At 43.7% G+C, this 72089-nt stretch overlaps 1 protein-coding gene across 4 annotated transcripts; it reads right to left on the reverse strand.

Annotated features, from left to right (window-relative positions):
- Positions 1-2043: 2043 nt before the first annotated feature.
- On the reverse strand, positions 2044-50715 carry kif23 (kinesin family member 23). 4 transcript variants are annotated; one of them, XM_078241230.1, is made up of 24 exons: positions 50642-50714; positions 35457-35520; positions 34913-35041; positions 34720-34825; positions 33673-33809; positions 32514-32629; positions 31049-31219; positions 26003-26044; positions 23407-23519; positions 22996-23117; positions 22017-22119; positions 21157-21236; positions 18603-18722; positions 16275-16434; positions 14718-14879; positions 14428-14594; positions 13946-14119; positions 12844-13026; positions 10723-11034; positions 5773-6006; positions 5400-5488; positions 4571-4649; positions 4362-4432; positions 2114-2982 (listed from the first exon to the last, which is right to left on the reverse strand). In XM_078241230.1, exons 1-24 carry the CDS (start codon positions 50650-50652, stop codon positions 2967-2969), a joined length of 2961 nt encoding a protein of 986 aa, XP_078097356.1. In that variant the 5' UTR covers positions 50653-50714; the 3' UTR covers positions 2114-2966. The 4 variants fall into 4 exon arrangements, with proteins under 4 accessions (XP_078097357.1, XP_078097356.1, XP_078097358.1 ...); XM_078241231.1 differs by lacking the exon at positions 26003-26044 and having other exon boundaries at positions 2044-2982; positions 50642-50715; XM_078241232.1 differs by lacking the exon at positions 10723-11034 and having other exon boundaries at positions 2118-2982; positions 50642-50715.
- Positions 50716-72089: the final 21374 nt, after the last annotated feature.

The raw sequence follows: 72089 nt of genomic DNA on the forward strand, positions 1-72089 counted from the left end.
TTAGGCTTCTGCATAACCAGAAATTGGATGCATTTTATTAACATTGATGCAGTTAGGCATTGCAACAACTATCTGCAAAACTAAAACTGCTTCTTGTAAGGGAAGGTTTTGATCATCATACTCTAGCTTCATGCACCAAGACCATGTGGGGCAGCACATGTAACTTTTTATCCATTCACTGAGCAACCCACATGTCCAAGCTGCTGTACCCGCCTTGCAAATAATGTTTTCAAAGAGATATTTTCAACAAAGGCAAAATACCGTGGATTCTAGAATCTGAAACAAAACCAGAAAGTGTTGGAAGATCTCAGCAGGTCCGACAGCATCTGTGGAGAGAGAATAGAGCCAACGCTTTGAGTCTGGGTGACCCTTTCGTCAGAGCTGAAGAGATGGAAATTCAGACAAGATTTATACTGTGAGGATGAGCAGGGGTGGCTGTAATTGGCGATTGTTACAGACAAAAAGACAATGGCAATACAAATGGGTGATGACAAAGCCTGAGAATGGTGCTAATAGCGTCCATAGAGAACAGAACGTGTGAATGGCAGAACAAAGGTCCAAAAGGACATCCTGACGAATGTGGCTCTAGTGGTTGGGAAGGGGGTGTTGGAAAACAAGATTTTATAAGTGGAAAACTAAAAATAATATAAAGTAATAAAATTGGATGAAATAAGATAAAAATAAAAGGGAATGGGGTGAAGAAGAGAGCTCATGCTCTGAAGTTGTTGAACTGTGTTCAGTCTGGAAGGCTGTAAAGTGCCCAATCGGAAGATGAGGTGCTGTCCCTCCAGTTTGCGTTGGGCTTCACTTGAACATTGCAAAATGCCAAGGACGGACACATGGACAGGAGAGTAGTGTGGTGTGTTGAACCGGCAAAAGACAGGAATGTCTGGGTCCTGCTTGCGGACAGACTGAAGGTGATTTGCAAAGCAGTCACCCAGTCTGCATTTGGTCCTTCTGACGTAGACCGCACTGGGAGCAGCGAATGCAATAGACCAGGTTGAAGGTGGTGTATTTGAAGCACTGCTTCACCCGAAAAGTGTTTGGACCCTGGGATGATGAGCAGGGAGATGAAGGGGCAGATGTTGCACATTCTGCGATTGCATGGAAAGGTGCCACTGGCAGTGGGTGAGGTGTTGGGTGTGGAGAGGACCAGGTTGTCCCAGAGAGAATGGTCCCTGCGGAATGCTGACAAGGGGAGGGGAAAATGTGTTGAGTGGTGACATCATGCTGAACTTGGCAGAGGATGATCCTTTGAATGCGGAGGTTGGTGGGGTGAAAAGTGAGCACCACGGGGACCCTATCCTGGTTCTGGGAGTTGCCCGGGAGGTGGGTCTGACATGGTTGAGAGTCCTGTCAACCACAGTGGGTGGAAAACCACGATTTAGGAAGAAGGATTTAGCAGCGCCATTTTGGAAAGTGGCATCATTTGAACAGAAGCAAAGGAACTGAGAGAATGGGATAGAGTTCTTACAGGATGTGGGGTATGGAGGGCTGTAGTCAAGGTAGATGTGGGAGTTGGTGGGCTTGTAATGTATACTGGTGGACATTCTGTCACCAGAAATGGAGTGGAGATGCCTACGTTGGACTGGGGTGAGCACAGTAATAAGTCTCACAATACCAGGTTAAAGTCCAACAAGTTTATTTGGTAGCACAAGCCACAAGCTTTCGGAGCGCTGTCCCTTCGTCAGGTGAGTGGGAGTTCTGTTCACAAACAGGACATATATAGATACAAACTCAATTTACAAGATAATGGTTGGAATGCGAGTCTTTACAGGTAATCAAGTCTTAAAGGTACAGACAATGTGAGTGGAGAACCTTTAAGACTTGATTACCTGTAAAGACTTGCATTCCAACCATTATCTTGTAAATTGAGTTTGTATCTATATATGCCCTGTTGGACTTTAGCCTGGTGTTGTGAGACTTCTTACCAGAAATGGAGACAGAGAGGTCAAGGAAGGGAAGAGATGTGCCAGAGCTAAACCACGTGAAGGTGATAGAGGGGTGGAAACTGGAGGCAAAACTGATCAATTTTTCCAGGTCCAGACAAGACAACATCTTTATTCTGCCCATTTTGATGTAGAGGAAAGATGCACACAAAACTCTAGACATTATTTATGAACAATTTAATGAAAATGAATTGACCATTCATTTTAGATGCTAGAAAGTACAAATCGCTTACAAATGGGTTATTTCCAAGGAAAACATGTTAAGCAAAAATCTATTATTAGTTTAACTGTTTAGGAGGCTTAGTCAAAATAATTATAACAAAATTATCTCGTATGAAAAGCATATGGTACAAGAGTACAGAAGGTGTTGCCGTGATGTATGACATGGGTATACACATACAAAAAACAGGGTTGTTCTAAAGTGCATTGTGTCAACTGAATAATAGCAGCAGCTCAAAACACACGGGATGCCAGGGTTTATATAGGGCTTGATGATCAATGTTTTAATCGCTTTCTTAAAATTACATATGGAAGGCATTATCCTATTTTCTTTTCTTTAAAAAGACAACTAGAAAAAGGGTCACAAATTGGACGCTGCAATATAAAAGTAGGATTTTCTAAATGCTGTTACAAAAACCACAGCCCAATCTACGAACGCAAGTTCTTTCCATCAGTGATACTGACCATTTGTTCAACAAAAACCGCAAAACAAAAGATCATGATTAATCTACATGGGAAAGGTATAAATTTATATCCATTCATATGTAAAAGGAGCACAATGCCCATACTGAAAAAATACATAATCTGTCGGGCGTAATGAAAAGGCACCCGAATATCAAATATATACATAACAAGCCAACTAAGTACTACTATCCCAATTCATACGCTTTACAGCATTGCTGATATAATGTTCTCCCTAATTTTGCATAGCATCACCTTCCCTGGAAAGTTTTAACAATTGTCTAATATTGCTGGAAATCGTTCCTTTGAAGGAAGTTTGAACATGGTATTTGGCATTTATGGTTTTCTGCGCCTGAAAACAAAAGGGAGAAAAATTAAGACATCATCTGAGTAAATCAATCAAGGGCAAAACAGTGTCGCTATGGCACAGCGAGAGACAATCAAGTCCAGCCGACTCTCTGGAGTAACTCGCTCAGTCCCACTCCCCTGGCCTATCCCTGTAGCCCTGCGAGTTTATTTCTCCCAAATGCCCTTTTAAAATCATTAGTTATTTCCACTTCCCTCAGCTGCATAGACAATATACAAATGAGGAGAAGTAGGCCTCTCAGCCCCTTTAGACTGCTCCACCATCCAATGAGATCATGGCTGATCTGACTGTAACCTCAACCCCACATTCCTGTTCACTCCCTATAATCTTTCACCCCCCCCCCCCCCCCCACCTTTCATCAAAATCTATCTAGCTGGGCTGTAAAAATATTCAAAGGCTCTGCTTCCACTATCACTTGAGGAAGAGCATTTCAGAGACTCACGGCAAGTTCTAGATCATTACCACATGCTGCATTGAAAAGTTCCTCTTCACTCTCTCTGCCCAACACCCTCCCTTCTTGCTCAAAACCACAAATCTATAACCTTTAGTCCTTGTACCATAGAAATAACCTTGTTTTTTAAAAAATGGGCGGCATGGTGGCACAGTGGGTAGCATTGCTGCCTCAGTGCCAGGGACCAGGGTTCAATTCCAGCTTTGGGTGACTGTGGAGTTTGCTTGGTGCACCAAATGGCCCCTGCTGTATTATAGGGATTCTATATATTCCATCTACCCTACATGGCTCTTTCCAGGCCTGGTTACTGGCACCATTGGCCAGCAATAAGCTAGCCCAGAGCCCAGTTAGCAGAATTCACACTGCTGCCTGAGCAGGGTGCATGCTGTGCCCATTAGCGAAAGAAATGGAAGCTTCTGCACAGAGATCATTCTGAGACATTGTGGGCCAAGGAACTCTTCAAAATGCAGCTAATGAAAATATGACAAAACTTACTCCAACTTATAAATCAAAGAAAGGGTCTAATAAAGAAACATTATTTCTCCAAACTTGGGGCCTCGCCCTGGGCCATTCCAAGCTCCCTACAATTCTACATAGCTTCTTATTGATAGTGAATCAGCTGGTCAGCTGACTATTACATCACACTGTAATTGGTTTCATGGTTGACTGGGTCAACTGACCCTTACATCTTGTTCCCATTGGTCGCATTATATCCAATACAAAGTTGTCACCAGTTACATTCTAACAGGCCATTCTGCAGGCGAGTAAAGAACGAGGACTCCAGCCACTGGGGTAATTTGCGGACCATCTCTAACTGGTGTTGCAACACACAATTTGGGACTGTTGTCAAGTTGTGAGACAATCTAAATAAAAATCACAGGAAATAAAACCTAAAGCAGATCAAAGGACATACTTGGGTTGAGCATGATGCTGATATCCAGGTCCGAGGTTGCTTCCTGCCCTCATCTCTACAGCAACAGAACACTGAAAAACAGAGGATAACAAGCTGAGAAAGCAGTGAAAGAGGCCGTGTATATTAGCATTGATAACAAGCCATTAACAATGGAGGGGGAAAAAATTAGGAAGTTTAATCTTTAAAACACTAAAAATACAAGTCTTTACCCTCGTCTCTACATCTGTCCATTCAGATTCTGTAGTCTCCTCTTGTTGTGGGGGTGCTGACTGAGATGATCTACGTTTTCTGATAAATGGAGATTAAAAATATTAAGGTGAACACATTAGTAACATATTCTCCAAGATTGAGAGTCTATTTCTGCCAGTGCAGAGAGTTGTAGACCCCAAGATACCATGGAACTCGAGTTCCCACTAAAAATGTGCTGCATTTTATAATCACAGTAGCATATAATGTGATATATCTACCAAATTAATTAGGTTAATTATCTCATGCATCAAGATAATCTAAATCCTTATATTGACTGACTGAAAGGGGAGGTACTGAAGACTCTCTTTGGCAATGGACTAATATACTTGACGCACCAAAAACCAAGTAGAATTTTTTAATAAGTCAACAGAATGGACTGTTTTCAAAAGGGCAAAAAAGAATTGCCTGAAACCACAATTACCGATTCAGCCAATTACTCGTGGGAAAGATTTTCCAGACGGCAGGTGAAGGCAGTCACATGGATTTTGAAAGTGATTTCCTTTTCCAAAGGGCCGAGTTTAGCAGTACAAGAAGCCAATTTAATCTATAACCGTATTAAATTATTCACCCAGTATCTCTGCTCTTCCAGTTAGTTTCTCCCTCAAAATCAACCACTGCTATTTTAGTCTATAACAAAAAATTGAAAATATTTACTAACTAAAGGGGCCTTAATGTTTAAAATGCTAAAGTTAACTCACTCTCTCCACTAAACCTGTGCTTGCAAATTCAAGCTAACCTCCCAAAACTCATTTTAAACTTGAAAATTAAACTCTGCTCCACAATAATTACCTTGTACCAGTGGGCGGCTCTTGTTTCAGTTTTTCAATGTCCGTGAACTGGACAGCTTGCCCACCACCCCGGGTCTTGTACACTTCTCCCTTGAATTGCAAATTTAAAAAATCAGAACACTAATCACCATCAACACAGCGGAATTTCAAATATTTAAAAAATAAATATCACACACCTTACTATTTACAAGAAAATGGATTAAGAAAATTGGATCCAAAACAATTGGCAATCTCACACTGAAATCATCACTTTTGCCTTCAAACATATTTGAAGTAAAAACTAGAAATTTACTAAATAAGCATTCGAAATCTAGAGTTATGGCATATTAAGCTTTATTGGTTTACTTGGATTTTTCTGCAATGCCGTTCATTACCTTGATGAGCTTGGTCTCAATCTCCCCATCCGATGCAAGCTCCTGGTGTGTCAAAATGTACTTGTCACACTTAGCCAGAGCTTTTTCATTTGGCACTGCCACCGTGATGGCATTGGGAATGTGTGGCTGTAGGACAGTGTCTGTTTCCACGCTACCAACTGGCTTATGGTCTACCCATCGTTCCCCACCCGCTGAGCGTGACCGTCTGTGGCGTAGGCGAACAGGTGGTGCATTCTAAGCAGATTGAAAGAGTAATCAACAGAAATTGTAATCAGAGATTCCTAATTAGAGGATCCCTTAAAAACAGGTTTGATTGAGCAAAAAAAAATTCAAAAGGAAAACAGCTTATCAGCAGCATTCTTTTCTGCCAAATTACATTGTTCTTACTAATAGGAAGAACAAATTCAACATTTGAACTTAAACCTATGCTTTGCTAGAAAATAACCTGGCAAGAACCAGAATGGCAAAGCTCCATTATAATAGATTGAGAGGTAGAATGATTTTTTTAAAAAGCAGTTTTCTGATTTAACTTGGAAATTGCAAATACCACAGTAAAACTTCAACATAAAATGAATTTAAAATAAACTGTTATCCCAAACTGATTTGGCTGGCCAGCTTGAAAAGACTTATGTTAATAGCCAAGTGTAAATTCGGAAAATGACCCTTTGCAGTTATGCAAGCAAGCCACCATGCACCAAAAGCAGAACAAGGCTCTCAAGCAGAGTAATGCTACCACATACAAGAGCATTTCTCAGAATACAAGCAAAGGAACCATGCTACAAGACCTTAAGACATTTAGTAGCTTTATACACAGACAGCATCCATTACTCAACTTTACATCTCCAATTGTGTTTGTGCCAAAGTACATATTTAGGAAAAACTAAAACATGCACATCTGCAATGGTGAGAAGAACAGAATTTATAGATAAACAGGGAGCAAGATGAAAGCAGGTTAGGTTAACAGTGCAAGCCAAGACTCACGCTCAACGTACTATGAAACTCCCAAATCCCCATGTGTGTTATGTCTGGCCTATGAGCGCTTGCTTCTGTGTAAAGCAAAATATAGAGGAACAGCAGGCACAAAAACTAATTTTACTCCTTTTAGATTCAGCCACCACGTAACAAAAGTGTATAAACATGCACTGGAGAGCCAAGGAATAGGAGCTTTAGCTCAAATGGATTAGTTAAGTCACCAATGTGTCATTCAAGAAGGGAAAACTGTTCCACTGACTTTTGTTTTAACTGATACATGCTCTTGATTACAACATGCACACAAATTAGTAAAAAAGTTTGATGAGCAATTGTCCAGTTCTGAAAAGTGATTGGTTATCAGCATGGAAGTTTATTCAAGGTATTACATATAAAATTCATATGGCCATCTCAGCATTAGATGCTGGAGTATTTGGACAAGAGTCTGATCACTAGTGTATTTATGCAGCTTGTTGGCCAAAAATGAGTAAAACTGAAAAGTTACACAGCAAGTTAAACACGACACTGATGCCAAAATAGCACTTACAGGCAGGCTCGGGTTAGTTATTTTTGAAAGCAAACATTTAACTGATTGCTATTCAGATATATTTAAAAGCTGAAACATTTTAACTCTGACTATATACCACACATCTTTAGACAGGCACCATATTTCAACAAATTAATGGGGTTTTCTGCTGCAATTAGCACAATAAAGGTTTGCCCATGTGCTCAAGTACAGCTCCAACATTTCCTTCCCTTTATAGAGAAAAATTCTCACTCCCAATTCCTTCTCATAAAACATGACTCCTTGCTGGGATATGGTCCATCAGCAAATTCTACTATGGTGGAATCACAGTGGAATCCAGAATATTGCACTTACTTTTCCAACTGAGGTCACTGGATAGTAACCAGGAATGGGAACACCCCCCCACCCCACTCATGATTTTCCTCTATCAAGCCCAAGGGACATCAAGGACAATGTTGACTTCAGCTATTAGAGAGCCAACATCATCTACTCTGCATGACTGAAAACTGCACCTTGCATTTGCTAAGGCCAACAGTTTGAGCGGGGGAGACATGCCAACATTCAGATGGAGATTACATCGCCAAACATGATCAAAATCACCACAAAACAGATGGCTTGAAAACTTTTAAAATTGGATTGTTATCTGATGTAGTGTGTCTTTTCATACAAGGGAAAAGGCTCCAGGTGTGGAACCGTGCATCATTAAACAGTAACTACGACACAAGCCTCAATAGCATTTTCTTTCTCGCATCTTGTCTCCCATCTTCCACTGCAGAGTTTGAGGTTTCATCGGCCACCTTTTCCCTCCGCAGGAGCAGGAGGATTCAGAAGGATTATTTTTCCACAACTAATTGTTGCGACAGAATAATAAATTAATCCCCAGATTTTGGGGAGAACGGTGGTAGCTTTGTTTCATATCTATACATGCTTCCCCTTGGAGAATAGTGTGAAGTATTCAAAGGATTTGCAGACTGATTAACAACTTAATAGACCACATCATGAACACTCCTTCCGTGGCCATCATATCCTAGAGTGGAACTTTGAGTTTTATGGTTCAGAGGCAGGTGTGCTACCACAAGAGAGCCAGAACTCCCATAGCATTCGCTGACTTGGAGCTTTGAACATTGCCCTTGCTGTAGTCTAGCCAACCAAGAAATATTTACTAGTTTGCAGAGGCTATTTCTAAACTGCCAAATGTCAAACTCAACCTTGTTTATAAAACTGAAATATTAATAAAATGTGTGGCTATACAAGAATTGTAAATGAGAGAAATGTTTTCTTTACAGCAACTACAATAGTTAGAATCTACTCAGCACTGATGTGAACAAGCTTCATAGGTACATCTATATAGATATACAGGTGTTTCGGAGAATGCCAATGCAGCTTCTACTCCTTCAGTAGTTTTACTGTATGCCAAAAACCCCAAAACTGTAAAAGGCATTTTTCAATCTAACACAGTAAACAACTTAGATTGAAATTAGAGATTGTTGTGGCCCTTTTACATCATTTGTGCCTTGGAGCTTTTATCTAACTGCACAGCCGAGATTGTGAACTGAGAATCTTATAATCTTGGCGATTAAAGCTGCAAGCACGAAACAAACAGAATTACAAGCAGCAGCACCACAGATTGCTTGTCATCTACACCAATAACTTGGATTTAGCATTTGCCTCACATTTAGTGGCTTCAAAAATTTCTAACGTACTACTCCTGGCTGTACTTTAAGCTCATTGTAACCTTTTTAAAAGTTACAGCAATATCCTTGTGCAAACCTAACAGTAAATTGACTGATTTATTTCTGTAGAGAAAGCACTCTCATTTGCTTTGAATGCTGGTTACTTTTTAAGCCAATTTGGATCACACAAGACAGTCATTGAGCGATGCAAGAGGCAGCCAATTATTGACGAATTTGTTGGAGGCGGTGGTCCATACTAAGAAGTCAGGCACTCACTCAAGTTGCATGGGGACAGCAGGGAGGGTAAATAGGAGCACTGTAACCCTCCACAGCTTTCATATTTTTTCTAAAGCCAACTCAGAACAACATTAAAGTGTGCATTGGCCATAGCTGCTCGGTAAGCCACACCACAAGGAGAAACAAGAGTTGATTTTTAAAGAGAAAGATTACTTGGCCTTAGCCAAGAGATGATAGAAACAGGAGTTTAAAAAAAAAATCAAACTTTTGAAACCTAGTGAGTTCAAAGGTTCAATAAAAACAGAAGGTGCTGGAAAATCTCTGGAGGTCTGGCAGCGTTGGTGGAGGGAGGAGCAGAGTTAACATTTCACATCCAATATGACTCTTCTTCAGAATGAAGAGGAAAATTGGCACAAAATATTTCTCTTCACAGATGCTGCGGGACCTGCCGAGTTTTTCCAGCACTGTTATTTCCAGTATCAATATTTTGCCTTTATTGCAACTCAAAAGTTTAATTTATGATATGCTTTAAAAACAGACCTTCAGCTTCAAGGATATCGCCAAGCAAGTCAGTCAGTCGCAGCTACAGAAACCGTAGCACAAGTGACACACTTTATTTACCATGACTGCAAAATATCCCAAATACAGTCAAGAGACTCATTTGATTCAATAGGTTGAGCTGGACTTAACCACTCAAATTATACGATTCACCAGGGAGGAAAGTGGAAGTCACAAGTCAACCTTACAAAAGATTAGGAAATCAAGGGCACTTAAAAATTGTGATTTTCCAGAAAACGCTCATTAAATATATTTGCTCCTTGTAAATCATTTTCAACAACAAACACTCTTGATTGGTGAGCATAACAAGCAACCAGTTAGATACAGCTCTCTCCAGCAAGTAGCAGTACAGCAAGATTGTAGGACATGCAAAATATATTGTATCCTTGGATTATACTGGTCAGTAATGAAATTAACTTCCTTCTGCTAGAGACATATTCCTTTCCATTCCCATTAAGCATTTTAGATGGCTGCAATGTTAACCCACAACTCTCATTATGTACCTGGGTAAACAACCAGCAAATAACTGGTTTAATATATAGTACACACTTTCTGTAAATATCACACATTAAATGTACCAATTCTCAAAATTGTACTGATGGTACAGTTACCAGCAGACTATTGCATTTCTGTGGGTTAAGAGAAAAATGCAACATTCTCACCAGTTAAACAAATCATGATCTGCTTTTGCCAAGTTCCACCTACTTTTGATACAAGTTACTAACATGCAATTTTCATCCCCTATAACATGGGAAGTATGCACATATCTGTATCTATTTAATATTATTACATTTTCTATATTTTTAATACAGAATAGAAGAAGACAATGCTGTAGGGCTTCCCATGGCATTTTTATAATATAGGAGTATTACCAATGTGTGATGGGAAACAAGTGTGACACTTAGAGGAAGTGCGCACTATGTGCAAGTATTCTTTTTGTCTTAAAGTGTACGATCTTTCTTGCCCATTGCAAAGTGCTTCACTAACCCGCTGGGGTCCATCCTGGTCCACTCCAGCTTCTCTTCTATAGCCGTTGATTTTGCAGCCGCCCAACTTGTTCACTCCCTGCCTTCTCTCTCGGAAATTGGTATCCCTAACTTTTGGAGTGTCCAGCAGTCTATGCTTATTCTTGGGCAATGCACTACCGTTTTTGTTCCGTTCTGGAGTTTTCTGCTCCCATTCGGAGATGCAAGAGGCCACAGAGATGGTGCTGCAGGAGTTAGAGCGCCTATGCAGCTGTGGCCCAGATACTAGGCAGTGCTGGCTAATGGGCATGGATGCTACATTGTTACCAGGAAACTACAGAAACAGGATGAAAAATTAGAAAAAAGCATGCAATATCTAAAGCATTTATAAAAAAAACATTTCCCTCCCACTATGTAATAGTTACTAACAGTGATCCCTGTCTATTTTCTCTTCTAGTTCTGCTAAAATACATTCTTGTAGAGGTGTAGCTTGAACAGAATCAGCCACCCTCTGGTACCTCAAAGCACCATTCTTCATTTGATGAAAGGGTCAGGTTATTTGACAGTGCAAAGCGTCACTGCCAAACCTTGGCCTTTAACCAGAGACAGCCAGATGTGCATTTTTCAGCAGTCACTGGAGTTCCTCTTCACCACTTAGAAATCAGATATTGTTCGCTAAACACACTGATTTTGTATCTGATACAACTCTATGTTAGTAAACCTGCAAATGAAGATGGAAATAATCCATTTGCATGCTTCCTCTTGCGCTGATATGATGGATGGGTATGGTGAGATGATTTTTCTAAAACTACCATTTGCCTTACTAGATTTTAATGCACAAGTTTTCCTGAAATTATTTCTACTTGGTAACAAGCGGTCCAGGAATTCATCCGCTCCAAGAGACCTCAGGCAGAACCTTACTTCCATTGTAAAGTATAAGTTGAGTGCTGCAGAGACATGTACAAACGTAGCTACCAGGATTATTAACAAGAGCTGTGGTAGACACAGGCTGGTAATTATTGCAGCATTAAGGCAATTTTAAACTAAGTTTGGATTCCTTTAAAACCTCGACTGTGAAGTCTGCAAGATAACTAATAACTGTTAGAAGCAATAAAACATGGCAGTGATTGTCCTTAATACAGAAAACATGCTAGCAAACTGGATCTGTGCATTTATCTTATAGAATCACAAATGTCCCTTGCCAGTAAGAAAATGAAGTTTACAAAAACAAGTAACCACTATAAAATTACATGCCGCAAATTTAAACAAATACAATATTTGTAACAAAGCCAAGAATTAAATAAAACAACTCTTCCCAAAATAATCACAAGTAATAAAGGTGTGGATTCACAGAATGGATCACAAAGGGAGCAGCTATATGGCACATCCCCAGTAACATCTCTCTGGAGAGGATCGAGAAAAACCCGCTACACAAGTGCCAAATGCAGCTACTTTTATGCATTACATCTTGCAGGTAGTCGTAAATATTTCTAAAGCTGTGTACTTTCGTCTCAAGTATACAATGTGAAGGACATCCATGGTTAGTTGTATTTCTACTTTGACAGTTAAGGAAAAAGAAACCATGGCATTCAAAGTATTTCTTGTGGAAGGGTAAGAGAGGAAAGTTTAGCTGCCTGGGAGAAACAGAATGAATCATGGAGGTAACAGTAAACCACTGCTCAAAACCAAAAATACTAAAATATTAGTTTTAGAAAATGTACAGGATTTCAGAAATTGCTTTGTGTACCGAATATTTTCTGGCACACAGGTAGTTAACTTGAACAGTTAGTCACCAGGCCAGTTACCAGAACATACTACCAACCCTCATCTACTCCATGAAACAAAAGAGGTACATGACTCTACAACAACATAATACAAAACGCAATTTTAAAATAAATTCTGCAGCAGAAGGAAGTCGAAAACCGTCTGAATTGCATATAGGAACCTAAAAGGCGGGACAGAGTAATATTTTGATGAAACAGGTTAACAATGTGCCCCACCAAAAAAACACTAATAGTTTCTTTAAATTTGACAGAACCAAATATTCTAAAATTGAGAAATAGCCCCCCCCCCCCGTACAAGCTCCTGTTTCCAAAAGCACATCGAGTGTTGTGTAAAATAAATTTAGTGTTACTGTACATACAGGAACTGAAGGTGGAGATGCTGATCGGACATGCCCTTTGTCTCTTCCCCTTGGTGTCCGCACTGGTTTTTCAGGCTTTTCAGTTTTTGTCTCAGCAACGATTGCTTTGAGTTGTTTAAGTTTTTCATCTTTCACCCAAAGCTTATTTTGCATCTCCAGCTGCTTCGCTTGGACACGGCGTTCCTGTAGACAGAGAGAAAAAAAAATTGATCCATCTTGCAAGGACTTGAGGGAATTTAGCGCGCTTGGTTATATTTGTTATTCTGGAGTGTTAGGCCATGAGCTCTCGCCATGCGGTCCATAAAACTCTGTTCTGTTCTCATTTATACTTCACTATTGCTTGGTTTCAATTTTGGCCTGAAGGTGTGAAGCAGGCTCTTGCCTCATTGGTGGCTAAATCAGAATATCAAGACAATTTAGCCAAAACAGTGTTATATGCTAAGTTGGAATAGTGACCTTAAGAGGATCCACGGTATAAAATAAAACAAACAAGTAGACAAAACTTGGAGAAGAAATTCCTTGAAAATTCAGGAAAAAAATTATCCCCTCTCGTATCTTAATAAAAATATGGATATTCAGAAGTTTAAAAAAGCTTAGCATGTAAATAGTCTGCAAGTTGGAGCTGCTGTGTTTGAAAAACAAGGCTAGACTCCGAAAACTGTACATATTTGACTTGTTGCTGGAATTGGGGAATATTTTACACAAACAAATGGGATGTGAAGATATTCAGTTAATCATCAGTATTTGTAATGTGAAGACAATTTTCAAAAAAAACTTAATTGAAACCAAGACTCGGGAAAATTAGGTTATAACCATATTGGCCCTGGGGTTTTCGCCTCTCCCTGGAGATCACATGGTCTGGAATGGGGGGGTGGGGGTGAGTTAATAGGTTGTGATGAACAAAGCATCGTAGCTGTGAGGGACAGCTCGGTGGATAGGATATTAGGATGTAGATAGGCTGGAAAATTGGGCAGGGATCCTGGATTCAATCCTGGACCGGGGAGCGGCGCGGGCTTGGAGGGCCGAAGGGCCTGTTCCTGTGCTGTATTGTTCTTTGTTAACCCTGTGAAGTTCACAGCATTCAAAACCTAGGATCACTCACGCACTCCTTCTCCCATTTCATCTTTGTGTCAGTCATCACTCCTTGCATTCTCTGCTCCAAACGTCGTTTGTCCGACAGTTCTCGGTGCAACTTGTGGTCTCTCTCATCCAACTCATGTTGCAAGGTCCGCTTGTCCTCTTCGTAGATGTTTGCCGTTTTTTGCAATATCTCAATCTAGGAGCAGAAACTTAAAAATGAGCTCTAACGCTTTCACATTCAAAAGCTTGCTGTTTGTGCTAGGGTTAACTCGGTAGTTGACATTTCCGCAGGTCCATCAGATCACGCAATGGTTGAAATACAAGCGAGAGGTTGTTGCTTCCCACCAATCGCAATCCATACCATTTGGCTGAGCTGATGGCCCAAATTCAAACCTCTAGTCAGCTTCCCTGACTGTAGAAGAGCAATGAGCCTTAACACTGTTCACTCACTATCCAGAGGCAAGTAAAAGGTGGTACGAGATAAAAGAAGCACAAAAGAATCACCTTGTATTCCAAGGTTTTGATTTTTTTCTCCAGCCGTTCAGTCTCCGTTTTCTGTCCATTTATAAACCGGTCCTTTTCCAGCAGTTTTTCTTGCTGATCCTGTATGTAGTTCTCTTTTGCTGTGGACTTACTGTCCCAATCATGGAGCATCCCTCTGATAGAGCTTACTGATCAACATTAAAGCAAAGAAATTTATATACAATTTTCTCCCAACTCAAAACCGAGGCAGTGTTAAGAGAATGACACACAATGAAACAAAAGAAACTTGTTGCACTTTGTCCATTACGTACCAGTTTTCTTCATCTCCTCAGCTGCCAGGTGGCGTATTTTATTCCGTTGTTCCAAACACTCAATAAGATGTGGCAATGTTTGCTCATCATTGGCATCTGTTACTTCCACTGAAGGCAATGGGGTCAAACTTTGCAGGAGTGCTTCTGCAATGGATGGGTCTTCTGGAATGGCATGTAAGCAAAAAGGAATGGAATTAGTTCACAGAATCCCTACAGTGCAGAAGGAGGCCATTTGGCCCATCGAGCCTGCACTGACCACAATCCCAGCCAGGCCCTATTCCCGTAACCCTAGTTATTGTAAATTAAACATTATCTGTCCTCAAAAAGCCTTTTCCCTCCCTCATCCGTCCACCTTTGCTGAAGTTTTGTTTTAATATTTAAAAATACTCTTCCTTCCCCAATGCAAAAAACCTTTAACATGGAAAGAGAAAGCATATTAAACAATATCTTTATGCGAGAAAAATTTATATAAAAAGGCTTAACTAATTTTCTTCAGTTTGCTAGACAAATATGTGTGCTCTGGAGTTTAATAAGCAAATAGAGCTTGCTTAGTTGACATGCAACAAGGATTAATTTTGACCAACAGTTTTTTTTAAATCTCATAAAGCAATAGCTAACATGCCAAAGAAAAAGCTCTATCCAAACAAAAAAAAAACACTTGATCATTCAGGAAAGAAATGAAATTCCATTAATTATAAATTTAAATACATTGTAAGAAATCTGATCAAACAACGTGCTAAATTTGGCTTTCAATGGGTGAGCCACGGCTCAGTCGATAGCACAGCCAAGCCAGTACAGCATGGGTACATGTACCCTTCCATATACTTGAGCCAAACTCCAGTACAGTACCGAGTGTGCTGCAATGTTGGGGGCTCCACCTTCAGACAAGACATGAATGTTAAGGCTGGGTCTGCCTTCTCAGGTGGATATAAAATATCTCACAGCGCTACTGCAAAGAGCAGGGAAGTTATCCTCAGTACTCTGGATCAATAATTATCCTACAAACCAAAATCACAACACGAGATTATCTGGTCATTATTACACTGCTGTCTGTGGTGCTTGCTGTGCACATATTGGTTCTGTATTTCCTATGTTACAGCAGTAACTACACTTGTGTGTAATGTGCTTTGATATGTCCAGAGATCGTGAAAGGTGCTGTGTAAATGCACATCATTTTTTCCCTTTAATAATTTACTGCTTGTCCTGAAATATGCCAATTCTAACAAGAACCAGAAATGGAGGACACTAAAACGCAGATCAACTGCAACATCAAATTTACATACATGACAAACTGCTTAAATTAATATGAGGAGCAGGGTGGGATTGATTCATCCTTGAGTTGATGATACTGCATTAGTAATTTAGTTTAAATTTTGGGAAATTGATTTCCAACAGGATGGTGTCCACTTTAAATACAAACCATGGTCATATCCTTTGTTTTTTAAAATGATGTGCTTGGGAAGTTGTTTAAAGGGTTGAGGGAATACGTTTTGCTTGGCCTATAGAACATGTGCAACTTACAGACTAGCAACCTTTTTTCTCTACACAATACAATACCTCCATCAATGGGGCCTCCTCGTAGTTCTAGCTTCCGTGTCAATTCTTCTTTGAAAGCCTGATTCCTGTATCTACGGCCTGGAGTGAGGCCACAGATTGGTTTATCTACAGGTCTGGCTACTTCCACTTCTTGAGTCATTTCAGCAAACCTCATAACCAGCTGCAGCGTATGCAAAACAGTTCAAATTAGATATAAGAATTTAAAATGTAAGTTAAGATCTTGATCTACAGAAAATGTCTGGAACACAATACGAACTTTGTCTTAAAGAAACCATGGTCTGAACCTTCCTGTTGGTGAATTGGAGATGGGATGTATGTCGTCCTGATAGATGGATAGATGTGGTAATCGCCTGCGAAGATTAAACTTCTGATGGGCTGATCCCTGCTGCTTGGACCCTCTGCCAACATCTCCGATGGTAGTCATGATGTGGAGATGCCGGCGTTGGACTGGGGTAAACACAGTAAGAAGTTTAACAACACCAGGTTAAAGTCCAACAGGTTTATTTGGTAGCAAAAGCCACACAAGCTTTCGAGGCTCTAAGCCCCTTCTTCAGGTGAGTGGGAATTCTGTTCACAAACAGAACTTATAAAGACACAGACTCAATTTACATGAATAATGGTTGGAATGCGAATACTTACAACTAATCCAGTCTTTAAGAAACAAAACAATGGGAGTGGAGAGAGCATCAAGACAGGCTAAAAAGATGTGTATTGTCTCCAGACAAGACAGCCAGTGAAACTCTGCAGGTCCACGCAACTGTGGGGGTTACAGATAGTGTGACATGAACCCAATATCCCGGTTGAGGCCGTCCTTGTGTGTGCGGAACTTGGCTATCAGTTTCTGCTCAGCAACTCTGCGCTGTCGTGTGTCGCGAAGGCCGCCTTGGAGAACGCTTACCCGAATATCAGAGGCCGAATGCCCGTGACCGCTGAAGTGGTCCCCAACAGGAAGAGAACAGTCTTGCCTGGTGATTGTCGAGCGGTGTTCATTCATCCGTTGTCGCAGCGTCTGCATAGTTTCCCCAATGTACCATGCCTCGGGACATCCTTTCTTGCAGCGTATCAGGTAGACAACGTTGGCCGAGTTGCAAGAGTATGTACCGTGTACCTGGTGGATGGTGTTCTCACGTGAGATGATGGCATCTGTGTCGATGATCCGGCACGTCTTGCAGAGGTTGCTGTGGCAGGGTTGTGTGGTGTCTTGGTCACTGTTCTCCTGAAGGCTGGGTAGTTTGCTGCGGACAATGGTCTGTTTGAGGTTGTGTGGTTGTTTGAAGGCAAGAAGTGGGGGTGTGGGGATGGCCTTGGCGAGATGTTCGTCTTCATCAATGACATGTTGAAGGCTCCGGAGGAGATGCCGTAGCTTCTTGTTGTTCATGTCACACTATCTGTAACCCCCACAGTTGCGTGGACCTGCAGAGTTTCACTGGCTGTCTTGTCTGGAGACAATACACATCTTTTTAGCCTGTCTTGATGCTCTCTCCACTCCCATTGTTTTGTTTCTTAAAGACTGGATTAGTTGTAAGTATTCGCATTCCAACCATTATTCATGTAAATTGAGTCTGTGTCTTTATAAGTTCTGTTTGTGAACAGAATTCCCACTCACCTGAAGGGGCTTAGAGCCTCGAAAGCTTGTGTGGCTTTTGCTACCAAATAAACCTGTTGGACTTTAACCTGGTGTTGTTAAACTTCTTAACATCTCCGAGGCAGAGCTCGGAATGGAAACTTGGACTAGAATGTGGGACTTACCCTGGCAAAGTCAGATCAGCTTTAAACTGCCCAACAGCTGGGTAATCAACCCTCACCCCAGCTCAACTAATTCCCCACCAACTCCGCCACCCTACCCCATCAACCCATCTCTAATCCACACATTCATGAACAGATATAGAGCCTTAAAAACTTTAACCAGATGACAGTAGCTAGTGATGTAAAAAGGGGTGTGTTCTCTCCTCCCCCCAAACTCCACTCACTCACTGGACTTGCATAGGAGATGCTGCACTGCCCATTTCTGGGTCAGACAGAATCAGAACAAATCAGTAAAAGATTTGGGTCAGTAAAATTCTCACAGGCAGCAGCACTGCACCCAACATTGCCCCTGACGAGAAGTTCTGGGCCCATGAGATGAAAGCTCCTCATAACTTCTCAAAAATCGAAAAACACGCTTGTTACGAGAGGAAAGTGCAAGTGTAATCATGAGAACTAAATCCAGCATCATGAGACAGATATTCACCAAAGGTATTAACAGTTCACTTTTGTATTGCCAAAAGACTGAAGATGTTCCAAATTGAATGTTAGGGCAATCTACTCCATCCTTTCTACGACACTCACCAGGGTTTCCTCATAGTCATCTGCTCTGGGATTGACACACACAATCATCCGAACCTTCCCCTCACCATCAAAATAGTTTTTAAAAAGGTGAGTAAGCTTTGAATCTCTGTATGGAACCATCTGGGAAAAACACAACCATGTCACAAGATTATGTTGAAATTGATTTTAAAAAGGGCAGTAATAAACAATTTGTGCAAAAGCACAAGAGGAACAATAATATTGCTTTGAAATTTTACTCTCAAACAGTAAAACTGGGGCAGCACAGTGATTAGCACTGCTGCCTCACAGCACCAAGGATCCAGGTTCAATTCCTGGCTTGGGTCACTGTCTGTGTGGAGTTTGCACATTCTCCCCGTGTCTGCGTGGGTTTCCTCCGGATGACCTGGTTTCCTCCCACAGTGCAAAAGACATGCTGGTTTGATGCATTGGCCATGCTAAATTCTCCCTCAGTGTTTCTGAACAGGCGCCGGAGTGTGGCAACTCGGGGATTTTCACAGTAACTTCATGGCAGTGTGAATCCAAGCCTACTTGTGAGTAATAAGCCGACTTGTGACCAGCCTGTAGTTTCCCAGAGAAAAGCCTGGGAACTACAGGCCGGTGAGCCTCACATATGTGGTGGGTAAGTTGTTGGAAGGTATTTTAAGAGACAGGATCTACAGACATTTAGAGACACAAGAACTGGTTAGGGAGAGTCAGCATGGCTTTGAGAGTGGAAAATCATGTCTCACAAATTTGATTGAGTTTTTTGAAGGGGTAACCAAGAAGGTAGGGGAGGACAGTGCAGTTGATGTTGTCTACATGGACTTTAGCAAGGCCTTTGACAAGGTACCGCATGGTAGGTTGTTGCACAAGGTTAAATCTCACGGGATCCAGGGTGAGGTAGCTAAATGGATAAAGAACTGGCTTGACAGAAGCCAGAGGGTGGTTATAGAGGGCTGTTTTTCAAACTGGAGACCTGTGACCAGCGGTGTGCCTCAGGGATCAGTGCTGGGTCCACTGTTATTTGTCATTTATACTAATGATTTGGATGAGAATATAGGAGGCATGGTTAGTAAGTTTGCAGATGACACCAAGATTGGTAGCATAGTGGACAGTGAAGAAGGTTATCTTGGATTGCAATGGGATCTTGATCAATTGGGCCAGTGGGCTGATGAATGGCAGATGGAGTTTAATTTAGATAAACACGAGGTGATGCATTTTGGTAGATTGAACCAAGGCAGGACTTACTCAGTTAATGGTAGGGCGTTGGGGAGAGTTACAGAACAAAGAGATCAAGGGGTACACGTGTATAGTTCCTTGAAAGTGGAGTCACAGGTGGACAGACTGGTGAAAAAGGCATTCAGCATGCTTGGTTTCATTGGTCAGAACATTGAATACAAGAGTTGGGACATCTTGTTGAAGTTGTACAAGACATTGGTAAGGCCACACTTGGAATACTGTGTACAGTTCTGGTCACCCTATTATAGAAAGGATATTATTAAACTAAGAGATTTACTAGGATTACCGGGACTTGATGGTTTGAGTTATAAGGAGAGACTTGATAGACTGAGACTTTTTTCTCTGGAGTGTAGAAGGCCGAGGGGTGGTCTTATAGAGGTCTATAAAATAATGAGGGGCAGATCAGCTAGAAAGTCAATATCTGTTCCCAAAGGTAGGGGAGTTTAGAACTAGAGGGCATAGGTTTAAGTGTGAGGGGAGAGATACAAAAGTGTCCAAAAGGGTAATTTTTTCACACAGAGGGTGGAGAGTATCTGGAACGAGCTGCCAGAGGTAGTAGTAGAGGCAGGTACAATTTTGTCTTTTAAAAAGCGTTTAGACAGTTACATGGGTAATTTGGGTATAGAGGGATATGGGCCAAATGCGGGCAATTGGGACTAGCTTAGGGGTTTTTTAAAAAAGGGCGGCATGGACAAGTTGGGCCGAAGGGCCTGTTTCCATGCTGTAAACCCCTATGACTCTAATAAATAAACTTTAAACTTTCACATTTGGAATATTGTGTGCAGTTCTGGTCACCTCACTATAAGAAGGATGTGGAAGCGCTGGAAAGAGTGCAGAGGAGATTTACCAGGATGCTGCCTGGTTTGGAGGGTAGGTCTTATGAGGAAAGGTTGAGGGAGCTAGGGCTGTTCTCTCTGGATCGGAGGAGGCTGAGGGGAGACTTAATAGAGGTTTATAAAATGATGAAGGGGATAGATAGAGTGAACGTTCAAAGACTATTTCCTCGGGTGGATGGAGCTATTACAAGGGGGCATAACTATAGGGTTCGTGGTGGGAGATATAGGAAGGATATCAGAGGTAGGTTCTTTACGCAGAGAGTGGTTGGGGTGTGGAATGGACTGCCTGCAGTGATAGTCAAGTCAGACACTTTAGGAACATTTAAGCGGTTATTGGATAGGCACATGGAGCACACCAGGATGATAGGGAGTGGGATAGCTTGATCTTGGTTTCAGATAAAGCTCGGCACAACATCGTGGGCCGAAGGGCCTGTTCTGTGCTGTACTGTTCTATGTTTTAACTTGCTTGAATACAGCTACTTTTGAAATTCAGACATTACCTTATTTGTTCCATATATTTGGTTTTCCCTTAGCACTTCAATACATGTTCTTAGTGTCATCAACGACTGATTAATGTTACCTGCATGAGAAAGTTATTTTACTTATTTTGATCCCAGTACTCAAACAGTATTTGTGCTCATTAACATGAACCATTTTCAAATATGGTCATTTTTGGTGAAAATCTAACCATATCAACAAGCAGAAGGATGAGTGAGATGCAGGCTAGAAGTCAAACAGAGCTGTAGCACAGCTGGACAAACTTTCACAGTACACAAATAAATAGCAAGTTTAGAAAAAAAACACAACAATCCTTCTCATTTCAGGAAAATGGCCAAATTTTTTTTTAGAACAGCCAAATTCTACTTGGAAATTAGTTTGTACTGAAAAGCTGTGGCCAGCAAGATGTTAGAGAGAGACTTAAAAGCACACTTGCTTTTATGACCTACTGTATAAAGAATATTTTTGGTCTGCTTTTGTAACTCTTGCAAATAAAAACTGCCCAAGAGAAGCACAGTGTGAAAATAATTCTACAGTAAGAGCTCAGACCTTTGTAAGCAAGAGGAATCCAGAAAGCCAGCACAATGGCAAGCATGGAGAGGGTCTTCAAATTCAAAGCTTTGCCTCAACACATCTCAATCTCACACAATGCTACTACACAAATATCTTTGCTCACAGCGTGGACTTGGGGAAAGAGACAATTTCTCCACTCAGGAACAAGTTCAGAACTTCTTACCCAGCGTCAACTTCAGGCAATGACACTTGTGTAGAAAAATCTTATCACTAATCTCAGCACAGTGCTAAATACAGCAGGCGCACAACACAATTCACAAACAAGACTTTGCTTTGTTAAAATCCCTACCTGCCTCTCGCAACCTGCTGCCTTCAGCTTTTGTCCTGTTTGTTCTCTCGCTTCCTGCCAGGTCCACCAGGGACAGTTGGCTCACTATTGTCTGATCCTTGGCCTGAGATAAAAGGAATAACTGAGTGACACACATAGTAAAAATATAGAAATATTCACTTAAACTATAGTATAGCTGACAGCATGTTAAGTCTTTCCATGGATTTCCAGACGGTTCTCTAGTTTCCTATTTTAAAAACAAGTGATGGATTCCAGGATGAAAAAAACTCACCAAACCACTTGTAAAACTAATACTGCATTACAATGCAACAGCAGCATAAACGTACCTTAAGTTGGTGTGCTGGTGAACTTACACTACCGTTGTGCAGTCAGTCATTCTCGGCTGTTCTGGAGTATTTGCTCATGTGAAACTATTTTAACATGTTAATTACAACAGTACTGATATTCCCAGAGTGGAATGAATAGACAAGGATGGTGCTAGCTTAATACTGATGATTGGTGCACCCAACAATACTTTTGCAGGTTTCGGCAAAGGAAGAAAGAAATTTATGCAGAGAAAACATCTCAAGACACTTGAGAGCAAGGCGATAAGGAAATGGATGCAGAGAATAGAAGTGGAAGAGGTACAAGACAAATCCCAAAGCCTTGTCCAAGTAGATGGGCAACGGCTCCAATACTTTTCTTTATAAGTGGAGGGAGAAGTAGGGGTGTAGGATTTTAGATGGAAAGTTCCATCCAACAAGGTAGAAGTCTCAGCTACCAAGGTATGGAGGAAATGGTGGAAAAATTCCCATGTTATCAGAGGACCAAAAGAAAATAAAAATACTTTCTTAAATGTTATTAAACAAAACATGCGCAACTTTCGGGAGCTGGCATGCACCTATAATGAAATGCTTTCCAGTGTTCAGATTATTTGTAATGCTAATATCACCAACGCCCAAATAAAAGAAAATTAAACATCTTCCATGGCTTCATTTACCTGAAGGACATTGTCCCCATCAGCATCTAATGGAGCCTGAGCCAACTTGATGATGAAAACACTATGTGAACGGCTGGATTCTCGATTTAATGTTGTGTTAGCAATACGTCGCTTCTTCTGGCCTGCAAAGAAAAGGAGTGCCCTGAAGTGGTTTAGCAATAGTAAGGCAGGTAAGGAATTTGGCAGAGAACTGGATTTCCATTCAATCAATGACTGAGGACATATACTGAGTTATCAATGAATTGGTATCAATACCCCTGGTCCCTTAGAGCTGTAATTGAAGACCATATGCTTGAGGATATCCATAAAAATGTCAAACATTTGGATATGGTGTCATTCTTCTCTCGACCTACAGGGGATGCAAGAACTAATCTTATAGATGGAAAATAACTGCAATCAAGTGCAACTCACCTTTCCAAAATACTTCAAAAGCTTCTTCCGTTGACTTCACCTCCACCTCAGTGCAACCAGCCACATACATGTTATGATTAGAATCTTCTCGAAGAATTTTGGATTGTGGAGGTCTATAAACAAACAGTCTGTTTAATTCTCAAATTATTATAGAAAAAATCCTGACTGTGCCATTATGCCTCATTCCGCAGAAAAATATTATTCAGCTAGGACTGATCAGAAACATCTAACTGGCTCATTCTTTCAGTAGTTAGGACATGAATATAATTCGAACCAAAGTTTGTCTAAAATATTTACATGCACATTTGGGCAGCAGCGAAGAGATGAAACGAACAGTCCAAAACTTTACCATAAGTTATTACTTTCATTGACAAATAGAACAATAGATAAGTTTGTGCAGAAACAGGTCATTCAGCCTGTTGTGTCTGCTTTGGCCAAAAAGAAAACTAGCTTCCCATTTTCCAGCATCTGGCCCATAGCTTTGCCGGTTACAGCATTTCAGATGCAGATCCAAACACCTTTCAAATGATTTGAGCGTTTCAGCCTCAACTACTAACTTAAGCAGTGAATTCCAGATGCCCACCACCCTCTGGGTGAAAAAGTTTTTCCTCACGTCCCCTCTAATGCAGACATACGGCAAATTTATGTGGATATATACATCATTTACAGCTTACCTATAGGATACATTTCACTTTCCAGGAAAGGGTTAACAATTTTTGTTCTTCGACCCATTTGGTAGACTCAACTCAAAAAATTTTAATTACAGTTTAATTTTGCTGAATCTCAAAATATAAATTGTTTAATGAATTGAAATGTTATTAATTCTAAATTATCTGTGACATTTCTTTCTAAGCATGATTGTTCCAAGGAAGTCAGTATTAAGTGGGATTGCCAAGTTTCAAATAATTGCAAATGCATGCAAGCATAGAATTTAAACAGATTTCAGCAGCACCATTCTGCCTGTTAAATCTACAGAAGTGATCCTTGTTTATGAGAAACAAGGCCAGGAGTCACCTTAAGCAGCAAAGCAGAACTGCAAACTATTGTAAAGTTTATGCATGCAACTTATCCAGGAAGCGTTGCTGTATTTCAAATTCATTACCCCATTTTCTCAGAGCAGCCCTGACCACCCAGGAAGGAGAGATTGCCTGTCATTTATTACAATTCCAAGTATAGAATTTGAATTGTTTGTACAAACTATTGAAAACTGCTATTTTAAACCAAAGCCAGAGTTTACAAACAAATAAAACAGTTAGCCTAGGTCGTAACCCTCCTCTCATAACTGATCTTAAATGCAGCTCATTGAATGAAGTTTAAAAAAGCAGCATTTTCTTTTTAAATAAACATAGAGAAACTACATTTTTGTTTATTTACTAGTCACAAGTAGGCTCACATTAATGCTGCAATGAAGTTACTGTGAAATCCTACATGCAGTAGGTTCTTCTGAAAAGACAAGTTCAGACATACTGCAATTGTATCTGAGGATTACAAATATAAAGTAGCAAAAATAAGGTGTAAACCAGTCTGCTGGATTTTTCTATGATCCTAAAGTTTGATCAATATGCTTCTGTCCTTGTGCTATGGTGAATATTTATCCCATGAACAGTATCACAAACAGATTACCTGGCCATGTATCTCACTGTTGTTTGAAACCTTGCTGGAGACAAATTGGTTGTCACCATCCCTCCCTGCCACCTACCTTATAAGTGATTACACTTACTCCATTGGCTATAGGCACCTTTGAAACATCTTGGCACACACTTAGTAAATTATCTTAGCTTAATAAATTATCCCCTTTACTTATTGATCAGATTTCTTGGTTGGCAAATATTACTCAGTTGTCCATTTCATCTTGGCCAATATTAATCTCAAATCAACGTAACAGAACAGATGATCTGGTCATTATCACATTGCTCTTTGTGGGAGCTTGCTGAACATATATTGGGTGCCACATTTTCTCCATTACAACAGCAACCACACTTCAAAAAGTACTTCACTGGCTGTAAAGCACTTCGAGAGGTCAGCGATTACGAATAGCACTATATGAATAAATGCAGGTCGTGTGTGCCTCCCTCCCCCACTACCCCCCAACCCAAAGAACAACAGGAATGGTACTGACACATTGATGAAGACTAATTTGTCTACCACCAGAAGGATGAAACGGAGTCCTTGGTAACTACAAAGTTCCATCTATGTGATACAAAAACAGCTTGGTATAACCAGAATGTATTATTGAGGAGGAAGGGAAGCAGAGCTCACAAATGTACACCTGGAATGCCACAATCAAATATATCAAAATGTTTACCACTGGAATGTACACTTTTACAAAAAGCAAGCTAACATTCAAGCATTTGTTGTGCTAGCATCATTTTGTTTTGTGTTTGAGACTAAGCACAAGTGCAAGGAGTGAAAGCCTCTATACATGCTTGGGACCACTACTGGTTACAACAACTAGGAAGCCATGGGGACAGGATGGGTCAGTTAGCTGAAAAAGGACAATATTAGCTAGAACAAACATCAACCAGCTAAATGTTACCCAACTACTCTATCAGTTACAATGATTACCCCTGGTAGCTTGTATATTACAGAGACGTACATGAAATCAATGTTCCGCACAGGAGTGCTGTTACAGTTCCACCTAATAAAGAAACATGGCAACAGTTATAAAGAAATCCAATATAAAGCTCATTAGCTTATGCTCAAAAATGTTTATGTGGTGTACAATGGAGGAAATAATGAACAATGAGCAAATTATAGAATGCATTCAAGTCTTAAAAATCAAAGTTTGTTATGCTGCATGGAAGAAAAGACTTTGGGAAGTTATAATATTCGCCTGGAAACACCGGATATTGCATTCTTAACAACACAAGAACTAGGAGCAGGAATAGGTTATCCAGCCCCTTGAGCCTGCTGCACCATTCAATACAATCACGGTTGATCGCATCTCAAATCCACCTTCCTGCCCCACTCCCCATAACCCAATTATCTCCTCAAATTTGTTTAATGTTCTGGCATCCACTGCATTCTGGGGTAGAGAATTCCAGATTCACGACCCTTTAAATGAAATAATTCCTCATTTGTGTTTTAAATCAGCCACCCCTTAGCCTAAAACTAAGTGCCTCTTGTTCTAGAATGTCCAACAGGAAACATCCGCTCTACATCCACCCTGTCCATCCCCTTTAGCATCTTATGTACCTCAATTAGATCTCCTCTTTCTCATACTCCATCCAGTATAGGCCTAAACTGTTCAACCTCTCTTCAAAAAGTCCTTCATGCCTAGAATCAATTTGGTGAACCTCCTCTAAACCGTCTCTAATGCATACATCAGGATCAAAACCGTGTACAGTATTACAGATGCAGTCTCATCAATACCCTGTACATTTGCAATGAAAAATTCTATTTGTCGTCTTAATTACCTGCTCCACCTACATTCTAACTTTCTGCGATACGAGCACAAGGACACCCAGATCCCTCTGTACTGAAGCATTTTGATGTTTCTCTTCATTTAGATAATAAGTTGCCTTTTTATTCCTCCAACCAAAACAGATAACCTCACACTTATCCAAGTCAAATTCCATCTGCCAAATTTTGGCCCACTCTCCTCATCATAACCATTTGTAAATGTCTTATTTTCACATTGCAACTTGCTTTCCCACCTATTTTAGTGTCATCTGTAAATCTGGCTATAGTAGATTCTATCCCTGCATCCAAGTCATTAATACAAATTGGGACCCCGAGAATGGAACCCGGTAGCACGCCACCAGTTATAGATTGCCAAAAATGACCCATTTATCCCCACTCTGCTTTATGTTGATTACTAATCCAAGCCAATGTGTTACCCCCAACCCCACAGGATCTTATTTTGTGCATTAACCTTTTGTGTGGCACCTTATCAAATGCCTTCTGGAAGTCCTGATACACAACATTTACAGGACCCCCATTATTCACTTTGCTTGTTACCCCTTCGAAGAACTCCAGAAAATCAGTCAAACACGATTTAGTAGTCAGAAAATCACGCTGACTCTGATTAATTGCGTTCTGACTTTCCAAATGTCTCGTTGCTACTTCCTTATTAATAGATTCCAAATCTCCCAATCACAGCTGTTAAACTGGCCTACAGTTTTCTACTTTTCTCCCTTTTTGATTCAGAAATATTCAATGATAGCAGAATAGATTGTACGTGGCATATTCAAAACTATTTTTAGTATTCTGAAATCTGCATAGCCAATAAAATGCAATTTAAGGCATGTTCCAATATTGTTTGAGCACACATGGATTCCATCAGAATACAAATTTACATGGTGCCAGTTTGATTGAGGAGGCGGGGGTGGGGGAAGAAAGATAAAGTGACCAAGAACAGTGTAACTGCTCTCAATTTACTCAGACAATGGCCCCATCAATTCTCTTTCTTCCCTGTCATTTCAACACAATTATGCAAAAATTATTTTGTAGGAGTGAGGGAAGAGTGAGAAGTATTCAGCCATTTCCAAAAGGACCCTGGGAAAAAAAAGTCACCTAAAGTGTGTGTAGAAAGGAATTCAATGCCTTCAAACGCAATTAGGTTCAACCAGGACAGATATACATTATTATTTCAACAAGGTCTTCAGTAGGACTAGCATTATTCATTTGAAACAGGCATGTCATAAGGCTTTGTGCCGAGGTTTTATTAAAAAGATAAAATGGAACAGGTCATTAATCTCTCTTATTGGGCAGTGCGGCTCAGATTGAATCTGACAATATCTGACATCCATATATACAGCTTGGGGACTACCACTGGATAGTGACCAGGAGCAGGAACGATGTATCAATGTACCTGCTTCCCAATGCATATTGTTGCAATTAATTTATAAAGTTAAAGTTTATTTATTAGTCACAAGTAAGGCTTACATTAACACTGCAATGAAGTTAATGTGAAATTCCCCTTGTCGCCACACTCCGGCGCCTGTTCAGGTCAATGCATCTAACCAACACTCCTTTCAGACTGTGGGAAGAAACCGGAGCACCCGGGAGGACACCCACGCAGACACGGGGAGAATGTGCAAACTCCACACAGACAATGACCCAAGCCAGGAATTGAACCCGGGTCCCTGGAGCTGTGAGTGCTAACCACCGTGCCATCAATTTATTGGCCAAAATATTACTCTTCAAATCAGCTAATAGTACATATACGATAATGCACAGTTCGAATCACTTGGGGAGCAAGCGCTGTATTTTAATAGTGTATTTAAATTTGGCATCCTTGGGTTTGAGAAAAAGTATGAGAATAAAATATAGTGTCGTACTTTGCATTTCCTAGTAGGGTGTACCATATATTTCCCAACTACTGTCTCCCATGCAAACAACATTTTCTTTTTCAGATTGATTAGTTGGGCCTGTATTCATTGGAATTTAGAAGAACGAGAGGTGACCTGATTGAGAATCCTATATGTCTCATGGGGCTCGACAGATTGTCTCCCCTCGTGGGAGAGTCTAGGACCAGAGGGCATAATCTCAGAGTAAGGGGTCACCCAATTAAAAAGATGAGGAGTTTTTTCTCTCAGAAGGTTGTGAATCTGTGGAGTTACTTACCGCAGAGGACTGTGGAAGCAGCGTTTTTAAGTATGTTCAAGCCTGAAATAACTCACATTGTCTGTACCTTTAAGACGTGATTAGCTGTAAAGACTCACATTCCAATCATTATTCATGTAAATTGAGTTTGTGTCTTTGTGCCCTGTTTTGTGATCAGAACTCCCACCCACCTGATGAAGGAACAGCCTGTTCCGAAAGCTAGTGGCTTTTGCTACCAAATAAACCTGTTGGACTTGAACCGGGTGTTGTTAGACTTCTTACCAAGCCTGAAATAGGCAGATTTTTAATCAGTAAAGGAATCAAGGGTTATGAGGATAAGGCTGGAAAATGGAGTTGAGGATTATAATTTCAGATTAGTCTTGATATCATTGAATGGCGAAGCAGGTTCGATGGGCTGAACGACCTATTTGTGCCCCTACATCTTATGGTCTTAACATGCTCATCCCAACTCCCTCTGCAAAACTTAAATGTTAATCCCTTTTGAAGACAAGCCAAAGTATGTGTGGAAGCACTCAAGTGAAGTTTGCAAGAACATATCGATGCAATTGAACTCAAACACAAGTCTAGAAACCAATGTCAAATGTTTAAACCCTAGCTGCAAGGTTTGTGTTTGATCACACTACATTTACCAGGTCACACAGGAATCTGGATTTTTTTTTGCTCCAAGCAGACTGAAAACAAAAAGGTGTGTAGAAATATATACATTATATCAACAATTTAATTTTTTTCAAAAGGGCCAATATAGTAGTTCCATTTTAACAAACAAAAATCGTATTACAAATCAGAAGGTGGCAACAGATAGGTGGGGTGAGGAGAAGAATCGGCCCATAAGTTCCTGGTACAGTCTGGCACACATTCCTACCTCTGGACCATTTTAGGAAATGGATGGTTTTTAAAGTAAAATTTATTTATTAGTCACAAGTAGGCTTACATTCACAGTGCAATGAAGTTACTGTGAAAATCCCCTAGTCACCATACTCTGGCGCCTGTTCGGGTACACTGAAGGAGAATTTAGCACGGCCAATTCACCTGACCCGCACATCTTTGGACTGTGGGAGGAAACCAGAGCATCCAGAGGAAGCCCACACAAACACGGGGAGAACGTGCAGACTCCACACAGACAGTGCCCAAGCCAGGAATCGAACCCAGGTGTGGAGGTTGACAACTACCTGCCTGCAAATAGTGAGTAGTCAGCTAAAGCCTCGAAAAGGACTTATATTTTTTTTAAAAAGGGCATGGTGCAGACACTGACTGGAATTTTCAAGGCTGCTGTCAACAACACCCGTCCCCCCCACTGACATGGAATCGTGGCCAAGAAAAGAGGCAGCCTCCTGGTGTCAGACTTTGTGGAGCAGAGGAACCAACCCTAACACCCCAAACCCCAATTGCGAAATGGATCGGGCCCCTTCTGAAGGGTTTCCTCCTTCACAATAACAGCTGTGGCTAATTTTACTTTTGTTGGTTCAAAGGTCAGAGCGTGTCTCCTATGTATATTGGTAGCTCCCACCACTGACAGATGGGCTGCTGACCTTTCAGTGCTGGATGGCCTCCCTCTGGCCCTCCAGCCTCTGCAACCTGCCCACTGTCCTTAATTGACTCTCTGGCCACTAACTGGCCAGCTGGTCAAAATTCACACCAAGCCTCAGACATCACACATTTTTAAAATTAAATTCTGATATTAATTTGTGGGCCATTCCAGATTTAAGACAAGAATGTTGGTTACGGATTCTCACTTACATTTCAATATTAGACAAGAAAAAAAAATTACTTATCTTCCATCATTTCTTGGATCCCTCTGCAATGTTCGCATCCTGCAGGGCAAGCAGATTGCTTCTCACTCCTGTTGGCAGCGCTTAGAAAAACCGATGCTACGACACATTTAACAACCTTGGATGAAACACTCCCTTTCCTTTCTCTTGTTGGGAAAACAACTAGTTTCCAGTCCACCCCACTATATTAATCTGGTAACATATCACTCAATTTTATTAAACACAGCAGATTCAGGAAGCATGCAGCCAGAAACAAGCGAAACACCAACACAACAGCACTTATAAAAAATCTTAAGGCAACCTACTTTGGTTTAATTGGATCTGGTGGAATTTCTTCAAGAAGATCATAAAGGTAATTGTTGTAGATTTCAACATAAGAAACAAATAGGCTATAGACACTGTCTTCATCCACTCCCTCAGCTTTGCAGTGTTCAGGCACTGTAATCATATCAGCAAACTCTGGATCCATTCTGTGCCTGTGTAAATGAATTGTTCCAACAAATTAACTACACGCCCGATACAGCTGCTGGGATCATTAAAAACGGATACCAGCAATCTTTTAAAATGACCCTTACATTTATTAAACATTTATGCACGATTCCAAAAGTAGGGTCATAGAGGTTTACAGCATGGAAACAGGCCCTTCGGCCCAACTTGTCCATGCCACCCTTTTTAAACCCCTAAGTAAATTTGTATATAATATACAGAGTTGAGCAACAGTGCTGGTCATGACGTGGAGATGCTGGCGTTGGACTGGACTTCTAACAGTGCTAGTGTTATGGATTCCCTCCTAATGCACCACTCAAGTGGACATCATGTCCATGAACCAAGATGTATGATTTGACTAACTTGCTCAGACAGTTGCACCTAAACCTGATCTGATCTTTGCTAGATGTCTACATTTCAGCAAGCATTCAACTGAGGATGATACTATAAAAACTCTAACGGTGTCTCAATTGAAATCAGCTAACACAGCAGAAAATATATCAAATCTGAGCTCCTTCTGCTGCATCAGGGAGTTGGGGTATTTAGATTTTCAAAAAGCAATAAAATGATTGAGGCAAAGCAACACATTCCTATGATTAGATCCTGGAATACAAAAGGCCACAATGCTAGAAAGGTTAAGTTATTCTGATGGATTCCTTCCCATTCCTACCACATCCCCAACTGCAGTAAAATTAACTTTCCACTTACTAAAAATGAAAACCTGAACTTTAGCACACACCGAAGCCTAGATATTAACTAAAGGCAGAGAGAAGCAGGAAACATCCATCCCCATTGTGCAACCCAGGAGATTTTAACTGCCGGGATTCATTTCAATGTTCAATCCCAGCAGGATCCCTGCCCAATCATAGCAGGAATCAGTATGTGCCATTTGATAGGAGTGGGATTTTGGCCTCTGGGTGTCCGAGGGAATGTTCCCCTGCTTAAGGCAAGTGGAGAACAGGGATTTGGAGATACTAGTGGTTTGAGAAGGGATTGGGAAGTCAGAAAAGAATAGGCCTAAAGGTTTCTTTCTGGACCTGGAAAGGACCTGGTAAAATAATCAAATCATCCCCAGCTTTATACGGTTACTTTTCATTCAAATCATGTATATTGGATTAATGGCTATTTGAAATTTTATACACACTTTGCAGAAGACAGTGCATAGCAGAATTTAAACTTTACAAAATTGCTCTCAGGGCTAAAAATCCCACTTGCCAAATAGAAAAATCACATCCAGCAACTAATCATATTTCATCCATCAATTCTTCCGTGTTAGGCACCTACCTAGAGGGCAGGTTCTTTGGAGTTGCAGAAATCTGGGCATCTCTTTTCTGACGCTCCAACAGAGCATCAACATCACCCTGCACCTCCATTGCATTCTTATCATCTGGTTTGAAAACCTGCAGGTGGCAGACACAATACCAAAGTCATTTAAAGCTTTTTATTCTTTTACACAGGGACATGATTTTTGGTCGGATCATCTCTGAAGTATGAGCGCCTAACGAGTTGTTCTAACAATCAAAACATAGGTTTAGCACCTGAATTACCTAAAAGCTCTCCTACCATCACCAGACAAGTCGTACATCTACTTGGCAAGGCCAGGAGACACAGCAAGCGGCTCTAGGTGGAACAAGAATCACCAATAGACGTTGATCCTCTTATCACAAGAGGCCCAGATGGCAGTGTAAAGATACAAACACCAATTTGTGAAGACAGCCAGGAACAATAAGCTGACAGATAGGTCACACACAAAAGGGAACTTACACATAAAAGGGAGCTTAGAGAGTTAGTACAGAGAACTTTGGCCACTGCAATTGAATTCAGATTTAGCACTGCTTTGTCAATGTTGAATTTCAGTAGAGACCTTTCAGTCTATCATTTATATCTAGTTCTGCATCGGATAAATCTGTTCAAATCCCATCTCCCATCCCTGCGTCCCGGCACACAATCATTGTGTTTAACAGGGGATTAGATGAGCAACTCAGTGATTAACAAATCAATGGCCATTTATGCATTTCGTATCCAATTCACTTTCCATCTTTTTTAAACACTTCTTATTGAATGGAATGCGCTATTTTGCAAACCAATTCCAGTGGGTGTAAGCCAGGTGACTAGATGTCGCATGGAAGTAAGGCTAGAATGGCAAGAGTTTACACTGATATAGCAGCTGATTGCGCTGACTAGTAGAAACTTCATACAACTGGCTGTGCTCTATTTAAACAAAGCACAATTAATGCTGATACCAAGTGGACAGTATTTCAATCCCAAGAGTGCAAACATTTCAATTTGAAGGCAGCCACCTGTCAAAAACCAAACAGTTAAGCAAGATGGATTAAAATTAGTATGACTTATCTTTCAAGGAAATACAGCCTTACATTAATTTATTACATTTAACTTTGCTGAGCATGATGTTGTGAATCATGTCAACACTATTAATACTTACATATCGCTTTGCTTGGAATGGTCCAATGCTACAAAAAATCATGTCCAAGCAACGAGGCAGAAGGCCACCGTCTCCAGGAGATCCAGTCATTGTGTGTGTTTTCCCACTTCCAGTAACACCGTAGGTAAACAGCAAACCTGACAGACAGCAGAGATTGACTTCAGGCACAGCAACACTCTTGCCTCCTACTCACACTGGACAGATAATACCCCCACATTCTGGTGTCAGTAATAAAACTCATTGCTCTGACTATTTGTTGATGTGGCATAGTAAAGCTGTGAACGGTTATCACTCACTCTCACCAAATACCCATTTCATTGAATCTAAAAGGTTTGAAGTCTGGTTCAGAGTATCAGACAGTTCATTTCAGATGCCGAGTTAAATCATATATGAGCATACCAGAACTTTAATTCAGACAGCTTTACGCTGGAATGTATTTGATACAATTACAACGGTAAATTGTGTTAACTGTTTTCTACACCAACAAGACCTTGCTTTGTTCCTGGAGTCAAGGGGGGGCAATTCTCCAGCCCCACATGCCCATTCGCAGATTGTGCTGGGGCTGGAGAATCACAGGGGAGGGGCTACTGCACATTCAGCGCTGGGGAGAAACTCCTTGCACCAGAGCACCAACATAATCTGGTTCCCGCCCAATGAGGGTGGGCACCAGATTTGCCTATTTAAGTAATTATCTAAATACGATGTGTCAGCTTAAACAAGATTCTCCCCGCTCCTGAGATTCTCTGACCCTCGGGGTTACTGGGAACCCAGCGCCAATCGTTACTGCTTTCCAAATGCAAAAATCAGTGTTTTCCCCTCAGTCGTGATGGCTGTGCCAGGGGGCTGAGAGGCCATTGATGCCCCCAGGTGGGCAGGGAAATGGTGGAGTCGTGCCCTGGCACTGCCTGCTGGCATCCTAGCAGTATCAACCTGGCAATGCCAGGGCTAAAGGGGAGGGCATTTGGTGCGAAACTGGCGAGTTGAATCACACTGATCCTCCCAGCAGGAATCTCATCGTTTTTCCCACTGGAAAAAACACTTACATACCATTTTTGCCATGAATCAGATCTTCCACAAGGGGTCGTGCAACGACATTGAATAGTTCTTTCTGGGTTGTAAAGGCTCCAAACACTTCTTTAAAAGAATACTGCATCTAAAGAAACCCAAATTAGTGAGTTTAGCATCATAGACATCAGTTTTACAAATAAAAATGATTGAGTAGTTTAACATTCCAGGTTACCTCTTTGAACTCGCCATTCCTGTTGACTCGAATCCCATCCGGAGGATGAAGCTGTATTGTGGTATTACTGATAAGTTCAACACAACATTCTGTATCTTCTATGGTCAGTGGTCTGACTCGACAATAAACCTGGCAACCAACATGAATGTTGAGAATCAGTGTTTTTCCCTCAAAGCAAAGTTTTAAAATCCAGCACATTGTCAAACTGAAGTCACGCCCAACAGAATCAAGAGACTAAAAAGACAATCAAACTGAATTGTGAAATGCGATCCCCAAAACAGTTGTAGCAATTCAGAATTCCATGCAATAATAATAATTGCCAATCACACAAACTAGTGAAATGTCAAAATAAGTTTAAAATGCATCGGTTTAAATGGAGACTTGTGTGAAATTGGAAAATATATCGCGACATATTAACTCAAAAACCTTTCGTTAAAACCCTTTACCACTATAGGTAGCATTCATTTCAAAACAAGCACATTGCATAAAATATTCCCTAACTAGACCCATCAAATCTTGAAACAAAAGCTTTGTTGATACTTACACCAACTGGGTCTTTGAGGTTATTTGATGGTTTCTTTAATGGTCTTCTGGGCGTCTGGATCCGCCTGTCAGTATTAGAAAAAGTATTAGGTCTGACAGCATTCAGGAGAGAGAAACAAAGTTAACGTTTCAAGCTTGTATGACTCAGAGCTGAAGACAGGTAGAAATGAGTTGGGATTTTACACTGTTCAAATGGAGTAGGTGGAAATAAAAAGGTCAGGGATAGGTGGGAGTTCAAGAGAGATTTGTCACGAACAAGTGACAATAAGAGTGTTAAAGACTAAAGGAAGGCACTAATACTGGCATAAAAACAAGATAACAGACCAAAGTAATAACAAAACAAGGAACAGAGCTCAGTGAAAGCAAAACACAAGAACAACTTACAGATGGCTCTGTGGGGTGAGGGTGTTGGGGAAAAAAAAGATTTAAAAATGATCCAAATGGAGGAGAGGGTTCATGGTCTGAAGTTATTAAAGCAGCATTGATAAGGTAAAGCTAAGGTATTACTTCAAAGTAAACACTGAAAGTAGGACCAAAGGATGAAAAGTGAAAACATCAAAATTTCATTTACTTGTCAGACTTTTAAACTCTGTAATCATTTACCAGACAGCATAGTAAAATGAAACAGTAATCAAGTTAAAGGTGAATACTAAAATGAGGAAGTTAAGAGCTGAAGCTCAATGGGCAAGTTAACAGCCCTCATATTTTCCTGTGTTCAAAATCACCAAGTCAAATGTTTCAGCTGATCTGACACAAAGACTCCATTATAACAGGAAGCTACCCAAGTAAAATGTTTATTTAGCGTGAAGCCACAAACAGAAGCCAATCACCCACAAGAATAGGAAATTTCAATTATTTGTCATTGCAATTTCTAAAAGCTAGAGATTGTTGCAAGGCAGTATCATAGATTCAGATGATATATTGAATTACCTGACTAAGTTTTAGTCCCAATGTCATCGTAAATTCCACAACATATTACGTGCCTAAATACAAATCATTTTTATGGAGGGCTCAATGGCATGCTAAAATGAAATAGCTTCCAACTCCCTCAGCACATCATAGGATACCAGCAAAAGTCTGTAACTGAATTTGACAACAAATGCAAGTTCATCTCAGACAATTATTTATGTATCCCAACACCCGTTCCCAGACTGTTAAGAAAGCATTGTCACATCTACTTCTATATTCTACTAATAGCAAGGCCTCAACACATCTCCGTCATGTACAAAATGTTTCAGGGTGGATGGTGATGGAGGGGTGTCAAAGCATTAGCTTTCACTTTGTACACAATGCAAATGACATAGGGATAGAGGAATTTTCATGAATTTTGAGTGTGCTTTCTAAAAAAGCTATAAATTTTCTTTTATATTCATTATTTTTCTAATGAAACTGAATACATCAAGGGGAGGAAGGGACAGAATGGGGAACACAACCCTCGTGACACTAAAGGAAAAACACTCAAGAGATCAAACCCTGGGAAAGAGAAGGCCTTGATTTTTAGTGATGTCCATTTATGCAACACTCTGGCAAAGTCAAGTGTCAGATCAAGCCCAAGATCAGGTGCGATGTTTTTTCTTGTCAGCTTGGATCTTGCATGTCCCTCTTTTGGGCACTCTGAATTGAATTGAATTGGAATTTGTTTTTGGAGCAAGCAAGGAAATAGATTAAGGGTTCGCCTGGTCTGCTTTGTGTATTGGCTTTGTAACATTAAGAATTTTTTAAAAATAGCAACACCATGGATTGTTGGTACTGCTAAAACTAGCACTTTCAAAGGTCAGGGATTCCAGAGGAACAAACCATATTCACATGCAACTGTTTACAAGGCACATTCACATCTTACCTTCTGGCTATATCTGGGTCCCAGCAATCCAGAAACACCACCCTAGGCCAATAGGAAGACGTGGGAATCATCTCAGCACAACAGTGTCTACTTCCCCAGTGAGTTCATATTTACTGCCCAGGCCTTCAGTGGAAGAACAACCCTCTTAGTGAATCCTAGTACCAGTTTTTGCTGCATTGCAGAGTACAGAGGACATATAGAACACAGCACAGCTGTACAAAACCATCAGAAATGCTGTTTTGGCTCAGCTGGAAGCATGCTCTATCCCGAGTTAAAAGGTTCCAGGTTCAAGTCTCCACTCAAAAATTCTCACACCAAAATCACAAGAATATAAGAGATAAGAGCAAGAGTAGACCATATAGCCCATTGAACCTCCTCCACTATTTAATATGATCACAGCTGATCTTGGTTTCAACTCCATTGCCCTGTCCACTCCCAATACCCCTCAAGTCCCCGAGAGCAAAAATATTCTGTAATGGAGCATCCACAATCCTCTGGGTAGAGAATTCCAAATATTCAGCACCCTTTTATCGATGTGATCTTTCCTCATCTCAGCCCTAAATGAGCGACCTGTTATGAGCCTGTGCCCCCAATGTTTTAAATTCCCTGACCAACAGAAACAAATTTATGAAACCTACAAAATTCTGAAGCACCCTGAATGTGATCACCTCTCATTCCTCCAAACTCACAGTGAATACAAGCCCAATTCATTCAATTGCTCATCATAGGGCAACCCCCCCCCCCCATCATCCCAGGAAACAATCTAGTGAACCGTCACTAAATCACTTCCAGTGCAACTATATCTTGAAAACTGCATACAATATCCCAGATGTGGAAACCCTGTCCAATCGTAGCAAAGTTTCTTTATTCCAGTACTCTAATCCGCTTGCACTAAAGGCCAACATGCCATTTGCTTCCTAACTGCTTGCTGCACCTGCATGCTAATTTTCAGTGATCTGCATATGAGCACACCAGTTTCTTTAACCTAAGTACTTACAAGTTTCATACATTTTTAAAAATATTCTGCTTTTCTCTTCTTACGAAGTGAATAACTTCACGCTTCCCTATATTATGCTCCATCTGCCATCTTGTTGCCCATTCACATAACCCACTGAAATCTCTTTGCAGCTTCTCACAGCTTACCTTCTGATGCGCGACAAACAAGCACGAGGTACAAGGCTTCAGCGATTGAAGGCTTTTATTGACAAACAATGGAACTATCTAAACACGAGTACACCATTCCAGACTGGAGGGGTCCCGCCTGAGCAGAGGGTCTTATACCTCTCCCCAGGAGGCGGGGCCCGACCGGGATGTGCCATAACAGCATCCACCACAGGTATATTAATCCCACAGTGTGACCACCCTAACCCAACAACATTATAACAACCCCACAGTGTCAACACCCTAACCCAACAGTAACATTGGAATAACCCCACAGTGGTAACCAACGATGGTTCACCACATTCACCCCTCCTTTGAAAACAAAGGCCGGCGGGGTGCGAAAACAGTTTACATATATACAAAAAAATCTACAAGTCCAGACGGTCTGGAGGACCGCACCGTCGCTGTGATCTCCTCAACACCGGTTGCGACACCGGAGCAGGTGCTTGCGGTGGCGTTCTCTCCAAAACAGCGTCCGGCTGTCCCCTCGAGGACTCCCGGGCCGGTTGACCCTGGTGAAGCGGTGGTGCAGGGGATCCCGGTACCTTCTGTGGTGGCGCCGATCTCCGAGTCTCAGGCAAGCTGTACATGGGAGTATAACTGTTATGCACTGGTCCCGGTGCTGACCGCGCCACGTCCGGGGAAGAAAGAAGTGATAGGGGATTCGTGACAGGGGGTATAGGAGCGACAGGAGTTGCTACGTCCCCTGCGGGCGCCAGGTCTCGAATCGAGACCGTGTCCTCTCGCCCGTCAGGATATGCCACATAGGCATACTGAGGGTTGACGTGGAGGAGTTGGACCGGTTCGACCAAGGGGTCGGACTTGCGGGCCCTCACATGTCGCCGCAGAAGGACGGGTCCTGGGTACGTCAACCAGGCTGGTAAGGAGATCCCCGAGGACGACTTCCGAGGGAATGAGAACATCCTCTCGTGGGGAGTAGCATTGGTTGCCGTACACAGGAGGGAGCGAATGGAATGAAGCGCATTTGGAAGGACCTCCTGCCAACGGGAGACTGGAAGGCCCCTGGACTTCAGCGCCAATAGGACAGCCTTCCAGACTGTAGCATTCTCTCTCTCCACCTGTCCGTTACCCCTAGGGTTGTAGCTCGTGGTTCTACTAGAGGCAATCCCGTATGAGAGCAGGAATTGCCTCAAGTCGTTACTCATGAACGACGAGCCCCTGTCGCTATGTATGTAGCAGGGGTACCCGAACAGGGTAAAAAGATCACTGAATGCCTTAATCACCGTGGCAGTCGACGTGTCCGCACAGGGAACAACAAACGGGAACCGGGAGTATTCATCTATGATATTGAGAAAATACACATTCCGGTCCGTTGAGGGAAGGGGGCCCTTAAAATCCACACTCAGCCTCTCGAAGGGACGAGTGGCCTTGACCAATTGTGCCCGGTCAGGTCGATAAAAGTGCGGTTTGCATTCCGCGCAAATCCGACAGCTTCTCGTTACAGACCTGACATCCTCCACCGAGTAGGGCAGGTTACGGGCTTTTATGAAGTGTTAGAGCCGAGTGACCCCAGGATGGCACAGTTCATTATGGAGGGCGTTCAATCGGTCCTCCTGCATGATAGCGCATGTTCCGCGCGAGAGGGCATCCGAGGGCTCATTGAGTTTCCCTGGACGATACATAATATCGTAATTATAGGTGGAGAGCTCAATTCTCCACCGCAATATCTTATCATTCTTGATCTTGCCCCTCTGCGTATTACTGAACATAAACGCCACGGATCGTTGATCCGTGATCAGGGTGAACCGCTTCCCCGCCAGGTAATGGCGCCAGTGTCTGATGGCCTCCACAATAGCCTGAGCCTCCTTCTCCACCGCTGAATGCCGAATTTCGGGACCTTGAAGGGTGCGGGAAAAAAACGCGACGGGCCTGCCTGCCTGGTTCAGTGTGGCGGCCAGGGCGAAATCCGATGCATCACTTTCCACCTGAAAAGGGATGGATTCATCCACCGCATGCATCGTGGCTTTCGCAATGTCACTTTTCAAAGCCTTGAAGGCCAATTGGGCCTCCGGCGTGAGTGGGAAAGTCGTGGACTTGATGAGCGGACGGGCTTTGTCTGCGTAGTTGGGGATCCACTGCGCATAATAAGAAAAAAAGCCGAGGCATCTCCTCAGTGCTTTTGCGCTAGCGGGCAAGGGAAGTTCAGTAAGGGGGCGCATACGGTCTGGATCAGGGCCGATGACCCCGTTTTCCACCACGTATCCCAGGATAGCTAACCTGCGCGTACGGAATTTACACTTCTCCCTGTTATAGGTCAGATTCAGGCGAGACGCAGTGCGCAGAAAGTTCTGGAGGTTTGTGTCATGGTCCTGCTGGTCATGGCCGCAGATGGTGACGTTATCCAGGTACGGGAATGTAGCCCGCAACCCATTCTGGTCCACCATTCGGTCCATAGCACGCTGGAAGACCGAGACCCCATTGGTGACACCAAATGGAACCCTAAGAAACTGATACAGACGACCATCCGCCTCAAAAGCCGTATATTGTCGGTCCTCTGGGCGGATGGGGAGTTGGTGGTAGGCGGACTTAAGGTCTATGGTGGAGAACACCCGATACTGCGCAATCTGATTGACCATATCAGATATGCGCGGGAGAGGATACGCATCCAGCTGCGTATAACGGTTAATGGTCTGACTGTAGTCGATGACCATCCGGGGTTTGTTCCCGCTTTTAACCACCATGACCTGCGCTCTCCACGGACTAGCACTGGGCTGTATGATCCCTTCTTTGAGGAGCCGCTGAACCTCAGATCTAATGAAGATCCGGTCTTCAGCGCTGTAACGCCTACTTTTAGTAGCGATGGGCTTGCAGCCTGGTACCAGATTCTTAAATAAAGAGGGTGTGGTGATCTTTAGTGTGGAAAGGTTGCATGCGGAGCGCTTTGGACAATTTGGAGGCTGCGGCTGATTCCCTACTGCCAGCGAAGGGAGTGGCCCACCGTACTGTAGGATCACACTCTTCATGTGGACCATAAAGTTTAGTCCGAGGAGAATTGGCGCGCAAAGGTGCGGCAACACAAGGAGCCTGTATCGCTCGTAAATTGTGCCCTGCACCTCCAGGGTTACCATACAACGTCCTTGGATCGGTACAGACCGGGACCGTGATGCCATAGAAATTGTCTGTTTGGCAGGTAGAACCCGGAGTCCACACCTCTTTGCAGTGTCAGGGTGAATAAAACTCTCGGTGCTCCCACTGTCAAACAGACAATACACAGTACGACCATTTACCTTGATGTTCATCATCGAACAGTCAAGCCTGTGATGCTTTGTCTGGTCCAGAGAGATCGACGCCACCGTTGGCCCTTGGACGTCACTGCAGGCAGCCGAGGTTGATACTGAGGACCCCTGCTGGTCGCTCCTGGTCGTCGTCGACCACGATGGCCGCCCCCATGAATCGCACGTGGGTGAGGGCGCCAAGCGTAGCGACTCCTGGTGGTCATCTTCCTCCTCCGCCAGCCACGATGGCATCGTCCAGGATTCGCAAGTGGTCGGACCTCGTGGATACTGCGACGCCGAAGGAGATTGTCTCCGCTCTGGAGGGTCACAGGCTGCACTGCCGTTCTTGGGCTTCGATCTGCAGACTTTCGCGTAGTGCCCCTTTTTACCGTACTGACTGCAGATCACCGTTTTAGCTGGACACTGTTGCCGTGGATGCTTGGCTCCTCCGCAAAAATAGCACCGCTGGCCGCCTGGAGCTGCCGCCGCCGTCGGGTCGATATGGGAGCGCGAGCCCGTGGGGCGAGGAGGGATTTGTGCTTGCTCCTGCCACGTTGTCTCCACGTGGTCTTCGGGGTACAGAGCCAAGCTTTTCGACGCTGCCTCCAGCATCTCAGCCATCTCCATCGCTTGGGTCAGGTTGAGGTTCCCTTTCTCCAATAGCTTAAGCCGGATGTACGAGGACCCTACCCCTGCTACAAACGCATCTCGGGCGAGGTCGTACATGTACTGCTCAGCCGACACAGCTTTGCAGTCGCAGCCCCTGGCAAGCTGCAAGAGCTCATTGGCGTAGTCCTCCATGGTTTCGCCCGACTGCCGACGTCGTGTAGCGAGGAGGTAACGAGCGTGAATCTCGTTGGGTGGTCTCGTGTATCATTTTTTCAAGAGCTCGATGGCCCTCGGGTAAGTGGTGGCCGCACGAATCGCGAGATAGACCGTGTCGCTTACCCTCGCGTGGAGGACCTGGAGTCTGTCGTCGTCCGTAGTAACTGCTGCAGAGGCCGCCAGGTAGTCCTCGAAACACTTCAGCCAGTGGTCGAAGGTGTTAGAGGCACCGACCGCACGTGGGTCCAGCGTCAGACGCTCTGGTTTCAGCATTTGCTCCATACTCTCTTTACTGTCGAGAGTTTTGTGTTTGTCAATAAAATTGATGCGCGACAATCAAGCACGAGGTACAAGGCTTCAGCGATTGAAGGCTTTTATTGACAAACAATGGAACTATCTAAACACGAGTACACCATTCCAGACTGGAGGGGTCCCGCCTGAGCAGAGGGTCTTATACCTCTCCCCAGGAGGCGGGGCCCGACCGGGATGTGCCATAACAGCATCCACCACAGGTATATTAATCCCACAGTGTAAACACCCTAACCCAACAACAACATTATAACAACCCCACAGTGTCAACACCCTAACCCAACAGTAACATTGGAATAACCCCACAGTGGTAACCAACGATGGTTCACCACACCTTCCCACCTCGCTTGGCATCAAATTTGGATACATTACTCGCTGTCTCTTCATCCAAGTCACCAATACAAATTGTAAATTGCTGAGGCCCCAGCACTGATCCTTGCAGCACTCCCACTAAAACCAAGGCATGGGGTGATTGGGTAGTCTAAACAGTATTCTCCCTCAGTGTTCCCGAACAGGCGCTGGAGTGTGGCGACTAGGGGATTTCAACAGTAACTTCATTTCAGTGTTAATGTAAGCCTACTTGTGACACTAATAAATAAACTTTAAACATTTCCTCATTCCCCTTCTCTCCTCCTAAGGGACTGATGTTATTTTGGCTGCTCTCTTCCTTTCATATAGTTGTATAAGGTCTTTACAATCTGCTGTCTTGTTGTTGGTTGGGTTCTTCTCAATTCTACTTCTTCCCTTTTTATCATTTTTTTTTTGTTTTTCAATGGATTGAATTGTTAAAAGTTTGGAATTGTAAATGTTTGCCACCATACTGTTTAGACTATTTACCCAGTCACGCCATGCCTTGGTTTTAAGTTTTAAGTTTCTTCCAATTGGAGAATGTCACTTTCAAACTTAACATGGAAGTCAATGGTATTATGGTAACTCATTCACTTTGCACTGCTTTTCCTCATCCACATGTGTACCAAGCACCCACATGTTTGTTGAACAAAGATAGGGGCTGAGGGTCCCCCATCACAACATGCTGATTCCCCTTAGCTGCCTGACTCACAATCACACCCGACTCACAATCATGCCCTCCTGTCTCTAACCATTGACCAACTCATATTCTGCCAAACATAATGGGTGTGACTGCCTCCTGGAACAAACTGTTCACGTAACTCATCCTCCCTGATGGCCTGCAATGTCTGCAACTCAGACTCCGCTCAGCAACCGTTAAGCTAAAATCTAGCAAGCTGCAGACACATTCTGTAGGTATGGCTGTGTGTGTTTGCAGTGCATTCCACACATTCCCACATGCTGTAGTCATGGCAGACCTTCAGCCTTGACATTTTTGCCAACATTATATATTTAATTAGTCAATTAATTTACACAGATAAATGGAAAGTCACATTCCCCTTGCTTAGAGACAAAGAAAACTCACCAAATACTAGAGGCTGAAGTAGAAAAAAAGCACGTCTTTGCCCTCTGCACTGAAAACCCACCTGAACCAAACTCTCAGCTACGCAAACTGTCCACATTCAAATTTAGTGTTCTCTTCTCCATGTGTCCCTTTATTTTGTCAATCGTGATTAACACCAGCGTAGTTCTCTCTGGTGGAGGCGCTGGATTTTGGATGCGACATTAAACTTTGGTCCTATCTGCCCTCTCAGGTAGACGTAAAAGATCCCACGGCACTATTTCAAAGAAGATCAGGCAAGCTTTCCCCAGAGTCCTGGCTAATATTTATCCCTCAATCAAAATCACTGAGGACAAATTATTTATTCATTATCACATTGCTATCAGTGGAAGTTTGCTGTGCACAAATTAAGTTCCACGTTTCCTACAGTGAATACACTTCCAAAGTATTTCAGTAGCAATAAAGTGATTTGAGATGTCTACTGATTGTGAAAAATGTTATATTAATGCAAATGAATCTTTCTTATGACAGATCACTTCCAAGTTAAGAGTAGAAACTACTCACCCCCCCACCTCAACTTCCAAAAGACAGAATCAGCCACCCAGAGGCAAAGAGTGCCCTTAACAAAAGCCAACTAGTCACAAATTGCGGCAGGAAATGTCTAGAATCTGATGAACGTACAGATTATTTCATGTCTCCTCCAGCTCTTTTGCCAATGACCTTAGATGTATCCTCTGGAAACAGTTTCTCCTCGTTAATCTTTCAAAATCCCTCAACTTTGGACATGTCCGTCAAATCACTTCTCAACCTTCTCTGCTACAATGAGAACAACCTCCAACTTCTCCACATAATTGATGCCCCTCCACTCTGGTATAAGTCACAAATCTCCTTTGCATCCTCTCGTGAGGCCCTGACACCTTTCCTGAAGTATGCTGTCCAGAATTAAACAATATCCCAGCCATTTTTATACCAGTCAATTATTTCACTCTTTTCATTTTAAAATCGAATGAATTCCCTCCCTAAACCTCTCCACCACTCCTTGATCGTGTATTTGGTCACCTGCCCCAGTATCCCACATCTCTCAGTGTCAGATTTTGTTTTCTAACAAAAGCTCCTGTGAAACACTTTGAGATGTCACTACATGAAAAGTGTTACACAAATGAATACTGTTAAACTAGAAATTGTTCTTTATTTTTATCCTAAAAAGGGGAACTAGCAAGAAAGTTCTCAATAGGGGGCAGTTAAATGCTCAGCTATAATTCACACCACGAGACACTGTATTGAAACAGTCCCCTTGAAGCACTGTGGGACATTTCAGCGTATTAAAGGTACTAAAGACGCAAATAGGTTTCAAGGGGATCGAGACAGGCTAAGTGAGTAGGCCAGGGTGGCACGGTAGCACAGTGGATAGCACTGCTGCTTCACAGCTCCAGGGTCCCAGGTTCGATTCCCGGCTCGGGTCACTGTCTGTGTGGAGTTTGCACATTCTCCTCGTGTCTGCGTGGGTTTCCTCCGGGTGCTCCGGTTTCCTCCCACAGTCCAAAGATGTGCGGGTTAGGTTGATTGGCCAGGTTAAAAATTGCCCCTTAGAGTCCTGGGATGCGTAGGTTAGAGAGATTAGCGGGTAAATATGTGGGGATAGGGCCTGGGTGGGATTGTGGTCGGTGCAGACTCGATGGGTCGAATGGCCTCCTTCTGCACTGTAGGGTTTCTATGATTTCTATGAAGAACACAGAAGATGGAATATAATGTGGAAAAATGTGAAATTATTCACTTGATGGCAGGAAAAACAGAAATATAGAATATTTCTTCAATCAAGATGGAGACATGCTGATGTCCAAAGGGACCTGGGTATTCTTGTTCACAAGTCACTGAAAGCTAACATGCAGGTGCAGCAACCACCAAGGCAAATGGTATATTGGCCTTGATTGCAAGAGGATAGGCGTATAGGAACAGAGTTGTCTTGCTTCAATTGTATAGAGCTTTGTTGAGACCACACTTGAAGTATTGTGCACAGTTTAGGTTCCTTTACCCAAGGAAGGATATACTTGCCATTGATGGAGTGCAACAAAGGTTCAACAGTCTGATCCCTAGGATGTGAGGATGAGAACGGATTGAGGAGACTGGGCTTGTAGTCCCCAGAATTTCAAAGAATGAGGGTTGATCTCATTGAAGCTTGCAAAATTCTTACAGGGTAGATGCAGGAAGGATGTTTACTTCCTTTAACTGGGAGGGGATGGGGATGCTCTAGAGCCAGAGGACAGCGTGTCAGAATGAGGGCAGACCATTTAGGACTGAGAAGAGGAAGAATTCCTTCACTTGGAGGGCAGCGAATCTTTACAATTGTTTACCGCAGAGGCTCAATCAGCGACTGCATTCAAGACAGAGATGGACAGACTTTCAGGTAGTGAATATATCAAGGGACATGGGGGTAAAATGACATGGAGGTGGAAAACCAGCCAAGATCTAGATCAGTGATGGGCAACTTGGGCTACTGAGTGGGTCGCATGAGTGACCCTCCTTCATCTCAGTGGGTCGCAAGATTGAAATCGGGCTTGTTCACTAACCATGGCTCCATAAACAAGATTAATACATTTAATGCACACCAAATATTTCACGGGGTACAAAAAATGCTTGATCATTTATACATTAATAGAACTACTGTCATCTTCAAATGGTTCACAAAAGAGGTTGAATGTCTTGTCAAGAGGAAGAAGGAAGCGTATGTAAGGATGAGAAAACAAGGTTCAGTTGGGTCCATTGAGGGTTACAAGTTAGCAAGGAATGAGCTGCAAAAAGGGCTCAGGAGAGCTAGGAGGGGGCATGAGAAGTCCTTGGCGGGTCGGATCAACGAAAACCCCAAGGCTTTTTACTCTTATGTGAGGAATAAAAGAATGACCAGGGTGAGGTTAGGGCCGGTCAAGGACAGCAGTGGGAACTTGTGCATGGAGTCAGAAGAGATAGGAGAGGCGATGAATGAATACTTTTCTTCAGTGTTCACCAAGGAGAGGGGCCATGTTTTTGAGGATGAATGTGTGATAAGGCTGATAGGCTGGAGGAGGCAGATGTTCTGAGGGAAGATGTATGAGCAATTTTGAAAAACCGGAGGGTCGATAAGTCCCCTGGGCCAGATGAGATATATCCTAGGATTCTTTGGGAGACAAGGGATGAGATTGCAGAGCCTTTGGCTTTGATCTTTGGGTCCTCACTGTCCACGGGGATAGTGCCAGAGGACTGGAGAGTGGTGAATGTTGTTCCTCTGCTCAAGAAAGGAAATAGGAATGACGCTGGTAATTATAGGCCGGTTAGTCTTACTTCGGTGGTCGGTAAGTTAATGGAAAAGGTCCTGAGGGATAGGATTTACGACCATTTAGAAAGATGCAGCTTAATCTGGGATAGTCAACACGGATTCGTGAAGGGTAAGTCTTGCCTCACAAATTTGATTGAATTTTTTGAGGAGGTAACTAAGTGTGCGGATGAAGGCAGAGCAGTTGATGTCGTATACATGGATTTTAGTAAGGCGTTTGATAGGGTCCCCCATGGTTGGCTCATGAAGAAAGTAAGGAGGTATGGGATAGAGGGAAATTTGGCCGATTGGATAAGTAACTGGCTATCTCATAGAAGTTTGTGTCTCTGTATGCCCTGTTTGTGAGCATTTCTCCACTCCATCAGACGAAGGGACAGCCTGTTCCGAAAGCTAGTGGCATTTGCTACCAAATAAACCTGTTGAACTTTAACTTGGTGTTGTTAAACTTCTTACTGTATCTCATAGAAGACAGAGGGTGGTGGTGGATGGAAAATTTTCAGTCTGGAGACCAGTTACCAGCGGTGTACCACAAGGATCAGTGCTGGGTCCTCTGCTATTTGTGATTTTTATAAATGACTTGGAGGAGGGGGCTGAAGGGTGGATCAGTAAATTTGCGGATGACACCAAGATTGGTGGAGTAGTGGATGAGGTGGAGGGCTGTTGTGGGCTGCAAAGAGACATTGATAGGATGCAGAGCTGGGTCGAAAAATGGCAGATGGAGTTTAATCCTGATAAACGCGAGGTGATTCATTTTGGTAGGACAAATCTGAATGCGGATTACAGGGTCAAAGATAGGATTCTGAGGAATGTGGAGGAACAGAGAGATCTTGGGGTTCATATCCACAGGTCTCTGAAGGTTGCCACTCAAGTGGATAGAGCTGTGAAGAAGGCCTATAGTGAGTTAGCGTTTATTAAAAGGGGGTTTGAGTTTAAGAGCTGTGGGGTTATGCTGCAACTGTACAGGACCTTGGTGAGACCACATTTGGAATATTGTGCGCAGTTCTGGTCACCTCACGAGAAGAAGGATGTGGAAGCACTGGAAAGAGTGCAAAGGAGACTTACCAGGATGCTGTCTGGTTAGGAGGGTAGGTCTTTTGAGGAAAGGTTGAGGGAGCTAGGGCTTTTCTCTTTAGAGCAGAGGAGGTTGAGAGGCGACTTAATAGAGGTTTATAAGATGATGAAGGGGATAGATAGAGTGGACGTTCAGAGACTATTTTCTCGGGTGGATGTAGCTGTTACTAGGGGGCATAACTATAAGGTTTGTGGTGGAATATTGTGTGCAGTTCTGGTCACCTCACTATAAGGATGTGGAAGCGCTGGAAAGAGTGCAGAGGAGATTTACCAGGATGCTGCCTGGTTTGGAGAGTAGGTCTTATGAGGAAAGGTTGAGGGAGCTAGGGCTGTTCTCTCTGGAGCGGAGGAGGCTGAGGGGAGACTTAATAGAGGTTTATAAAATGATGAAGGGGATAGATAGAGTGAACGTTCAAAGACTTTTTCCTCGAGTGGATGGAGCTATTACAAGGGGGCATAACTATAGGGTTCATGGTGGGAGATATAGGAAGGATATCAGAGGTAGGTTCTTTACGCAGAGAGTGGTTGGGGTGTGGAATGGACTGCCTGCAGTGATAGTGGAGTCGGACACTTTAGGAACTTTCAAGCGGTTATTGGATAGGCACATGGAGCACACTTGAATGATAGGGAGTGGGGTAGCTTGATTTTGGTTTCGGAAAAGGTTCGGCACAACATCGTGGGCCAAAGGGCCTGTACTGTGCTGTACTGTTCTATGTAAATCAAAATAAACGTTTACACTTTGGACACGGGGAGCACGCGGTTAATGTTGTGAGCAATCAGCACACACTACACTTGCCCTCGCTTTACGTGCAAATCAGTTCAGTCATACAGGTAGGTAAAAAAAAAACTACATGGATAGAAATCAGCAGAATGAGGCAACAGTCAACAAAATGTCTCCTGGGCTGCACTCAGAACTCAAGGGCAACACGTTGGCAGTGGTTAGCACTGCGGACTGACAGCACCAGAGACCCGGGTTCAATTCCAGCCTCAGGTGACTGTCAATGTGGAGTTTGCACGTTCTTCCCGTGTCTGCGTGGATTTCCTCCAGGTGGTCCGGTTTCCTCCCACAGTCCAAAGCTGCATAGGTTGGGTGGGTTGACTATGTTAAATTTCCCTAGTGTCATGGGGACATAGTGCCTGGGTGGGATTGTCAGTGCAGGCTTGATGGGCTCAATGGCCTCAAAGTTTATTTATTAGTCACAAGTAGACTTACATTAACACTGCAATGAAGTTCCTGTGAAAATCCCTTAGTCGCCCACACTCCGGTGTCTGTTCGGGAATACGGAGGGAGAATTTAGCATGGCCAATACACCTAACCTGCACATCTTCGGTCTGTGGGAGGAAACTGGACCAGCCGGAGGAAACCCACGTAGACATGGGGAGAACGTGCAGACTCCACACAGTGACCCAAGCCGGGAATCAAACCCAAGTCCCTGGCGGTGTGAGGCAGCAGTGCTAACCACTGTGCCACCTTGCCGCCCCTTTCTTTCTATTCATTCTGCACTGTAGGAATTCTATGATGATTCACATGGGTGGCAGACAGTCCATCACTGATCTCGGTGAACGACACAGGCTCCAGTATCCGAAAGGCCCACGCCTGCTCCTTCTACCTAGAGGTGTAAATTGTTGTTGGAGTCACCATTCCCCAAGTTGGTGACCGTTTGACCAGCAAAGCGCAACATGATGGGGGAAGAGGGAAGACAACCACAGCACAAATATCAGAGAATTTATCAAACACCCAGAAGCATTCTTTTTTTTAAAAAAGTATAAAAAGACAAATAAAAAATAAAAATACAATTACACTGGAAGAACAGGCGTCACTTTGTAAAGCTTCTGGAAAAGAGATGATTAACAAAGTCAGAGATTTGTTTTCTAATGATTTCTGGGGAGGGAAAGAAAATTAATTTTAAAATTAAAATTTTTGAAAAATTAAAATGCTGCCAACGGTCACAAACGGGAAACAAATGAGGCCCCCAGGGGGTGGGGGGTTTATTTGGTCTCAGTTAGATGGGAGTGTATTTGTACTCACGCTGCTTTCATGCTGCTGTATTGATGCTGAGCGACAGCTCGCTGCGGTCCCGGCGCCTCTCTTTCTGCCCCGACTGACTGACTGACCGCCACCAGTCAACCGCCCGCCGGTTCAAATCCCGCGCCTCCCATTGGCGCCTCGCGCCGCCCGCTCCACCTCCCCACTGGCCCGGCCCCACAAGCCCTAAGCCCCGCCCTTACTCTCCTCTGATTGGGTAAATGCCCTGTCGGTCAGCCCGCACCCCGCCTCTGATTGGGTTACCTACCATCAATCAGACTAGACCCACGCCCTTCCTATGTTTTGGACGATTCGCTGACCTCAGCATGACGCCCCTTTTCATTTGATTGGTTAATCGTCTTGTCCATCAAAGCTTCCCCTCACCTATGATTGGATGTTGTCCTGTCAATCAGGCTAGGCTATAACCCTCCCTGAAATTGGGCCTCAAAAACCGCCCCTTTCATTTGATTGGTTAACTTCCTCCACCTATGATTGGATGTTGCCCTGTCAATCAGACTAGGACCAGCCCCTTCTTTTATCTTATTGGATGATTCCCCTCCCTGAGATTGGGCCTCAAAAACCGCCCCTTTCATTTGATTGGTTAACCGTCCTGTCCATCAAACCTTCCTCCGCCTATGATTGGATGTTGTACTGTCAATCAGACGAGGACCAGCCCCTTCTGTTACCTTATTGGCTGGTTCCCTCCCTGAGGTTGGGCCTCAAAAAAACCCGCCCCTTTCATTGGATTGGACAGTTTGGTTGTCCATCAGCTTTCCCCATCTATGATTGGATGTGTTCCTGTCAATCAGACTAGGCCAACCCTCCTCTTCGACATCATCGGATGAATCCCTCCCTGGGGCTGGAGCTCAACTCAGTAACAAATCTCACAACACCAGGTTAAAGTCCAACAGGTTCATTTGGTAGCACAAGCCACTAGCTTTCGGAGCGCTGCTCCTTCATCAGGTGGAGTGGAGATCTGCTCACAAACAGGGCAGTAAGAAGTCTAACAGGTTAGACTTCTTACTGTGTTTACCCCAGTCCAACACCGGCATCTCCACATCACAAACAGGGCACACAGAGACACAAACTCAAGTTACAGAATACTGATTAGAATGTGCATCTTTACAGCTAATCAAGTCTAAAAGACACAGACAATGTGAGTGGAGAGACGGTCACGGGCTCATCTGACGAAGGAGCAGCGCTCCGAAAGCGAGTGGCATTTGCTACCAAATAAACCTGTTGGACTTTAACTTGGTTTTGTTAAAACTCTTACTGTGTTTACCCCAGTCCAACGCCGGCATCTCCACATCATGGATTGTTTCCTATCCGTCATAACTGGGGGGACCGTTTCCCCAACGCAACACCCTCCGTCAATGACAATGGGGAAGGTTGGCCCACACTCGGTGTCTATTGTATGATTGGCTTAGGGCGCTGTCAATCACAGTGGGGTAGCGTATTACCCACCCCCGTAATACTTTGATTGGATAATGTTACTGTCAATCAAAGGAGTCCGCTTCTGATTGGTTAGATTGCTCTGATGGTGCTCGCTGCTGCTGCCACCGGAGCAGAGTTCGGCGGAGAATGGCGGCGAGGGTTTTCCGTTCTCCCCGGGGAAGGTGAAGCTGAATCTCTCTCCGGGCGCGGCGTGGGGAATTTACAAACTGAGGGATTTGGGGTCACCGGAGACCGCGGTGGCCAACTTCCGGAGGAGGTGACGTCAGGCAACGATAACAACAACAACCTGCATTTGTATAGCACCTTTCAGATCATCACAAAGAACTGCACAACAGGAGCAATTATCCAGCAGAATTTGACACCAAACTGCATAACGCGGATAAAGGCAAAATACTGCGGGTGCTGGAATCTGAAACAAAACACAGAAAGTATTGGAAAATCTCAGCAGGTCCAACAGCATCTGTGGAGAGAGAATAGAGCCAGCGTTTCGAGTCTGGATGACCCCATTCGTCAGAGCTGAAGACAAATAAAATCAGACGAGATTTATACTGGGGGGAGGCGTGTAACTCAGAAAGACGTCATAGACAAAAAGACAAAGGAAATGTAAATAGTGATGATAAAGGCCAAGAATGGTGCTAATAGCATCCATTAAGAGATGTGAATGGCAGGACAATGGTAGGGATTGTAAAAGGACAACCTTTGGGCGCCCCACTATAGGAAGGATGTGAACACATTGGAGAAAGTGCAGAAGGGGTTTACAAGAATGGTTCCAGGGATGAGAAACTTCAGTTACGAGGACAGATTGGAGAGGTTTCCTCCGGGTGCTCCGGTTTCCTCCCACAGTTCAAAGATGTGCGGGCTAGGTTGATTGGCCATTCTAAATTGCCCCTTAGTGTCCCGGGATGCATAGGTTAGAGGGATTAGTGGATAAATATGTAGGGATATGTGGATAGGGCCTGGGTGGGATTGTGGTTGGTGCAGACCCAATGGGCCGAATGGCCTCTTTCTGCACTGTAGGATTCTATGATTTCTATGAGGTTGGGACTGTTCTCCTTGGAGAGAAGGCTAAGAGGAGAACTGATAGAGATACTCAAAATCATGAGGAGGCTGCACTGAATAGATAGGGAGAAACTGTTCCTGTTCGTAAAAGGATCGAGAGCGAGAGGGCACAGATTTAAAGTGATTTGCAAAAGAAGCAAAATGTGATGAGAGAATAAACTTTTTCACACAGCGAATGGTTGGGTCTGGAATGCGCTGCCTGGAAGTGTGGTGGAGGCAGGTTCAATCGAGGCATTCAAGAGGGCATTAGATGATTATTTGAATAGAAACAATGCGCAAGGGTGCGAGGGAAAAGCAGGGGAATGGCACTAAGTCATGTTGCTCGTTTGCAGAGTCAGTGCAGACACGACGGGCCAAATGGCCTCCTTCTGAGCTGTAACAATTCTGTGATAAGAAAGACAGTCTTGCATCACACATTGACTTTCATGACCCCAGCATGCCCCAATGTGTTCTACTGTGAATGAAGTCACTGTTGTAAAGTATGAAACAAAGCAGACAATTTGTGCACAGCAAGATCCCACACACGACAATGCAATGGTGACCAGGTAATCTGTTTTGTAATGATTTGGCTCTGGAATATATTGGCTAGAACACCATAAGACCATAAGATATAGGAGCAGAATTAGGCCATTCGGTCCATTGAGTCTGTGCTGTCATTCAGTTATGACGGATAAGTTTCTCAATGCCATTCTCCCACCTTTTTCCCATAACCTTTGACCCCCTTACCAATCAAGAACCTATTTATCTCTGTCTTAAATGCACTCAGTGACCTGGCCTCCACGTGTCTGTTTGGGTTTCCTCTGGGTGCTCTGGTTTCCTCCCACAGTCCAAAGATGTGCAGGGTTAGGTTGATTAGCCATGCTAAATTGCCACTTAGTGTCAGGGGGACTGGCAGAGTAAATACATGGGGTTACGGGGATAGGGGCTTGGTGGGATTGTGGTCGGTGCAGACTCGAATGGCCTCCTTCTGCACTGTAGGGATACTATGATTCTAATAAATAAACTTTAACCTTGCCTCCGCAACTGTGTACACTGCAGGGACTGGAACTTGCTGCGGATAAAGGGAGCAATGTTATAATTTGGCAGGTTTGTATTTACTTTAGTTCTGTCTCAATTTGAAACTAATTGTTCCCACTGAATGGTTTTTGCCCCTAATCATCTTACTGACGAATTTAAAGCGTTGAGCCAAATGTATCTGTCATTATTTCTATACTTGCGTATTTACCCAGATTTGCACGATGTTTGTGTGGCTTCTGACCCCAGGGCAATGAAGTTTCTGATCTTACTCACTGGCCTTAAGGACCACTCCATTCATCTTCACCTTGTTATCTGTCAGCTGTTTGTGGTCTGTGCTCACGCCTACCCTCAAGTGGACAATGACAATATAGCAGTTCGATCCACATAGTTGTGAATTAGAATGGTGAGGTTTCCCCAAAGTGTTAGTCTGCGTGAGACCCCTCAATTTGTCACCAGCCAGATAAGATACCCCCCTCCCCCACTGTAATGCCCCGGGTGAGGAGGGATGAACTGGCTTCTTGTCTTTATTCAACACCTTCTGATAGTCGCAATGAGACTTAATCTAAAAAGGCTCCCTTTTCCTTGTCACTTGAGGACCCCCAATAGCTCAGACTTAAGAGTTGAGGCTAATCGCTTCGCTCATTAAATCCTTAAGCTTGATAAAGCAGAGATGGCATGCCGTTTTGTCTTTAGAGCGACTTGCACTGCAGGTAAAGTGACCACTCCAACAGTGGTCCCAGTTACTACAGAGTAAACTTTCAGGGAAAGTTTGAGAGGTTTACTCCCTTCAGCCTGACGAACACATCACTGACTATGAGGCAGCCAAGGGGGCTATTTTAAGATTGTACCAGTTAGTTCCAGAAATATACCATCAGAAATTCCGTACCCTCAGGAAACGGCTGGATCAGACAGACCTGGAATTTGAAAGGATTAAGCAACGCCGACACCTCTACTTTCTCAGGAGACCAAGCAAATTTGGCATGTCTTCCAAGACTCTCACCAACTTTTACAGATGCACCATAGAAAGCATTCTTTCCGGTTGTATCACAGCTTGGTATGGCTCCTGCTCTGCCCAAGCCCGCAAGAAACTACAAAGAGTCGTGAATGAAACCCAATCCATCATGCAAACCAGCCTCCCATCCATTGACTCCGTCTACACTTCCCACTGCCTCAGCAAAGCAGCCAGCATAATCAAGGACCCCACGCGCCCTGGACATTCTCTCTTCCACCTTCATCCATCGGGATAAAAATACAAAAGTCTGAGGTCATGTATCAACCGACTCACGAACATCTTCTTCCCTGCTGCCATCAAACTTTTGAATGGACCAACCAAATATTAAGTTGATCTTTGTCTACACTCTAGCTATGACTGTAACACTACATTCTGCACCCTCCCCTTTCCTTCTCTATTTACGGTATGCTTTGTATAGCGCGTAGGAAGCAATACTTTTCACTGTATGCCAGCTCTTATGACAATAATAAATCAAATCAAATGAAAACTTGCTTTTGGCCAGTGGGTGTGGGCAATTAAAAATGGAAATTGCTTACAAGAACCTCTGTGGAATAATTCTCCTTGAGGAGTTTAAATACTCCAAACCCTTTCCAATACCAACACACCTAGAGGTAGTGGTGCTGCAGAGGTACCGTGGGGGTTCAGCAAGGTGTAAGTGGAATATGTAGAGGTCCCACCCAAAACAGAATGGGGCCACAGGCACATTCTGAACATTATGACTGTGGTTACCCATTTCCCAGAGGTTGTCCCTCTGAGAACCATATCCACTAAAACAGCGAGGAGGGAATTGGCCAAATTCTTTACCAGGTATGGGCTGCCCACCAAGAACCAGACGGATTAGGGCTCACGTCAGATCCTGGGTTTGAAGTCTTAAGTGAATCTGTCTGTGTGGAGTTTGCACGTTCTCCCCGTGTCTGCGTGGGTTTCCTACGGGTGCTCCGGTTTCCTCCCACAGTCCAAAGATGTGCGGGTTAAGTGGATTGGCCATGGTAAATCACCCCTTAGTGTCCCAAGATTTGTAGGTTAGGGGGATTAGTGGGGTAAATGCGCAGGGTTACAGGGATAGGATGGGGACCCTAGTAAGTTGTTCTGTCGGAGAGTTAATGCAGACTCGATGGGCCGAATGACTTTCTTCTGCACTGTAGAAATTCTATGGAATCAAAGTTGAGAGATAAAAAAATAATTTGCATTATATGCTAAAAACGTGGTGCACAGGGTTATCTAGATAGGATAACATCAAGGGGAGAGGGGGGAACGTAGCAGGATAACTGAAAACAGGGAGAGATGAGTAGCTACCACCATGGCCATACCCAGCTGGAGTAGGAGACCTTGTGGTGCAGTGTTAGCACCCCTACCGCTGGACCAGGAACTCTGAGTTCGAGTCCAACGCTGGGACTTGTTGGCTATAGAAGGAGCATTCAACAGGTCCAATAGAATCATAGAATCATACAGTGCAGAATTAAGCCATTCAGCCCATCGAGTCTGCACCGGCCACAATCCCACCCAGGCCCTATCCCCATAACCCCATGTATTTACCCTAGCTAGTCCCCCTGACACAAAGGGGCAATTTAGCATGGCCAATCCACCTAACCACCACATCTTTGGAGTGTGGGAAGAAACCGGTGCAGCCGGAGGATGCCCACGCGGACATGGGGAGAACGTGCAAACTCCACACAGACAGTGACCCAATAGGCTGATAATCAGCTTGAAATGCATCCGTCACTTCTCCCACAATTCCCCAAACAGAGCAAAAAACGGTGTGGGGGTGAAGATGGGCTAACAACAACAACCCAGCTGGAGAAAGTACACTCTCCCGAAAACAAGTTGGTGCTAAAAGCTGCTGACTTCAAAACCCCCAAAGAGGAGAATCGCCACGCTGAACACAAGAAAGGTTTTCCCAAATGAAAGAGAACTTATGGATGGCAACTATATGTTGGATTTAGCTCATAGAGTTACATAATATTGGCTGTTATTTGGGAAAAGGGGCATTCTTCAGAGTTCAGGAACATAGATAGTTGGGAACAGGGGCTCAGCTCCGATGAAGGGTCATCCAGACTCGAAATGTTGGCTCTATTCTCTCTCTCCACAGACACTGTCAGACCTGCTGAGAGTTACCAGCATTTTCTGTTTTTGCTTCAGATTCCAGCATCTGCAATAATTTTGCTTTATAACAGCATCTGCAATAATTTTGCTTTATAACTTCATGAGATATTGTATGTGTACAGCCATTATTGTAGTTAAGTTGTAGTGCATTGTAGTCTTTCTTGTTTTGTGTTGCATTTAAGCTAATAAATATTCTTCATTAATTGATTACAACAAGACTGACTGTTCCTCACTGGCTTGCATATCTTTCCTCACATTGCACCAAATTGAAAATATATACCACTCCAAACCATTGTTCCAAGTTACCATTCTGAGTTTTGGGATACTCTTGCCTTTAACATCAGAGGGGTTCTTAACAGAGATATTAATAAAGTTGTTTTATGATTTTCTTTGAACATTTTAGTTGCTAAAGTATTGGAGATGGGGAGAATAGGCTGTTGGACTGACAATCACAGGAACATTCACTTGGCTCTAATAATTTTCCAATTGGCCGTTGGAAATCAAGGTTCCCTGAGAAGGGACATGTTGGCCAACCAGTTGACCAATGGTGAGAGCTGGGTGGTGGGCAGTTGAAGGAGGGACTTGAGTGATGATATCTCCAGGGTAAAGTCCAGTCAGAAGCCAGAACACTGTAACTGTATTGTAACCTGGAGCACCCGAGTAATCACATCAGCTCATTCAGGAACCCCCCTTCTGGCCCTATGTGGCTTTAGCATCACACGATATGGTGCAATTATCCCACCGAGTCACTCTGTGTTTCCAACAGTTCCACCCTTTTGGACTAAAAGAAACATGGTCTAAAATTGGGTCAACATGCATAGGAAGAGATTCCAGACTTGGGTCACTGTCTGTGTGGAGTTTGCACATTCTCCCCGTGTCTGTGTGGGTTTTCTTTGGGTGCTCAGGTTTCCTCCTACAGTCTAAACATATGCAGCTTAGGTGGATTGACCATGCTGAATTGTCCCTTAGTGTCCCAAGATGTGCAGGTTAGATGGATTAGCCATGGGAAATATGTGGGGTTATGGGGATAGGATGGGGGAGAGGGCCTGGGGAAGACACTCTGTCAGAGAGTCCGTACAGACCTGATGGGCCAAATGGCCTCCTCTGCACTGTAGGGGTTCTATGAATCTATGAAGAGCTTTTCCGTTACCACTGATCTGTAATTCATTCAAACTGGGATGTAAAGATTATGCAACCAAACAGTGTTTAACTCCCCAGTGTAGCCAACCCCAACCGAGGCCACCTATCCAACAAAGCGTGAGTTATCTCCAGGCACGCTGCCTCTGACTCTTCTGGTCAATAGGATGAGCAATCCTGTCGACAGTTGAATATTGGACACTGCCACGGCATGTCTGAAACTTGGGGCTCATTTCACATCCTATCCAGGTCCGCAAACAGCTGTGGAAGGTCAGGGAAACAAAACAAGTCATTGTCTGCCTGTTCCTGCAGAAAGTCAGGACGATCCGTGGAGACACCACCGTGTGGGCAGAGAGAGGTTCCATTTGTTCTGTCTGTTCTATATAATTAATCACTTGGGTCGAGGCTGCTTTTCCAGCTGTCAGACCTACTCATTCATTTGATGGTCACCCACTGATAAGAGAACACTATAGCGGGTTTTAATTTTAACAATTAAAAAAAAAATAAACACTACACGGAAGAGACCTCGAGTATTGTTTTGACCAGGTACCAGGGGGTAATAGAGTTGTAGCTCGGTGGTCATGACCATAATCCATAAGGACATAGGAGCAGAAGTAGGCCATTCAGCCCATCAAGTCTGCTCTGCCATTCAATGAGATCATGATTGATCTGATAATCCTCAACTCCACTTTCCCACCTTATCCCCATAATCCTTGATTCCCTTACCGATTAAAAATCTGTCTATCTCAGCCTTGAATATAGTTAATGACCCAGCCTCTACAGCTCTCTGTGGTAAAGAATTCCACAGTTTCACTACCCTCTGAGAGAAGAAATTCCTCCTCATCTCTGTCTTAAGTGGCTGACCCCTTACTCTGAGATTATGTCCTCTGGTCCTGGAACTCTCGCACAAGGGGAAACAACCTCTCAACATCTACCCTGAGGATCCTATATGTCTCAATAAGGTCGTTTCTCATTCTCCTAAACTCCACTGTCACTGAACTAGTATTCCAGGCTAATGCTCTGAGGGACATGAGTTCAAATCCCACCATGGCAGCTGGTGAAATTTAAATTCAATGAATGAATCTGGAATTACAAGCTAGTCTCACTAACGATGACCATGAAACCGCCATTGAAGCCATCATAAAAAACGCACCTGATTCATTATGCCCTTCAGAGAAGGAAATCTGCCGTCCTTACCTAGTCTGGCCCATATGCATTTGCAGCAAGCTACTCAGCTCAAAGGCAATTAGGGATGGGCAACAAATGCTGGCCTTGCCAGAGTTGCCCACATCCCATTAACGAATACAAAAAGCTGTAGGATCAGTCTGGAACTGCTTATTTAATGCGATGTTGACACTTAACCTGTTGTTGGGAAATTCAAGTCTTCCTGAGCTAGTGCACCCAGACATTAATATCACAGCAATAAAAATACTTGATCAGGAGTAGCCCTGTGCTGTTGGAGAGAGAGGCCTCCATTAAAAAAAAAACCTCATTACCCTTGAGAAAGTGGCGCAATTGTTACTTGCCATTTAAACCTGAATATTGTCCAGGTCTTGTTCCATGTGGATTGGGCTTCTTAGCTACCTGAGGAGTTGTATCAGATACGGAGCAGACTCAATGGGCTGAGTGGCCTAATTCTGCTCCTATGTCTTATGGTCTTATGCAACTGAACATTGTGCAATCGTCAGTGACCATTCGTCAGTGACCATTCCCACGACTGACCTTTTGATGGAGGGAAGGTCATTGATGAAGCTGGTTGGGTCTAGGATATTTCTCTGAGGAACTCCTGTCCTGGACCTGAGATGATTGGCCTCCAGCAATCTCAACCATCTTCCTTTGTGCTAGAAATGAGTCATACTGGTGGAGAGTTTTCCCCCTGACCCACATTGACTTCAATTTTACAAGGGCTCCTTGATGCCGCAGTCAGTCAAATGCTTCACTGATGTCAAGGGCAGTCACCTCATCTCTGGAATTCAGCTCCTTTGTCCATGTTTGGGCCATGGCCGTAATGAAGCCTGAAGCTGAGTGGCCATCTGAGCGGGCTCTGAAGTGTTATAGAATCATAAAATCCTACAGTGCAGCAGGAGGCCATTCAGCCCATCGAGTCTGCACCGATCGCAATCCCACCCAGGCCCTATCCCCACAACCCCATGCATTTACCCTAGCTAGTCCCCCTGACACTAAGGGGCAATTTAGCATGGCCAATCCACCTAACCCGCACATCTTTGGTGTGCCAAAGGATCCTGATGTAACTTGATAGCTGTGGGTGAAGAATCCTGGACAAAGTAAAACCTCTGGGATGAAGAATCTTCATTCTGGCTAGACTTCCTTGCCAACAATCTCAAGCAAAGTAAAAATCTCCTCGATGAAGGCGTGTCCTCGGCACGGTTAATAATCTCACTTTGAGAGGTTTTAGATGACAAGTCCTAATTATATTAAACTGTTCTTGATTCAACAATTAGTCACTAAGGGAATCAAGGAACATAGGTGGAAGGTGGAATTGAGGTTCAAAATCAGCTGTGATCTTATAGATGGAGCAGGTTCGAAGGGTTGACTCGCTAGTCCTGCTCCTATTTCTTATTTTCTAATCTTGGGTGAAGGAAACTATTCTAGGACGGCTGACAACAGGAGTTTGTTTCGAATAATTTAACTATTAGTTAATCAACTAAATAATTGGTGTAATTCTGATGGCATTTTGGAACTGTATGGAATATGACAATAGTGAGACGAACAGAGTGAAGATGACAGGTGAGTTCGATGGGTTAACAGAAAGCATGCATTGCAATGACCTATCATCAGAATTGTTCTAGAACTATTTAGGGATGCCCCGAAAGGAAATCTGGAGGAATTGGGAAGATGTTTCTGGCAATTTGGGTAGTGTTTTCACTGGCAATGCCTCATTGCTGTTTTTAAGAGGCTCACCTTGGTACTCAGAAGGTGCATCCACCTGTTTCATTCATTGGATATGGTTGTTGAATCTTGCTGCCTCATCTGGGGGTATTTTCTAATCCATTTGGCCCATTTCCAGACAGAGTGTGAGATCCTGACATCTGATAGACAATCTCTAAAATGCTTTTCAGCTACCCTGTATCAGTCATATCCCTTCTTGTCTCGATATTTTTGTGCTGTGGACCAGCCTACCTCAAATTGTCACCCCCCACATTTCCTACGTTCCAGTTATGACAACTTTTTCTCTCTTTCACATCCTTGTCATTTCACTATCTTGAAATGCAGACTGATTGTATCTTCTACTCTAACTTTTCTTGGTCAGCATCTCATGCACCATCTTCAACATTCACTCCCTCCAATATTGGTGCACCATGACAGTAAGGTGTGCCATCTACAACATGCACTGCAGTACCTTGCCTAGGTTCCTTCACCAGCACCTTCCAAACCCAGGAACTCCACCTCCTGGAAGGACAAGGGCAGCAGATGCATGGGAAATTACCACCTCCAAATTCCCTCCAAGCCACACGTCATCCTGATCTTAAAGTTTTTAAGTTTAACGTTTATTAGTGTCACAAGTCAGCTTACATTAACACTGCACTGAAGCTACTATGAAAATCTTCTAGTTGCCACAGTCCGGCGCCTGTTCGGGTACACTGAGGGAGAATTTAGCACGGCCAATCCACCTAACCTGCACATCATTGGACACCAAGGGGCAATTTAGCATGGCCAATCCACCTAACTTGCACATGTTTCGGACTGTGGGAGGAAACCGCAACACCTGGAGGAAACTCACGCAGACACGGGGAGAACGTGCAGACTCCGCACAGACAGTGACCCAAGCCGGGAATCGAACCCAGGTCCCTGGTGCTGTGAGGCAGCAGTGCTAACCACTGTGCCACTGAGATGCCAATTGGGAACTATATCAGCCGTTCTTTCACTGCCACTGGGTCAAAATCCTGGAACTCCCACCTTAACAGCACTGTGGGTGCATCTACACCGCAGGGACTGCAGCGGTTCTAGAAAGCAGCTCATAATCACTACCTTCTCAAGGGCAATTAATGCGGACTAGCCAGTGATGCCCAAATCCCACCAATGAACAAAATAAATAAAAATGTGTCTGATGTTCTAGAACTAGGGCTGTTCTCTCTGGAGCGGAGGAGGCTGAGGGGAGACTTAATAGAGGTTTATAAAATGATGAAGGGGATAGATAGAGTGAATGTTCAAAGACTATTTCCTCAGGTGGATGGAGCTATTACAAGGGGGCATAACTATAGGGTTCATGGTGGGAGATATAGGAAGGATATCAGAGGTAGGTTCTTTACGCAGAGAGTGGTTGGGGTGTGGAATGGACTGCCTGCAGTGATAGTGGAGTCAGACACTTTAGGAACATTTAAGCGGTTATTGGATAGGCACATGGAGCACACCAGGATGATAGGGAGTGGGATAGCTTGATCTTGGTTTCAGCTAAAGCTCGGCACAACACCGTGGGCCGAAGGGCCTGTTCTGTGCTGTACTGTTCTATGTTCTAACTTTCAAACTTTTGGATCTCTTCATCTATAAATTTTAAAAATCAAACCAAGATTTAATTCATCACTTTTTCTTCATGTGCCTAATTTTCCCCTTCTGCTCCTTGCAATTTTGGGAGTGCCCTACCTTTAACCCTTCAATCTCAATGAGGGATGAAATGCCAAGTGCTCTCTGGGGACATTAGGCGAGTGGAGGGAGTAGAATTGTGCCCTCGCTGCTGAAGGCCCGTGGACTCCTGTGATCGCTTATCTTTCATGTTTCCCTTAAAGACTATTTTTTTGAAAGGTTGAACCCTAAACCAATCCAAAACAAAATCCGTGCTCACCAAAGCCCCACACATGCAAGACATTTTCACGTGATGAACACGAGATTTTTTTTTTGTTCCTCACGGGGTTTAGGAAAAGCAATGTAACAGAAATACAAATCAGAAAAGTAAACAGCTAAACAATTTACTGGAATATTCCGGGCGCTCTGAGAGTTGGAGGAGTGAGGGTGGTCTAATCCTTTCACAGATCTGAACATGGCCAGTATATCCCATCCTTCAAGGAAATTAAAAAAAAATATTGGCCACTGAAAAGTGGCTGCTGCCAATTATTCCCCTTGTATCAGACCTAAGTGTCTCTGCAGAAGCCGAGTGGATTGTCAAGTGGAGCCTCTGCTGAACTGGAAGGTTTAATGTAGGTACTGTTTTTTGTTCTCTGCTCTAAACTCCATTCCCTAGCTCCTGATTCCAGCCCTCTCCCTGGCAACAGTCTGGGATTAAGCCAGTCTGTTCACAATCTTGGTGTCACATTTGACCCTGAGATAAGCTTTCGGCCTTGCATTCAGGCCATTTCTAAAAGGGCTTGTTTTCAACGATGTGTTGCTCCTGTCTCAGATCATCCCCTCTTGCCTTTGTTCTGTCTAGACTAGATTGTACCCATGCACTCTGTGGTGGACCTCAGTTGTGCCTTTGTCCTATATGGACCACCGTTGTGTGTGCTTGTCATACCTGGACACATCCCCTTCCAGTTTGGGTCCTCCCCTCAGCACCTAGTATAAAGGTGGCTGTCTCCTCCCCCTTGTTCAGTCCAGGTCGGTTATTTGTTGGGATCTGCTCCTGATTCTGTTGTGAATAAAAGCCTACACTTATATTGGCATATCGGTAGTCTTTCGCCTTATTGATAGCGCATCACACTCCAAGCTTGCCTTTCACAATCTACCCTCTATAAACTCAGTCATCCACAGCTCTTTGCCCATTGCCCTAGCTCACAGCAAATCCCATTCTCATTTAGCCCCTGTGCTCACTGACCTACGCTGGCTCCCAATCAAACAACATCTTCATTTCAAAATTCTCTTCCTTGTTTTCGAATCCCTCCATATTTCCCCTCCTTATCTCTGTAATCTCATCCAGCACCACAGCTCTCTTAGATCTCTGCACTCCTCTAATTCGAGCCTCTTGTGCATCACCAATTTTAATTGTTCCACCATTGGTGTCTGTGCTTCATTTGGATGGACCCCAAACCCTCCCTACACATACCTACCTCCCACTTCGCTTTCCTCCTTTAAGATGCTGCTTAAACCCTTCTTCATTGAGCAAGCTTTTGGTCGTCTGTTCTTGTAGACTCTGGTCTTAGGCTGGACCTAGCTTTCTGATTAACCAAACGAAAAACACAAAGCCTTCAAGTCACTCACCAGCCTGACTTGGAAATATGCCACCATTCCTTCACTGTCACAGGTCAAAATCCTGGAACTCTCTCCTGAATGGCACTGAAGATGTACCTACACCACATAGACTGCAGCATTTCAAGAAGGCAGCTCACCACCACCTTCTCAAATGCTGGCCAGCCAGTGATGTCCACATCCCTTGAATTAATATTTTTTTTAAAAATGACAATGATGCACCATGAATCAAGCAAAGACTAGTTTGTATGCAAGAACAAATAGGCTTTTATTCGCAAAAGACTTGGAGCACACCCATGCTGATGAACTGGTCCAGAGACTGAGGCAGGGGGGTGGGGAGCAGTCACCTTTATACCTGGACCAGGGGGGGAGGAGTCTCAGGCAGGGCCGGCAGGGGCATGTCCAGGCATGTCACACACACACAGGCAATAAACTTAACAGTGGTTTACCACAGACAATATCCCTTTCATCGCAATTGAAGAAAGAAAGACAATGATGGGGCAATTTTACCATAGAGTTGCACCCGTTTTCAGGCTCAAAAATTTGGTAAAGTTGGGCGTGAGGCTCGTAGTGTGATCTGCGTTCACTTCCACGTCGGTTCACACTTTACCAAGGCCTGAAAATGGCCGCAATCGGGAACCCGCCCAAAACAGGTGCGACAGCCATTTAAATATATTTGCATCGATTTCAAGTCTTGAGATCTCCTTAAGCCAAGTTTGATGAGGGGGTCAATGTCTTCAGGGATGCCTCAATGAGTCAAGAGAAACGCGGACATCTCAGGGGGCAGGGACACTCCAAATGACTTGGAATAAATGGAAATGAAGGCAGCCTCTTCAGTGCTGTACAACTGATGTCAGTAGCTGGTTCTGTCAAATGTCCAGTGTCAGTTTTGCTGTTAGATTTCTTTGGTTGCCACATCTTTTGGTTATTTACTAATTGCGATCAAAAGTCTCCATTTAAGAGAATCCAGACCTCCTCATAGAACTCATAGAACTCATAGAAACCCTACAGTACAGAAAGAGGCCATTCAGCCCATCGAGTCTGCACCGACCACAATCCCACCCAGATCCTACTCCCATATCCCTACATATTTTACCCACTAATCCCTCTAACCTACGCATCTCAGGACACTAAGGGGCAATTTTAACATGGCCAATCAACCTAACCCGCACATCTTTGGACTGTGGGAGGAAACCGGAGCACCCGGAGGAAACCCACGCAGAAACGAGGAGAATGTGCAAACTCCACACAGACAGTGACCCAAGCCGGGAATCGAACCCAGGTCCCTGGAGCTGTGAAGCAGCAGTGCTAACCACTGTGCTACCGTGCCGCCCTCCTAATGCTCCTTTTCCTGTGTCATTTTTCTCAATCTAAAGAGAGGGCCCATTGCTGAGTTGGGAATAGCTGTCGGTAAGCTACATGGAATTTACAGCCATTTGTCAGTGTTTACATTCCTCCTCTCACCTGCCCACCTCATCCAGTCACACTCTCCTCCTGTTCCCTTCGTCCCTGGTGTGTTTCTCTAGTTTCCTCTTCGATATATATTTGCTATTAACCTCAGCTGCTCCAGGAGGTAGCAAGTTCCACATTCTCATCACTCTATCGGTAAAGAATTCTCTTGATTTCCCCAATGAAGGTATTAATCTCTATTTTACATTTATGGCTCCAGGTTTAGCAACTCTCCCAGAAGTGAAAACATTGGCCGGATTTTACCATCCCACCCACCTGGGGAATCGGAGCGGGCGAGGGGCGGACCATGAACGGGTCTGTTGACCTCGGGTGCGATTGTACAATTTCGGGACGAGCGAGGCTGTAAAGTCCCGCCCTCTGTCTTTTTGCCCTATCATATCAAACACCTCCATCATTTTAAAAACCTCCATCAGTCTCTCGGTCTTCTCTATTCCAAAGAGAAGAACCCCTTGCCTCCTCAGACTTCCCTGATAACCTCTCATTTCTGATATCAACCCTTTGAATCTTCTTTGCACTCTTGTCTCTATATCCTTTTCATAATGTGGAGACAGGAACCTTGCAGAGTTACTAATGCTCCTGAACAGGGCTCCATTCCATTAACTTTCGATATCTGCAGAGCCCACATGACTCTGATGTATTCAGCTCCTTCCTGAGCTTCAATGGGCACGTATACCATTTTGTTTTGCACTGCCATGTAGTGTAGGGAGCTCCTAGCTCTAATCCCCAATCTGCCTTGGCGGATTCTGTCTGGTGACACTGGGCATTTGACAGAACCAGAAGCGAGCGAGCTTGACAAGTGTCAAGGCTGTAATGAATCTGACACCTTAGTCTTTGTAGCACCGAAACAAGGCCATTCAACCCAACAGCTTCATGGCAGCCCTTATGTTCCACACAAGCCTCCTCCCACCCACTTTCATCTAATCCTCTTAGCACAAGGATCTTCGATTCCTTCCTCCATCATGTACTTATCAAGCTCCTCCTTAAAGTTCATGAGGTAATGAATTCTACATTCTAACTCTTTGGGTAAAGCAGTTTCCCCTGAATTCCCCATAGAAATCACAGAATCATAGAAACCCTACAGTACAGAAAGAGGCCATTCGGCCCATCGAGCCTGCACCGACCACAATCCCACCCTGGCCCTATCCCGATATTCCTATATATTTACCCACTAATCCCTCTAACCTACGCATCTCAGGATACTAAAGGGCAATTTTAGCATGGCCAATCAACCTAACCCGCACATCTTTGGACCGGGCAAGGACGGCAGATTTCCTTCCCTCAGGAATATTAGTGAACCAGATGGATTTTTCCGACAATCAACAATGGTTTAACGGTCATCAGTAGATTCCTAATTCCAGATTTTTTTTATTGAATTCAAATTCCACCATTCCGGGATTCGAACCCAGGTCCCCAGAACATTAGCTGAGTTTCTGGGTTAATAGTCTAGCGATGATACCACAAGGCCATCACCTTCCCAAGCATTGCATTGGTTGTAAAGCACTTTGAGACATGCTGAGGTTATGAAAGGTGCTGTATAAATGCAAGTCTTTCTTCCTTAAGATAGTTGGGGGTCAGATAACCATCAAAGCAATAACCAAAACATTTCTTCCTCACATTTGTTGTGTTTATTTTTGCTAGCTGGTGTTTTGTGAGATGGGTTTGGGAAGAGCATTTTGTTGGGCCTTTAGGGCCTGTTTATTTAATGTTAATTGTCGAGATGTGGGCGTTCTGATGAAGCCAGCATTCACTGCCCATCCCCTTTGGGCTCAGGAGAGTGTAGTGGTGGGCTGCCTTCTTCATCAAGCACTGCAGTCCATGGGGTTGTTGGGAGGGAAATAAATGATCTTACTCATAATTAACTCCTCTGATGAATAGGATTCGCAACACTGAACGTCAGATATCACAGCTTGAGTGAGTGGATGATTAAAAAGAAGGACAGCACCCCAACGAGTTCAGGACATTCCAAAGTGCTCTGCAGCCAATGAAACATTATTGAAACGGAGTCACTAGAATCATAGAATCCCTACGGAAGAAGCCAATCGGCCCATCAAGCCTGCACCAACTCACTGACAGAGTATCTTACCCAGGCTCCCTCCCTATCGGAGACCAAAGAACAGTACAGCACAGGAACAGGCCCTTCGGCCCTCCAAGCCTGCGCCGATCATGATGCCTGCCGAAACTAAAACCGTATGCACTTTTGGAGTCCGCATCCTTCCATTCCTGTCCTAATCATCTAGTTGCCCCTTAAATATCCCTGTAACCCCATACATGTACCCCACTAATCCCCATAACCTACACATCTTGGGACACTAAGGTGCAATTTACCATGGTCCATCCACCTAACCTGCACATCTTTTGACTGTGAGAGGAAACCGGAGCACCCGAAGGAAACCCACGCAGACACGGGGAAACACGCAATGTCGTAATGAATGAAATGTCAATCATTAAACATACACTCAATCAAGGCACTTACAGCAAATGCTTATGAGATTCAGCAGGAGAATTCAAACTCATCGTCAGTTTGAGCTCTGCTTACTGGTTGATCAGAACTTAATCGCACTTACACTTCATATTCTAACCTCTTCTTTATTAATATAAAGAGAGAAATAACTTGCATTTCTATAGCACCTTTCACAATCTCAAGATATTGAAAAGTGCTTTAGAGCCAATGAAGTACTTTTGAAACGTAGCAGCCAATTTACGCACAGCAAGCTCCCATAAACAGCAATGTGACAATGTTCAGACAATCTGTTTTTATGATGCTGACTGAGGGATAAATACTGGCCAGGACCCCGGGGATAACGGGCGGCACGGTAGCACAGTGGTTAGCACTGCTGCTTCACAGCTCCAGGGTCCCGGGTTCGATTCCCGGCTCGGGTCACTGTCTGTGTGGAGTTTGCACATTCTCCTCGTGTCTGCGTGGGTTTCCTCCGGGTGCTCCGGTTTCCTCCCACAGTCCAAAGATGTGCGGGTTAGGTTGATTGGCCAGGTTAAAAAATTGCCCCTTAGAGTCCTGGGATGTGTAGGTTAGAGGGATTAGCGGGTAAATATGTGGGGGTAGGGCCTGGGTGGGATTGTGGTCGGTGCAGACTCGATGGACCGAATGGCCTCCTTCTGCACTGTAGGGTTTCTATGATTTCTATGATTTCTATGATAACTCCCCTACTCTGCTTCCAAATGGTGCCCTGGGATCTGCCCAGAAGGGCATTCTGGATTGTGCATTCGCGTCTCATCCAAAAGATGGCAGCTCTGACAGTGCGGCACTCCCTCAGTACTGACCCTCTGACAGTGCAGCACTCGCTCAGTACTGACCCTCTGACAGGGCAGCATCACTCAGTACTGACCCTCTGACAGTGCAGCACTCCCTCAGCACTGACTCTCTGACAGTGCAGCACTCCCTCAGTACTGACCCTCTGACAGTGCAGCACTCCCTCAGTACTGACCCTCTGACAGGGCAGCATCACTCAGTACTGACCCTCTGACAGTGCAGCACTCGCTCAGTACTGACCCTCTGACAGTGCGGCACTCCCTCAGTACTGACCCTCTGACAGTGCAGCACTCCCTCAGCACTGACTCTCTGACAGTGCAGCACTCCCTCAGTACTGACCCTCTGACAGTGCAGCACTCCCTCAGTACTGACCCTCTGACAGTGCAGCACTCCCTCAGCACTGACCCTCTGACAGTGCAGCACTCCCTCAGTACTGACCCTCTGACAGTGCAGCACTCCCTCAGTACTGACCCTCTGACAGTGCAGCACTTCCTCAGCACTGACTCTCTGACATTGCAGCACTCCCTCAGCACTGACCCTCTGACAGTGCAGCACTCCCTCAGTACTGACCCTCTGACAGTGCAGTGCTCCCTCAGTACTGACTATTAACCCAGAAACTAAACTAATGTTCTGGGGACCCGGGTTCGAATCCAGGAATGGTGGAATTCGAATTCAATAAAAAATATCTGGAATTAGGAATCTACTGATGACCATGAAACCATCGTTGATTGTCGGAAAAATCCATCTGGTTCACTAATATTCTTGAGGGAAGGAAATCTGCCGTCCTTACCCGGTCTGGCCTACGTGTGACTCCAGAGCCACAGCAATGTGGTTGACTCTTAACAGCCCTCAGGCAACTAGGGATGGGCAATAAATGCTGGCCAGCCAGCGACGCCCGTGTCCCACGAATGAATAAAAAAAATGTCACTGCTGTGTGGGTGCCCTGTGGCACAGTGGAGAGCATCAGTACCTCTGACCCGGAAGCTGCAGGTTCAAGCTCCATGGGCCATGGAAGGGTGCTCATCCTGTGGCCACTGGATTGATTATGAACCTGCAAATGCTTCCAATATGCCTGGGGCCGGCGGTAAGAGCCGGAGAATTTCCTGGTCAGAAGACACACAGCGGAACCAACACATGCAAGTCCACCTGAATGAACATCCTCTCAGTGCATGACACCTGCAGGGAAAGAGAGAGTCATTGCTGAAACATAGGAGGTACAGCAACCAATATTGGCCAGGGCACTGGGGAGGAACTTCTCTGCTCTTCCTTGCATACAGTCATGGGATCTTTCCCAGCACCAGAGAGGGCAGGCTGGCATTGGTTTAATCTTGCATCCTATAAATGGCATCGCTGGCAGTGCTCACTCCCTCCTTGCACTGGGTGTCTCAGCCTCAATGTTAGTGCTCAGATCTCTGGAGCAGACTTTAAATCCATGGGCTTCTCACTGAACCATGCCTGTTACTGTGCTGATGTTGACGTTGATGGAAAAATCATACATCTCCCGCATTTTAGTTTTGAGTTCCAGAATTCCCGTTCACTAAAAGCATGAATTATCTAGTTTTTTGTGTTGTTCCCAAAGGAAAAGTGGGAATTGGATCACCGATCCTGTTTCCTCTCAAGACAGCTAAGTCCATCCAAATCAGTGATAGGACTGGAATTCTCTTCCGATGTACAGCATGTGGTAGTAATTTACTTTTTTTAATGTGTTCATTCATGGGATGTGGGCGTCGCTGGCTAGGCCAGTATTTATTGCCCAGCCCTAGATGTCCCTTGAGAAGGTGGTTGTGAGCTGGCTTCTTGAACCGCTGCGGTCCGTGTGGTGTAGGTACACCCACAGTGCTGTTAGGAAGGGAGTTTCAGGATTTTGGTCCAGCGACAGTGAAGGATTGGGGATATATTTCCAAGTCAGGATGGTGAAAAGATTCTCAAGGGACATTACTTCTCTGAGGCACTAACAATCTCATTTTGTTAACTCTTGGTTGATCTGTACAGAATGTTCCGGAACTTGCTTTCAAGGAAGACCATTGACCTGAATGGATTCGTCAGAGCGGAGGATAGTTTGACAATGGGGAAAATCTTTTTGAATCTAATTCTTACACATCACCAGTGGATCTCCTGTGAAGGTAAAGATGCAGTCAAGGCATTGGAGAGAGCACAGGCCTCATAGATATATCATAGAAACATAGAAAATGGGAGCAGGAGTAGGCCATTCAGCCCTGTGAACCTTCTCCGCCATTCATTATGATAATGGCTGATCAACCAACTCAGTAACCCTATTTCCCCCCATGTCCTTTGATCCCTTTAGCCCCAAGAGCGATATCGAACTCCTTCTTAAAAACAGACAATCCTTTGGCCTCAACTGCTTTCTGTGGTAGGCTCACCACTCTCTAGGTGAAGAAATTTCTCCTCAACTCAGTCCTAAATGGTTTACCTCGCATCCTCTGTTATACAGCTTTAATTTAAACACCTTCCAAATATTTCAGTTTAATGAGACAAACAAGGACAGTAAGTCAATTATTTCTTCATTTAACACTTCTAGTAGCAACTCAAACAGAAACAGTTGCAACTCATTAACTCTTTACTGAACTTTAACACCAACTGAACGTTCATTTTACACTGAACTTTTAACTCTTAAACTGCACTTTAACTAAACAACAACTTTAACTACTTAACTGAAAATAGATACTACCAAGTTTAGGAAAACCTTGGCCAAAGAATATCCTCGATGTAGAATCTATCTTCTCCTTCTCTGAAGCATCCTTCAGGGCACAAGTCTTCTTGCGATGCTTGGT

Source organism: Mustelus asterias, chromosome 24 (assembly GCF_964213995.1).
Source record: "Mustelus asterias chromosome 24, sMusAst1.hap1.1, whole genome shotgun sequence".
Lineage (NCBI taxonomy): Eukaryota > Metazoa > Chordata > Chondrichthyes > Carcharhiniformes > Triakidae > Mustelus > Mustelus asterias.

Coding starts and splice junctions, on each gene's coding strand:
- kif23 (XM_078241230.1), bottom strand. Junction 34,826..34,912: donor GGAATGGCGAGTTCAAAGAG/GTAACCTGGAAT, acceptor GGGTTTCTTTAG/ATGCAGTATTCTTTTAAAGA. Junction 23,118..23,406: donor TTTTGAAGTATTTTGGAAAG/GTGAGTTGCACT, acceptor TTTTCTTTGCAG/GCCAGAAGAAGCGACGTATT.